The sequence below is a fragment of the Dioscorea cayenensis genome, chromosome 11, assembly GCF_009730915.1.
Source record: "Dioscorea cayenensis subsp. rotundata cultivar TDr96_F1 chromosome 11, TDr96_F1_v2_PseudoChromosome.rev07_lg8_w22 25.fasta, whole genome shotgun sequence".
In the NCBI taxonomy this organism is placed as follows: domain Eukaryota; kingdom Viridiplantae; phylum Streptophyta; class Magnoliopsida; order Dioscoreales; family Dioscoreaceae; genus Dioscorea; species Dioscorea cayenensis.
Window position 1 is genome coordinate 17,898,624 of NC_052481.1, and position 72,089 is coordinate 17,970,712.

Consider the following 72,089-nt stretch of genomic DNA (forward strand, 5'->3'; position numbering starts at 1 on the left):
TCCGCAATCGAACGGAGTGGTATCGAGAAGGAACCAAACCGGTGTCGTAATGGCAAGAAGCTTGTTAAACAACAGTCAAGTGCCGAGCATGTATTTGGGTGAAGCAATTACAATTGTTGTCTACATACTTAACCGAGCTCCCGGCGAAGTGTATCAGGTATGACACCCTATGAGGCTTGGTATCAAAGGAAGCCAAGTGTACGCCATCTGCGAACTTTTAGGTGTGTTGGCTATGTTAAGTTGACAACTCCACACTTTCAAAACTGGTGAACAAGAGCATTCCCATGGTGTTTTTCGGCTATGAGGCTAGAAGCAGGGACAACCAAAGGGGGGCTAGCAGGGGCTGAAGCCCCCCTCGGCGCTAGAGACACTACTTTTCAGTCAGTATAAAATTTGATAGTATCGATTTTTCTATACTTAAACTAATGTAAAATAGACTATTTTGATATATAAAAGTATGAAATGGAGTGGTGCTTGTGTGGTTAGTGGGTCTAGTTCTTAAAACATGTGACTTTTCAACCCACCCAAGTTCAAATCCTCTTTGGCGCATGTGTTTTTTTCACATTTTATTTTTTAATTTAAAAATTTCTAGGATTTTAAAATTTATAAAAAATTAAACAATCTTATATAAAATTTTAGTAATTTAAAAAAAACGTTGAAATTGATTATGAGGCATAGCAAATATATTATAACATATATATTTTTAAAAAGTACAAACTTGAGATGCATTTTTTTATTAGCTGAATTATTGAAAATCTTATATATTTGCTATAGATAATAACAAAAATTTAAATTATACTCTGTGTTTTTTAATGTGTATTCGAAAATTTGTTATATTAATACATTAGTCTTCATTTAAAATAATTATTTTGTTGTATTATTTTTTTATATATTATTTTTTTATGTTTTGATTTTAGGTTTTAGCCCCCCTACCATTGAGTCCTGGTTCCTTCACTGGCTGGAAGCAAGGCATATAGGATGTTTGATCCTGTGCAGAAAAAACTCCACATTTCACATGATGTTGTTTTTATGAAAAAAGGCATTGCCAATGGGACCGGATGGTTGATGAAAATGTACAAGGTATGGGTGACATTTTTTATGAAGACACGGGCGGTGAGGATTCTGAAAACTCTAACCAAGTTGAACCCAGCAGCCCGTCTGGCGAGAATGAAGAGAGTCAAGGACAGATGCAACGTTGGTACATGACCCATCTAAGATGCACACGGAAACACCCACAGTATCACCGGTTTCGTCCATGAAGAAGCCGACGCGGAAGCCACAACGATTTCGTTCACTGCAGGAAGTGTATGATGAATCATCGAAGGTTAAGTTGGAGTATTTTGAGATGTGTATGATTGCAGCTGAGGAGCCTAGATGTGTTAAGTAAGCACAGGAATCATGAGAGCTGGAGGCATGCTATGCGAGAAGAGTTGAGGGCCATTGAAGATAATAAGACATATGATCTTGTTGATCTGTCCCCAACCACAAACCCATTGGGCTCAAGTGGGTATTTAAAGTGAAAAAGGATCCTTATGGTAAAATAATTAAGTATAAAACTCACCTTGTTGCAAAAGGGTATATGCAGAAACAAGCTATATACTTTGATGAAGTTTTCACGCCCAATGTCAAATTGAAATTGTCAAGTTGCTCATTGCTTTGGCAGCTCAAGAATCATGGGAGGTGCACCATATGGATGTAAAATCGACATTTCTCAATGGTGAACTTGAAGAAGAAGTATATGTGGCACAACCTCCTGATTCATCGTTGAAGGCAGCAAAAGAAAGGTGTTGAAGCTGCGGAAGGCATTATACGGGTTCCGACAGGCACCAAGAGCTTTGAATGTAAAGCTTGATAACAGCTTTGTCTCAGATTTTATATAACTCCAAAATTAGAGATTTTTACGGACAATCATATAACTTAATAATAAACAACTTTTCTATGTTTCATCTTACCTAATTCAATCTTTATGACCATGAAAAATACCCATCAATATTGATGTTTTGCACAGACATCCCATCCGAGATAATTTACTAACAAAATCATATCTCATAAATGCAAGTGTATAAAATCTGAAATTTTTTAAATCTTAGGTAACATCAATATATACAACTTTCATATTAAGCATGAGTCCAGATTCAACTTCTAAGATCCTCAAATTCTCTGATCAATCTTCAAGCTTCATGTAGAAATACCATTGAGCACATCTACAGAAATCTGATCATATCTCACAAATTGCATGGGTAAAAATTCTAAATTTTGGTAGAGACAAAGATAAAGTCATCTTGTAAAACTTTTTTATATAAATCTAAATCTAATCAGACTCAAAAACCATAACATAAATAAAAAACGCTTAAAGGCCTGCACAGAAATCCTGCCCAGGGCACCTACATTCAAAGGCTATATCTTACAGGATACAACTTCAAAGATTCTGAAATTTTGCAGTAAACTAGTTAAGATTAGTATTTAGTAATTTCATATTTTGATCTCCTCCAAAATCAGCCTTTAGGTCTCCCAAAATTAAAGAGGGATCTCTGTTATGCTGATAGGAAATTTTTTAATCTTATCGTCAAATTAAATCAAATCAACATTCTCGTCAAACCCTAACCGTAACTAGTATCATTGTCACAACAATCATAAGAAAGAGTATAAACAAAATAAATCAGAACTTTACCTCAACAAAAACAGTGAAACAAATCTTTGATGATGAGACCCTTCTCCCGTCCTCGCCGCCGACACCACCCGCAAACAAGGAGAGAATTATGCTAGGCCTCTTTCTCCCCCCTAAAAGCGGAGATCTAAAACTGAAAGAGGTGAAGAGGTAGCTAGGGTGTTGAAACAAAAACAAAATCAACGGCTAGAATTAAAAGTAACAACAGCGGCTAGGATTTAATCAACGGGTGGGGCTCACATGGTCATAATGAAATGAGTGGATGTAATGAACTACATGGACAGGACGGCAATGAAATTTCACTTGAGATGCTTGAGGATGATGAGAGTTTTGAAACCGAGGCCTTCTTAGTGGAATGGAGAAGATGTGGTTCGTATTGAAGAAAAGAGATTACCAATGGCTACCAAAAGGGTTTGGTCTTAATATATTCATTTGATGGGAACTGAAGCATAACCTAGAGGTACCTATCTAGTATTCGGTCAAAATTAATATATATTCAATGTTTACAGGAATATTTTTGTTACGGAGATACAACAAAATATATTTTTTTATGGTAAACCTCGCTTTACAGAGATGCAGCAGACTCCTAACATTTACTTGTGTCCTTTGTTATGCAGACCTTGAATCAGTTGATCACTTCTTCATTCATTTTGACTCAGCTATCTTGTCCCACTTTAATCAGGTCCTTAGGACCCTATATTTTCTCTGCTTCTTTCAGTCCGAGAATTTTAGGATCTTTTAGTTAGAGCCCTTACTTGGAATGTTTGGATAGCTAAAACATGACTTCATTTTCATTCATAAAACTCCTAACTTGCATTCAATTATTTTGAACATAAGGCAGACTTTTGTCTTTTGGGTTTCAACTTCACTGGCTAACAAGAGACAGAAGTTGGAGTTCTCTCTTAGCCTAGGAGTTGTTTGTATTTTGGTGTGTTTTTTGTTTTTCCCTTTTCTATTTGCACCTCTAATAAATCTATGTATGTGTTTTTTGTGTTGTTTGCATGCTTGTGATGTTTTATGTTTTTTTAATAAAATTGTGGTTTTTCCACTCCATAAAAATAATATATATATATATATATATAAAGCACATCAAGCATAGGTTGAAAATCAAAATAAGAGCCTATTTGGATGCATAATAAATTTTCCATAGGATTCGAAGATGATTTCTATGGAATTTACTATAGAAAAAATTCCTACGGAATGGTGTTTGGATAAACAAAAAAAAATTCATAGGAATTTAATTTTAAAAATAAATTTGTTTTTATCCTCTTCATTGTTTTATTTATTTATTTTTTTAATTTTGGTTGTGATACTCAAATTACATTAACGGATGATGTTTGTTGAGTACATCAGATTCTATTTTATCATCAATCCAATAGCCAATTTTCTAAATTAATTAAAAGTTTTCTCATGCTAATTAATGAATAAACATCAAAATAAGTTGTGCAGCTCTCCTTATTCCCAATATGAGTTCCCCATCATTTCCCCTAAATAAATAAAATCCAAACAATCATAAGAAAGTCGTTTAAGCCTAAGCCACTTTAATGGATCAAATCCACAGAGGCGCACTAAAGAAAGAGCACCGCATCCCCTGAAGCCGGTTTCTTCTTATTAGCAAATGCACTCCACCCAGTTGTCAAAAGATGCCTGCGTGGTTGTCCAGCAAAACACACAAAACTAATAATTCATTCAAAATGGTTTCTATAGACATGCAATTCCAAAATCAACAAAAATACTCCTCAAAATCACTGAAAAGATGAAATTTCCAGTAATTAAGAACAAATCACATCACGTAAGAATGTTGCATATGGTCAATTTCATCATACATTGGAATAAATATATTATATTTGGGGAAACACAACCTCATGATCATATTCATCAGATAATGCAAAGCCAATAAACAGCTCATAAAACACACACCTCTATAAATATGGCTGAATCTCCACTCCATGTCATGCAAATCCTTAGCAACAAGCTCCTGGGAAGGCCTGAGTTGCTCTGGAGATAGGCTTGGATTAGGAAGTCAAAAGGAGAGATGAAGGAGAAGTGGCAAAGGTTGGTGGATTTGAGAAGGGAGTCGAAGGCGACGGTGAGGGAGGTTCGGCGAGATACATGGGAGTGAAGGAGCAATGAGGTTGGCTAGTGGAGGATGTAGGAGGGTGGAATGGCGGAAATGGCGATGGAGCCCGAGAAAGTTGAAAAAGCGGAGGAGGAGGCAAGGATCGGAGTCAACAGTGCGTAGGAGGAGGAGGAGGAGCTTGATGTGTGAGGTTTGAGGCGGCCAAGATGAAGGGTGTGCAAGAGACGAAGCCACGAACGAAAAGTAGAGGAAAAAAATATTTTGGTTACAACCTTTTTTTAAAATTACTATGGAATCTTATGATTCCATAGTAATTTTATCCTATCAAAATGGTATCCAAATACCCTTTATTATAATTTCCTACATAATATCAAATTCTATAGGAATTATCACCATTCCTATGGAATTTAGTGGTACCCAAACATGGCCTAAGTTTTTCATTTTTGTCACTGTGCTTATGAATAGTAGCACAATAAAAAATGAGATGTACAGTGTTTTAATTTGAACCATTCAATCAAATCAAACCAAATGTAGAACATACCATGCATGGAATACATAGTGTTTTGAACCTACAACAGCCTTATAAAAACCAAAATAAAACTAATCAATCCAAACTAAACCCTAATCAACTCTCACTATGCTCCATAATCATTATTGTGCTCAACTGCTGGATGTTCTACAAAGGTCTGCAGTTGATGTGTTCTAATATATATATATGTTTTTGAACCAGAATCAAAACTCATATTACTAATTAGTAGAAAGTTTTAATTACAAATATAGTACCTATCCTAAACAAGAGTTTAAATAAGTTATTATACCAATAGTTTTGTGAAGTTGTACATTCCTTAATTTTCGGCAACTCTTTGGTATTAGTTTTGCTTATATTAGTTAAATGGTTATATTTAGTCTTTTTTTAAATATTGTAAAAAAAAATATTTACGAAATTACGCATTCTGTGGAACCTTTTTCTTTAAAAAAAATAGAAAATGGAAGAACCCTTTTTCTATTTTTTTAATTAAAAAAAAGATGAAAACAGGAGAGTTTCTCTTGTTTTCATTTTTTTTAATTAAAAAAAATTAAAAACGGGAAATTCTTTTGTTTTGTTTTCTTTTTTTTTTAAAAAAAATTCTTAGCGGAAGTCAAGCATGGCGGTTGTTAAGAATTTTTAAATTTTTTTAAAAATTTATATTAGAAAATAATGGTCAAGCTATATATCTTTTTACGCTTTTTTTAAAATATAAATCTCAAAAATATTAGAAAATAAGACGGTCAAACATGCACCAATTAGAAATTATTGCGAAGTTGGTTAGTTCAACCTGCACCGGTCAGTAATTATTACGAAATAGAGGCGATCAAATCGACTGATTGTCGGATGGTCTAACCTGCACCGGTCAGTAATTAGTACAAAATAGGACTGTCAAACATGCACCAGTCAATAATTAGTACAAACTAGGATTGTCAAACATGCACCTTTCAGTAATTTGGACAAAAGTAGAACAGTCAAACCTGAACCGGTTAGTACTTAGTATAAAGTAAGATGGTCAAACCTATACCGATCAGTAATTAGTATAAAGTATGATTGTCAAACTTATACTGGTCAGTAATTATGACGGTCTAACCTATAATGATCATAAATTAAATTAGTCAAAACTTGACTTCCTTATACAAGCCAACCTTTAGTAGTCTATTTTCACTCTTATATATTATTTACGCTTTTTCACCTCACTCACCTTTTTACTTTTAGTTTCTTAAAGTGGGAAAGTGGGGATTATATAAGAAAACAAAATAAAAAAAATACAATGGTAAAAAAAGAGTAACTTTTTTATGGCCATTAATAGGCCAATATATATAATATTTAAAAAATCTCCCGTTTTCACTAAGGAAAAACGGGTGAGACGCTCCCATTTTCACCTTTTCTTTTATTTTTAAAAATAAAAAATAATAACGTGCTCTTCTGATTTCAGTATTTAAAAAAAGAGAAAATTGGAAAACTTTTCCCTTGTTTTCAAAAAATATGTATTTTTAGTAAATAATACACAAAATACGTAATTTCGTAAACTTTTGTTGTTGTAATATTAGAAAAAAACCTTTATCAGAGCTATTAAATGTATAAGTTACCCAATAATAATATATCAAATTCAAATGATTCGCACAAAATTAAAGTAAACAAATCCTCCCATTTAACAATTTTTTAATATACTGTACAAATGTAATTAACATGATTAATAGTTTTTAATTAATCATGTGCCATAAAAAAATAAATTTTGACTGCCTTTAAAATGTAGCATTTGACATTTTTTGCTCAATCATATTTATATTATGAAGGTATTGGAAAATATTAATGCATTGTTTCTATTGTGTACAGAGATTTATAAATTTTACCACCACAATAGTTTGGTGGTATGACATTAAGTTTTTTGGAGAAGATAAAAGGATTTGACATGATTCCACTAAGAAATTACTTCCTCTTAGTCACATATATACTATACCTTGTACGGTTTGCACCAACATTGTCAATTTTAGTTTGAGTATGCATAACAGTTTATGTTTTTTCTTATATATATATTCAAATTGTGATTGTTTTAATTAAAAATTATATTATTATATTTTCTTTAATTTGAGACAATTGTTTTGTTGATTATTTTTTTTCCTTTTATGCTTTGCTTTTGCCTAGTGGTTCCGCTATTATTACATTGTAATTTTATTTACAAAGTGTTAATTTTTTTAGTTTTCAATTTATTGCTCACTTGAGTGAAGTTTCACAGTTTGTCTCTTAAACAATAAAATTCATTTCTACATGGAATCGTAAACCGTTTACTGAGATATATATATATATATATATAGAGTATTAATTATTCTTTCTTGCAAAACAATTTATTAAATTTTTGTATGCAAATCATATATTTTTTATATTCTTCTTAATTGCTTAAGTTAGTTCAATCTACGGTCAACGCTGTTGAACCCTTGACCGGTTTCACCGGGTCAATGCCAGGTTCAAAGTTTAACGACATCACTAAATACCTGGCCCATCTTAATATACAATCAAAATTAATCATGTTCTAAGAGCAAACTGGAAAAGAGCACTAGCTTCATGACAACATGGCACTGACCAGCCCTTAACATCACCCAAAATTCTTCCAATGTAAAATATACAAAAGTTGCAGCTCCTTTATATTATTAACATCACCCAAAATTCTTCCAATGTAAAATATACAAAAGTTGCAGCTCCTTTATATTATTTGACTTTAGATACTGTGGGTCAAACTTGTAACAAAAGAAGATATATATAGTTAGTTAAAGGAAATATATATATATATATATATATATATATATATATTTGGACAATAAGCGACAAGAATCTCTCATAAAAGATTTATTTAAGAGATAAAAAAATAAGGAGGTTCACCAACAATGATTTACAGACTTTCTGTCATTTAACTTTAGAAGAAAAGTATAGATTATACAAATTTTCTGATAAATCATGTGTTTTTATCCCCTCAAGGAAAAATCTCAACAGAAAGTCAACAGTTACAATTTTTTTTTTAATAAAAACATATAAATTATGGAAAATATTTTTAAAATTAAAATTATATATAAAAAAATACTATATTAATAAAACAAGACTAAAATTTTGCTCAATTGATGTAGCATTTCTAGAAAGCAGAGATAGAGGGTGCATGGAAGCAAAGATTTTGTTAAAATATAACTAAAATAAATAAATAAATGAAAATGATACATATCTTAACAGACAGATATTTTTAAAATCAAAGCATGTAAAGTCAGCCAAAAAGCGCATGAAAGGATTGACTGTCCTTTATTCAAGAACAGTGATCTCCAACACCTCCCCGGCGATGGGTTGCTGCGTCTCCTCCTCCCCCCAACCGGAGAACCCCAACTCCAACAACGATGACCACCACCACACCCCCGACACCAATGCCAACCGCCCTCATCACCCTCCGTCGCAGCCCCCAGCCGGAAGAACAGCGCCCATCCCCCATTACACTCTTGCGGAGATTATGGAGGCGACGAATGGATTCTCCTTCGAGAACATCATCTCAGAAGGCGGCGCCAGTAGAGAAGCCGGCGCTAAAGTCCTGAACTCTGTCTACAGGGGCTGTCTTCATAGCGGCCAACAGATAGTCGTCAAGAGGTTCTCCTGGGACGCCTGGCCTGATGAAGAGCAGTTCAGGGTTAGTTCTTGTTTAAGTTCTTGTTTCTTGGTGATCTTGTTGTGATTCTTGGTGAGAGATTTGGAGTGGGGTTTTGCAGGAGCAGGCGATTGCAGTGGGACGGTTGAGACACCGGCGGCTTGTGAACTTGATTGGGTACTGCTGCGATGAGGATGAGCGGCTTCTTGTGGCGGAGTTCATGCCCAATGATACGCTTGCCAAGCATCTTTTCAACCGTATGTTTTGTTCTTCCTCGTACATCTTGTTATTTATTTGGTTCTGTGTTGATTTTTTTGCTATTTCTTAATGTGATTTGATTGAATGGAGTTTAGGATTCTTTTTGAGTAGATTCTTTGTTATTTCTTGATGTGATATTATTGAGTGGAGTTTAGGATTCTTTTTAAGTCACTGTTTGATGCTCTTGGCTTGAATCTGCATGCAAAGCAGTTGTATGGAGCTGCATTGGTAGTTTTTTATGCTAGCCAAATTCAGCCTTCTTGGAGCAACTAATCTTATTCACTAGTTATTAATTTTTAAGACTAGTAAGCCAGAGTTTATAAGGACTGATTACAGATTAAAATACATTTCTGTTTGGATGGTGTTTATAAAACTAACTAGAGCTATAAATCCAGATTTTTCTCCATCTTGTAAGAACGTGTCACCTCCACAGAATTTTTTTTTGAATTAAATATAAATAAACCACAAATTTATTGAAATAAAAAGCGGAACCTCCACCGAATTCACAACAGCTTCAATTCAGCAAACATATGGCTTAGTTTTGTTTCCAAATTTGCACCACCATGATAAAATTAGGTTCAAACAATATCTTTTCAAGTGCATCTCTTTAGAGTGTCCAAAATGGCATCAGAAAACAGGACGGGAGAGCTGACCAAGCTTCGGGCTATTTCTGGACACATGGGTCAGATAGCTCCTGTAATTTCCTCCATTGGAAAGAACTTTCAAGTGAAGATAAGTCGATCTGGTTTACATAGGGAATGGCACTGCAGTTCCCCTCAACTTTGTTTGTTGCTTGAAAAGGTTTGGTGTAATAGTATGCTGGGCAAATCTCTTACCCTGTTTTCATTATGTAACATTGTAAAATAAGATTTGTCTGTAACTACCATTTGCAATTTTTTGAAGGAGGTGGTACTTGTGTCTCCTGAAGCCGATGAAATCTAGAACTTTGGTACACATAATTTCTGTCAGAACTAAAAATATAGTCCCATATTGATTAAGGAAAGAGAAAACAAAGAGCATAAATATAAGTATAGGATTAAGCCTATAAGCCTTGGGGCTTTTTGGTTTAAGACCCTATTATCATGTTTAACTAAAACCCACACGGCACATAAAAGATCCTCAACAAAAAATAGGAATAAGTGAAAAATAATAAATAAGAAAGAGAGAAAAGACCTCTGAGACAGACAAGCACAGAATAGGCTTGGCCTATAAGCCTAGGCAACTAGACCTGTGACTTCTGAGACAGACAAACCGTGTACAAATCTAAGCAAGAAAAGGCAAGTTCAACTAAAGATAAAACAACCTGATTGAACTTAAGGGGGGTGTTGGAATTAAAAATATAGTCCAACATCGATTAGGGACAAAGAAAACAAAGGGCATAAATATAAGCATAGGGTTAAGTCAATAAGCCTCGGGGCTCTTTGGTCTAAGACCCTATTATTAAGTTTAACTATAAACCACACCTCCCAACATGGGGCCCATTCATGCACTTATAAAATTCTAATAATTTTTTTTTTTTGAAATAAGTGTGGATAAACCACAGATTTATTGAAAAGTAACAACATTACAGAATAGAAAACTCCTCTCACCAGTGGTGAGGAGAAACAAAATACAACAAAGGAAATAAAGCAAGGATAAAAATCTAAGAAGACGGAAGACACCACGGGCATCTCAGGTCTGCCTAGATAGTCAGAAGAAGGAGTGTCTACTCGTGTGCAGCATCAAGATCGGAGTCGCCGGTTGGAGTTGAGGATCTAGCGCTAAGGAAGTTGAGAGAGCGCTTAATTTTCTGAGAAGTCTCATTGAGTGTTTGCTGATGACTATTAGCAGCTGTTGAAAACCAAGAAAAAATCATATTAGCAGTTTTAAACATAATGTTATATGGCGGTAACGCAATCAATTGAAAGATACGAGTATTTCGTTCAATCCAAATGTTCAATAAGATTGCACGGGAGATAAGGTCCCAGAGAATACGGTGCTCAGAAAGGAGGATCGGTAACCAGGTAGTCCACAGTAGAGGGATTGACTGTGGTGAAGAATTTAAATCCAAGACTTGGGAGAAATATGCCCTGATACGTTTAGAGAATTCGCATTCGAGAAAAAAGATGATTTAGATTTTCAGAGGCGTTGTGACAGAGGACACAGGTATCTGAGGAGTTTAGATTGTTGCACCCTTCCTGTAACCCAAACTGTGGTTGGGCTAAAATCATTCAATCTAACTATTCTATCAATGTTGCAAATGGATTCTTGTACCACAATCCACCTAGAAATAAATCCTTTTTTTAGGCAGGAGTGATCTCCACTTTACTACCTTTCTGCTCTTGCCTAAACAAAACTATCAAATGTGGTTCTAGCACATTCTTTTGGTACGATCGTTGGCATGCTGGGCTTCTTCTCAAAGACCTTTGGCCAACCATTTTTTTCTCAATGTACCTCCCCTTGGATAACGGTCAGACAATTTACTCAACACCTAAATAATCTAGAGATTTTATTTCCTTCTGTCTCTCCGGATACGTTATCTCCTTTTCTCGAAATTATTCCTGATTGCTCTCTCAACCAGGAGATACTCCTACCTGGGCTCTAGAAAAAAAATGGAAATTTCACTGTCAAATCTTTTTACAAATTTCTTATTGATGGTGGTCTGCGCAGCTCGCTTCACTCACATTTCTGGAAAGTCCAATTCCCTAGTAAAATTACCCTTTTCTGCTGGCTTGCTGGAGAAGACAAAATCCTTCTAATAATTTCTTCATGATGCCCAGCTCATCCATATATTTGTCATGTTCTTAGTTTTAGCCAAAGTCTACAACATAGATTTTTGAATAATACCCTTTTTAACGAAATGCAACAAGCACATGTCAAGATTTTATTTTTAACAAAATGCAACAAGCACATGTCAAGAATGTGCATAGGCATCGAGTAAGCTCAACAAGCATTTGTGTCATCATTTTTCGTGGGCTTTGAGATTCGATCTCAAATCCTCCCCAAAACAAACATCTTACGTAAGGGATCCAGTAGTATTTTGAATAATACTCAAATTAGTTATGATTTATAAAGATAATTTGGAAGCAAGAATTCCCCTTTTCTCTCATCATAAATCATCTCCTTGTGGTATACTTCTTCTTCCATACATCTTCCTAGAAAATCCTCCCCTATTGTAGATTTAGCTTTTTATTAAGCTCCTCCAAGCTCTTCATTTGTTTTTAGCCCTTAGCACGACCAATGGTTTTTATAGAATAATTTTCAATGGTCTTCCAACTTGCTTGGGAAATTAAACCCAAGGAGCAACTAGTGGGAAAAGATACCATGTATTTCTGAAAAATGAGTGTCAATGATTTTAATTATTTCCGTTAAAGCTTTAAAACCCTATAAGGATATGTAGGTCATCAGTTAATATCCTGGTGACAATTAGGCATTCTTGTGCCTTCAATTTCATTTGCGTTTTCATGGATCTACATGTGCTTCTTTATGTTGATCAATTTATTTCTTGAGAATAATAATGACAAGTTCCATAAGCATATCATACAAATTTTCCATTTATCTTCATTTCATCATGTTTTAAGATATTAAATGTTTTTTTATTGTTTCCGCAGTTAAAACAGAGACCATGGAGTGGTCTAGGCGCTTGAGAGTCGCATGCTATGTAGCACAAGCTTTGGAATACTGTAGTGATGAAGGGCGAACTGTGTATCATGATCTGACTTCATATAAAGTTCTCTTTGATGAGGTCATATTAGTAATTATCTTTTTATAAATAGATCTTTAGATAATGCTAATGAAATCAATTAATTAAACAAGCAACCTTTATTGTTTTCTCTTCAAATATTACATTGTATAATTTCCCTGAGAAACAGAAGTGAAATATCAATGATGGTTACTTTTTCTAAAATCTATTTCTTAAGGTTATATATCATATAAAAACCAAACATGTTATGTTGGTTCAATTCAAGCCAAAAGTTTAATTGATCGGTTTAGAGACGCAGGCAAATTCATCTATATTATAATAATCAATTACTCTAATGTGCTTGTTGTTATGTGTTAGTTTATTTTAGGTGGCCTCCTTGCAAAAACCGACTAATAAAATGCTAATTTTATGTTAGATGTAAATCAAATATATTATGTAGGTTTTATTTAACTTAAAAACTTAAGCTAATAGGATATTTTATAAGAGACTGAAGGCTTCTCTTAATATCCATATTTATTAGCTTAATTGATGAGGGAATTTTAGGTCCTCTAATAATATTATCAACACAACGGTGACTATTTCCCTAGCCTTGATAATAAAGTTTTTTACTTGGTTGTGTGATTTTGCTTACCATAATAATACTCCACTATTTTAAGCAACCGGCCGCATGACTACCTGTCTGTTATTATGCTACGAGAGACTTTTAGGTCCTCTAATATTATCAACACAATGGTGCCTATTTCCCTAGACTTGACAATAAAGTTTTACTTGTTTGCATAATTTTGCTTACCATAACAATGCTCCACTATTTTAAGCGGCTAAGGAACTTTTAGGTCCTCTGATATTATCGACACAATGGTGACTATTTCCCTTGCCTTGATGATAAAATTTTTCAAGTTTTTTTTTTAATTTTTCTTACCATAGTGATGCTCCACTATTTTAAGCAGCCACATGACCATCTGTTTGTTTGTTTGTTTGTTTTGTTTTTTTTTTTTTTAAATAATAGAGCGACAAAGCGCTTTTTTTTATGAATATAAACAGATCTTGGAACCCGGATGTCATGATATATGTACATGTATGAGAATAGTATAGGAATCCCGGGGTGAGCGATTGTATGAGACGATACGAGGGAGCGATCTTGTTGGGGAAGATTTGAACCCATGACCTCCCCCTTACACATGACCATCTGTTTGTTGTTATCCTATGCTAATTATGAGTTTGCTTATTGGTGGTAATAGATATTTTGTTAGGGCTTTTTTTTCATATTTTAAATAGGAAAATTAGAACTTATAAGTGGGTGTTGCTTATACGGAAATTAATTTGGTTATTTTCTTCTAAATCCCTTAACTTTGCGTGGAGCACTTCCAAGGAATAAAGTGAAAGATATGGGGAGGAAGTTACAGGAGATGTTTTCTTAAAGTATCCAGCTTCTGCAAGCTTTTATTTATTTATTTATTTATTTTGTGATAGTGGAGTGCTTGCGCTTTTCTAACAAATGAATTAAGAAATTCAAGTAAACATGATGCATGCCTCCTTAGATGTCATTTTTCTGCAGCAATTTTGATGGTTTATTGATGTTTCTGTTTTTTGCAGACCGGTAATCCTTGCCTTTCTTGTTTCGGTCTTGTGAAAAATATTAGGGATGGAATAAGTGACAACACTAACATTGCTTACATTCCTCCAGAATACGTAGAAGGTACTGACCTACCATTGCCTAAAATTTATTTGCTCTAGTTGGTAGGCATCTTTGACCATGTTATAGTTAACTGCATGCTCTCTGATTCTTTTTTAGTAAAGAAAATGCTATTAAGTCTTAGCCAAATAATTGTGTGAAGTTACTGTAATTTCTTTTCTTTTTGTAGGATTGATCACTTTTGAAAGCGTGATATTCAGCTTTGGCAATGTGCTACTATTTCTACTAACCGGAAAACAAATTCCACCAGACCTCGTAAGGCTTTTTTCCGTTCTAGATATCACATAGATTAGTTTGTTTCTGCCTCTTTTCTTCTATTGATTCTATTTTAGACATGTTTATTCAATTTTAATCATAGGAGTCAATTAGCAGTCAACGCAATTGACTTTTATACAAAACAAAAGCATCATCATAACTATGCACACCCAAATTTTCTTTTGCATTTCTTAATTTCTATTCAAAATAATTTGTGATATATTTGTTATAATCATGTTTCATGTTTCCTATTTCCAGGCCCTGGACAAGATAAGGAGAAATAATATGCATACCTTTATGGATTCTCGTGTGAAGGGTCAATATTCCATTAAAGAGGTAGTTGCTTTGGTGAAACTTGCCTCTCAATGTTTGCAATATTTGCCTAAGGACCGACCCACTATAAAACAAGTTATTGCAAGCCTTGAACAAGTTCAAAGCAATGCCAGGGATGCTGGGGTAAGCAACTCGTGATTTCAATTATTTTCTCTTTTTTTTTTTTATTTTGTTGTCATGTTTATGTAACAAAAGTGATAAGTGCCCTCAAAAAGATAGACAGATGCGAAGGTGCACATATTACTGTGGTTAAATGATCCCTAGGGTTAAATTTTCCCTGTAAGGAGTGGAAATAATGTTATTTCCACGGAGGACCCACACCATGATCAGCAATAGTGCTGATGAACAATACTAAAAAATGACCCCCAAGGAATAAATTCTTCTACCATGCAACCCTGAAATGGAGAAAATACAGTTTCTCCTACAGGGGACCTACACTATGACTAGGAAACAAAACAATACCCTAGCATATAGTCCGTGAATAGTACTGATAAATAGTACTACGGGAGTATGGTATCAAACCTTCGGCCTCTTATGCATTTCGTGGTGAGTTACTAGTGGTTTCTCACTTGTGATTTCATTTTTTATGCCTATATATATTTATGTTACCTGTGTTGCTTTATTTTTTTTAATTTCTTTTTAATGCATTTCTTGTCAAGCATGGTAAAAGCTTGCTCTTTCTAAATAACATCAGCAAGGCATTATCTGCTGTGATATGTATTCTATCATCTCTTGGAAAGCCAATCCTATAGAAATTAGTGATATTTGATGCTTACTTTGTCACATTCAATGCAGGCACCAACTAATGCAATGCAAGGGACTCAGGGGCAAGATAAAACCTCATCAAAGACTCAGACGAAAGATAAAACCCTACTAATGTCGAGGAGTTCCAAGCAAGATAAAACCTCACCAATTCCTCAACCAACTTCCTTGCAAATGGCTGAAGCTGTTGCCATAATGGACCTCCCAGCCATTCATCAGATTCTAGTTTTCGAAGGCTACAAAGGTGATGCAACAAGTCGGGAGGTATATAACATTTTTGGTTATTTACGTTAAATTCTGAACTTGAGTTTCATGGCCTCCTACCATAAAACCCCCTATCAAGTTTTGGAGAAGGGCTTCATAGCTGTTACTAAAAATAGAAAGATCTTGGTTTCATTCTATTGTGGAATCATTAAGGATTAATAGAAAAAAGACATACGGGGTGAAGGAAAGTAAAATTCAACGTAGGAGTTCAGGTTTAGAATAGATTTATAAACTTTTAATATGGGAAAAATCATGTTGATATAGATTAACTAACTTGTATACGTTATTCATATATTTTAGCAATAATAATCCTTAGTTTTAATAATAGAATACCAACTAATATTGTGAATTGATGACACGTGTGATCTCACTTACTAAAATATACTTCATCAGATGTCATCAGTCATTTTGGATTTCTTCTTCTCTCTTTTAGTTGACTTTTAGAGACTCAACACAACACATGGAAGAAATGTTGCAGACTAGGTGGAAAGGTGACTTGGCCTTCAATAGTAAAGATCTTAAGACAGCTTTTGAGTGCTATTCTCAGGTAAATTTGTACTAATTTTCCTTTTTTTTTTTCCTTTGTAGTAATGCATATCCTTGTAAATATGTGATAAAAAGGGTCAAATAGAAAATCATGTTGTTCATCTGACCTTGCAATTGTCTAACCATAAGGACTTGTTTTAATATGTAGTTTCTAGATGGGGCAAAAGTAATTTCACCTACTGTGTATGTGAGGAGAAGCCTATGCTACCTTATGTTTGATCAACCTCACGACGCCCTTCGTGATGCCATGCAAGCACAGTGCATTCAACAGCGCATTAATGCAGATTGGCCTATTGCATGCTACATGCAGGCAGTTGCCCTAAGCCTGCTGAATCGGGACATTGATTCCGCAAACAAGTTGAAGGAAGCAACTGCAATAGACGAGGCACTTGACACTCTTCTCAAGAGGTATGCAACCACATGTTTCCACATTTGCCAAAAGTCAAAATTTGGAGTAAAGTTTTTGCATTAGAAACACGGTTTACTGCTTTGATATTTTTTTTTTGACACGATATTACTACATTGATTTGATGCATCAATTTTGTGCTTTTTACTTGTTTGTGTACATTGATAAATGTGAATATAATATCAAATTTCTGACCTACAACATATCTTGGGTTATCCTTTTACGTATCCTTAACAAACCTGTGCCATGCCATCTCTGTCTCTTGTCTACTATAACTTGGAATTCTAAGACAGAGATTGACATTGCCGGTTTCTATGGTTTTGGATTGAATCTTACTATATGTTTTGCAGGATGTTGTCAGATACCAGTTAAGGTGGAATTGGATGCTGAGGTGAAAGTTCTGCTCATTGCCTTATACCACGCCAGCTTGGAATGTGCGAGGATTAGAAGATTCTTTATTAGCAATTCGGATACTGTAAAATTGATTACTGGAGGGAGTTGTGTAAATGTATGGCATGCTCATCAGTTGACTATAGAGCTTCAAAATCTCCTCATCTTGGCAGGCTCCCCGAAGATTGATACTATACCTTAGGCTTGGATATTTGCCACAATTTTGGCATGGCTTTTTTGTTACAGCATGGTGTTGTATACTCCGTGAAAAAATAAATTCATATGAAATTAATTTATTAAAATGTATCTTGTATTTCATATTGATTTATGGGCAAAATGAACAAAAATGCTATTAAGACCATAAATTTACTAGCAATGGACAGACATTGGGGACAAGCTAGTAGATGCCATTCGCTAGTTTTTTTGATAATTCTGTTATGCCTTCCTCATGGGTAGGACCTACATTGTTTTCATCCCGAAGAAGGATAATCCCAGGTATGTGACTGATTATCGGCCCACCTCGTTATGCAATGTTTGCTTCAAAACAGTTTCCAAAATCCTTGCCAATCGTCTCAAGAGTGTTCTTCCTAAACGTATTAGTCGAGAGCAAGTTGATTTTGTTTCTGGTCGCTGCTCTTTTGACAATATTATTGCCTTGAATGAGATTGTTCACTCTTAAGCAAGATTTTAGCGGCCCCCTAGGATGATTACAAAAATTGATATTGAGAAAGCCTATGACACGTTGTGTTGGAGTGCAATTCTTGCCACCTTAGCTAAGATGAACTTCCCCAACATTTGGATCTCTTGGATCAATACTTGTCTCAATTCTAGTTCTTTCTCGCTTCTTATTAATGGTTTTCCTTTAGATTGGATTCCCTCCTCCCGTGGGGTTCGGTAGGGAGATCCTATTTCTTCTTATTTATTTATCTTAGTTTCTCAAAATCTTTCTTCCATCCTTAATCGAACGCTTAGTTCTGGCATGATTCCTGGGTTTGACATTAACCTTCGATACAATTTCAATCACCTTTGGTATGCGGACGATTTGATTATCATTTCCAGGGCTTCTAGATTGGATGCGAAAAACATCAAATTATGTTTAAACATTTATACTCATCTTACTGGTCAAAGAGATAATCCCTCTAAATTTGCTATTTATTTACCTTCCTAGTTAACTCTAGGGTGGCCAGAAGCATCAAATGTATTATGAACTTCTCTTTTGCTTCTTTTCCTATTTCTTATCTAGGTGTGTTGATCTCTCCCAAGAAATTGAATGCTAATGGTTTTAAACCTTTGGTTGAGAAGATTCAGCGAACATGTTCTAGATGGAAGCACGCTAAGTTGTCCTTGGCTGCTAAAACCACCCTCATCAATTCTTCCCTCCTTGCCATTCCTACTTATTACCTGTCTATTTACCCCATTTCTGACGGTATTCTTCAAGATATATCCAAATCTGTTAGGAATTTTTTCTGGCATAAAGGTGGCAATGGAAAGGGCATCCACGCTATTTCTTGGAGTTGTATTACAGATTTAAAACTTGAGGGGGGTCTTGCTATTCGGAACCTTTCCGTGGTCAAGCATTCTCTTAAGGCTAAATATGTTTTCAACTATTTGAATAAAGAGGATTTAATTTGGGTGAATATTGTGCAGCGTAAGTACGGTCACATTAACTTTTGGAAGGATTCTCATCCTCGGAATTGTTCTTGGTTTTTTAAGGGTCTTTGTTCTAATGTTGATGTCATTAAACTTTTCTGTCGGATTAATTCTGTTAACCCTTCTATCACTTCGTTTCTTTTTTATTCTTGGTGTTTTGAGATTCTTTTGGCTTATAAAACTTCCTTTATCAATATGCATTTCAATCTTGAGGATCTCAATTGTTCTGATTTTTGCATTGATAACAACTGGAATGTTAACAGATTTTCCACTATTTTTGGGTCTTACGCTGGTGAAGTTGTCGCTGGTTTAGGTCATATTGCATCTGATATTAATAATGTTTGGATTTGGGCTCCGAAATCTTTATCCCATAGAATTGCTACATCTGTTTATCAGTTTCTTAATCACACTATTTCTGCATCCTCTCCTTGGGTGGGTTGGAAGATTTTCTGGACTTTGAAAGTGATGCCTTGTGTCACTTCTTGTGGCTTATTTTTCATGGCAGACTATCTACAACTAATTTTCTTTACTCCATTAATTTGGGCTCTAGAAGAATGTGTATCTTTTGCAACCTTGAATTTGAATGGACTGAGCATCTCTTGTTGTAAAGCTCAATATACTTGGAATCTTGTTTCAAGTTAACCTCTACTCATATTGCTTTCCCTGATGGTTTCTCTCGGGGCAGCTGGCTCTCTTATTCCGTTTATTCTCTCAAGATAAAATCTTTAATTGCTTTAACTGCCTGGTATCTGTGGAAAGCTCGGTGTGATGCTATATTTTGGGACTCTAAGCCTAACTTCTCTTTCATTGCTCACAGAGCCATTAATCAAGTTAAGGATTTGTATTATGCTCACAACTCTTCTTGCAGGAAATTGATCTTTAACAACTTCTGCTCGTCTGACGGTCCATTTCTCTTCTCTGCATCTGTTTGGAACGTTCTCAATCAGGTTTGCAAGGGAGGCTTCTTTATTGCCCAAGCTAACTATCATATTGTTTTGGCTGGCAGGCAAGTTGCTGCTGCTGATGGACATATTGCTGCGGAGTTTCAAACTTTGATTGTTGCCCTCCAGTGTGCTCTTGATTGCTCTACTATGGTGCAGAACATTTCATTGCCGATTCCAGTGTCTTGGATGTGCTTCATTCTTCAAACTCAGTGTCTTCCTGGCATTTATCCCCTTGGATCAGTGACATTAACTGGTTGTTTGCCTTGGCTGGATCTCCGCGTATCTGTGTGATTCCCCAACGTTGGTTGCACCTTGTATCCAAGCTTGTTCGCTGTGGACAGAATCTCCATCAAATCTCTTTATTTTACACTACCTGCGATCTTCCTCATTGGGTCATGAAGGCTTTCTTTGAAGCTGGTTTTTATTTTTAGATTTTGTCCTTTTTTGCTCTTCCTCTGTGTGGCTCTTTTTTTTAGGCTTTGTGTTTTAGCTATCCCTTCGTTTGTTTAGTTCTTCTTTCTTTGTTTGTTTCATTTGTTTGTTTCATATCTCAATTGTTCTGTCTTTTTATTTCAATAAAAGCCTTTGGTCTCCTTTCAAAAAAAAAAAACAAAAAAACAAAAAACAAAACAAAACAAAACAAAGCTCTAACATATATCTTCATCATTTGGTTATTTAAGAGAGTTATTGATGGCAAGTGCAATGCAAGGTCTCTTTCGTGTCGGAGAATGCTCGTCAACATGTAATTGCGCCTTTGCCGTTGGGGACCTATATATTATCAACACATTAGTGATTACAAATAAATGATCAGCATATTTATTGATTATAGATCACATAACCTTCATCTTACTGGCAAACATGAAGGTTTTAAATTGGAGTAAATTTTTGCATGAGAAACATGTATTACTATATTGATTTGATGCATCAATTTTGTTCTTTAACTTTGTTTTTGTGCATAGATAAGTGTGAATATAATATCAAAATTCTAAGCTACTACATATCTTCGGTTAAGCTTTGCCATCAATGAATAGGCTCATGAATTCTTCCCCCATCGACGGTCTCCTTTTCAATGAGAAGTTGGGATAGTTTATGTGGATGTCAATGTGGGTGGTAATGATAGTCTTGGCCCTTGAATAAGCCTTCTGTACAAGTTTTCTCACCTCAGTACCCGCTACATCCATAGTTTCTATTGAATAGTCCAGGAAAGATATTTGCATCTTTTTAAAGATGAATAAATCACTTGCAGATATCTGCATGGTTTGAATTAAACGTAGTTTAGATAAATATACCTGCATAATAAGTGCTCTTCCCATTGCCTACAATGGTCCAATCAAGTCCATTTGCTGGTGTAGTGCAACATACCCACCGGCCCAGAAAAGGGTTTCCACCAGAGCCTCCTATCACAACCTGCTCAATCTTCTTACTAAAACCAAATCTTTCCACCATTTGCCTCCTCACACGTAAACCTGGATGAAATCATTTGATGCTGCCATAGTAGCATTCTCGTCATTAAAATTCACTTTTTTCTGCAACAGTACATGATGTGCACACAAATTGATATAAGTTGGGGAATACACGAGGAACAATACTTGAGAATTTTGGTATGAGTTACTATTTACATATTCAGTCATGTATACGGGCGCATTCTAGAATGCATGTTTCTCCAGCCATGGTGTGTGACCTCTTGAGCGAGCACACGTTTGTCCACACAACTCACTGGATATTGTATATGACCTCTTATGGTGGCATAAGACCATGTGCTTGCCCATATAGCTTCCTAAACATTAAAAGAAAGTTCCAATTAAACACTTCCAAACCCATTCTCGAGTCTTAGAATTGATAATCAATACATAGATAGACCAGATCTATCTGAACAAGTTTCTTATAGAAAGAACCTTGAAAATCTCAAACGCTTGATCAGGAAAATTCATGCAAGCTCAAGAAAACCAGAATAAAAGTAAAACAGAAGCCATGTCAGAAAAAAGATGATACCAGATTGTATATAGCTCAGATGCCTCTCAAATCACATACATAGAAAGATAAGATCAAGTACATCAACTTCCTTATATAAACTTTAAATCAAAACACACTCAAAGAAGCAGGAAAATTCTAACATCAATCATAACTCACCTAAAAAACCATACATTCTTACATAAGAGCCCATATATTCTATCACTGTGAAAGTTCAGTGACTGAATTGAACTGAACCTGCTCAGTCACACCACACGCGTCAATTGTTCCTCAGCTGCACCGCTTGAGTCAATTCCTTGCCTCGAACTTGATACAAAACCCTTGATCATCAAATCTCAGCCCTTCAGAACAAACACAATCCACATCTCTTTGAATGCCTCGAACTTAAGCACCTTGCCATGATAGATGAGATCTTGGCCACACGATCTCTCGCTAATCTTGTTGCTGAGATTAATTCTCCCTGCCTCAAACTATGAACTTACTTGATCTTCAAATCCTGACCATCCATTACATTCCCACCGATTCTTCAACTGATTTAACTGACTTTCAAACATTGGAAAAGACTAACTTACCCTCGGCTTCTTAACAAAAGACACCAGGACACACTTTGTGTTGCGACTTCATGCTTTCTCTACGCAATTGTAATTAATCTTCAATCAATTTCAACAAAAATCACCCCTTGATTGAAGATGACAAACACCCATTTCACCTACAGCTGTTTGTGCTTCGGACACTTAGACATTTGGTAAAAAAATATCGCAACCTCATATATCAGTGGAGCAATAGTTCAATTGAATTTTCTTCCTTGCTATAAGTTCTCGAACATGATGATATTTAACATCCATGTGCTTTGTTCTTCCATGAAGAGCTGGATTCTTTGCAATAGCAATACAAAACTTGTTGTCACATCAAATCTGAGTTGCAACTTCACAAATTAGCCCACAATCATACAAAATTTTCTCCATCCATAAACTCGACAACAAGTTTGAACTTAATGATATGTATTCGACTTGATGAGAAGAATAAGGCCACAATCTCCTTCTTCTTTGAAGCCCAACACACGACACGGAACCTAGATTAAAAAACATAACTCCGATGTGCTTTTTCCCCTGTCCTCCTTATCACCACACCAATCACTATCACAGGTAACCTTCAAGCACACATTCAATTCCACAATTATCTCGAATTCCAAAATTCAAAGAACCGACAACATACCTCGATGACTTGCTTAGCAGCCCCGGATGAATTCTTGTTGGATTTTTGCATGTATCTAGATAATTGATTTACGAGCAAACACCAAATCGGGTCTAGTATGAGTCAAGTATAGCAATTTTCCAACTAAACTTCGTAGTTAGTTGCATCCGTGCTCTCGCTTCTTGAGAGGTTGCAATTTTTGTACATCGACTCATTGGCACATTCACCGCCCTTACATCCCTCGCATATTGAGCGCTTCAACATCTCTTTTTGCATACCTCTTACGTGAAACATGTATTCCTTGACTGCTTTGATATATTTCTAGCCCCAGAAAATATTTAATTAGACCCAAATCTGACATCTCAAACTCCTGTTTCATTGTTGCTTTGAATTCTTCCACCATCTCCATTGATGATCCTAAGCAAATTAGATCATCAACATACACACATATCAACAGCATCTCTCCTTCATTTTTAATCTTCCTATACAAGGTATGTTCTGTCTCACTTCTGCTGAAATTCTTTGACTCAAACCATCCATCTAACCTTGCATACCAGGCTCTTGGGGCTTGTTTTAGACCATACAAAGCTTTAAATAATTTATACACTTGATCTTCTTTTCCCTGAACTTCAAATCCCTTGGGTTGTGTCACATATACTTCTTCTTCAAGTGTTCCATTCAAAAAAGCTGATTTAACATCTAACTGAAAAATTGGCCAGCCTCTTTGTGCTCCAAGTGCTAAAATCATTCTCACTGTCTCCATTCTTGCCACAGGAGCAAAGACCTCTTCATAGTCAATCCCAAATTCTTGAGCATAGCCTTTAGCAACTAGCCTGGCTTTATACTTGTCAATCTCACCATTAGGCTTCAATTTGGTCTTGTAAATCCATTTGACTCCAATTGCCTTCTTTCTAGCTGGTAGTTCACACAACTTCCAAGTATTATTTCTCCGAATTGCATCAATTTCTCACTTCATTGCTTGTCTCCGGTTGTTCTAATTTTTCGACCTCTTCATAACTGACTTGGATCGATTACATTTAATGCAAATGAACAACTTTCATACAAATCTTTCAATGCTCTAACTTTACGAGTTGGTGACTCATCAATCATCGGAATCTGATTACGAATCCTCTCGACTGCGAATTTCCATTCCCATCTGTTTCTATCAACTCCGATTACTTGATTCAGATTGATTCCTAGCTTCTTGAGTTTTACGCAAATGCTTCGATTTTTCTTTCCCTGTAAAACAAGCTGTCTTTTGATATTTGATCATCAATCATCCCCTTTGCGCAGTCGACTCCACAAACCTCACATCTCTGCTAATCGGTACCTTCCACGAGATCGGTAGATAAATTACATGAGGCTTTCTCATTTAAGCAATAGCCAATAAAAATCCCTTTTTCGCCTCTATCATCCAGACCACCTAATTTTTGTATAGGCACATGTACCATAGCTACTGACCAAATACTCTTAAATGTGAAACTTTGGGCTTTGATTCAAACCAAGCTTCATAAGGTGTTCTTCCCCAAACTGCAAAAGTTGGTGATACATTGGACAGATACACTGCTGTTAAAATTGCCTCAGCCCAGAAACTTTTGGGTAAGTTACTAGTCTTGAGCATACTTCTTCCCTTCTCCACCAAAGTCCTATTCTTCCTCTTAGCTACACCATTCTGCTGAGGAGAATAAGGAGCAGTTAATTCATGCTTTATACCCCTCTGATCATAGAAATCTTGAAACTCTTTTAACATAAATTCTCCACCTCTATCTGTTCTGAGAATCCTTAACTAATTCCCTGACTGTCTTTCCACCATTGTGACAAATTTTTTAAAACAACTGAGTACTTCATACTTGAATTTCAGAATATACACCCAGCTCATCCTTGAAAAATCATCAATGAAAAGCAGAAAATATTTACCTCCACCATTAGATTCTGTCTGCATAGGACCACACACATCAGCATGTACAAGATGAAGTCTTCTTCTAGCTCTCCAAGACTTGCCAGACTGAAATGGACACCTAGTTAGCTTTCCAAATATACATTCTTCACAATGATTTTTCTTTTCAACTTCAGGTAAACCCAGAACCATCTCCTGCTGTGCAAGCAGCTTCATTCCCTGAAAATTCAGATGCCCATACCTTTTATGCCACAACATTGCCAATTCTTCATTTTTGGCTAAATTGATCTGCTCTTGACTTGAAAACTCCACAGGAAACAAATTGTTAGTATTCTTCTGAATTTTGAACAAGATTCTGCCAGTCCTTCCATCTCTGATGACACAGCCATCTTCTTTGCTGAAATTAACATCATAACCTCCTTCAATTAACTGTCCTACACTCAGTAGATTATGTGCCAACAAAGGTACATACTGCACACCATCAATCAATTTCAAATGCCCATCAAACATTTTTATTGCAACTGATCCTCTGCCACACACATTCAATTCTTTATTATCACCTAGTCTGACCTTGTGTTGTAGTGTTTCATCAAGACTATGAAATAATTCTTTTCTTCCAGTCATATGACTAGATGTTCCACTATCCAACAACCAAATGGATGAATTCTCAACACCTTGCCCATCATGTACCATGAACAAATGCCCATAATCTCCTTCATTTACTACATTTGATGAGCTTCCTGCCTCACTTGTATTTCTATTCTGTGCAGACCAGCAATGAGACTGATAATGCCCATATTTCTTACATTTAAAGCATTGAATATTTTGCAGTCCTCCTCTACTAAATCCCCTTCCAAACTGCCTTTGACCTCTTCCAAATCTGCCAAAAGCTCTTGTACCACCTCTACTGAATTCTCCTGAATTATGTTGTGCTTGCATACTTGCTCTTTGATCACCAAATCTGGAACTCTCCCCAGATCTTCCTCTACCTCTAAACCTTCCAACTCTACCTCTTCCTCTCCAATTAGTTCCACCACTCCTGGAACTTCCCTGCATCATAAAAGCTTCATGTCTTTCTGGCCTTTCAGTAAATTGATTAAATCTGGCTTCATGAGCTTGAAGAGAGCCACTCAATTCATCAAGAGTCACCTTTGACATGTCCCTTGCCTCTTCAATTGAAGTCACCACATGTACAAATCTTGATGATAGGCTCCTCATCACCTTCAAAACCACTTCAGAATCCTTCAACTCACTTCCCATGCCTCTGATCTGATTTACCACAGCCAATACTCTTGTAAAATAATGTTGAATTGCTTCATCTTCTTTCATCTGTAAAAGATCAAATCTTTGCCTCAAAGTTTGCTGCCTAACTGACACCATCCTTGATGTCCCTTGATTCTCATTCTTGATATGATCCCAGGCCTCCTTTGCAGAGTCAAACCTCACAATTCTATGCAAAATTGTTTCATCTACAGCTTGCTGTAACAGAAATAGAGCCTTAGCATCATCTTCACTTTCTTTCTCAGTTGGCTTGTCTGCACTAATACCTTCCTCAATCACCTTCCAAAGCCTTTGGGATCTAAAAAAGGTCTTCATTCTATAGCTCCAATGCTCATACCCATCTCCTCTGAAAATAGGTAGAAGTGTGTGAGATATATCAGGTGTTGATGCAGATGATGAGCTTGAAGCCATTGACTGAGTGATTTTTACTTCCTCCTTACTCATCAAACCTTCTCAAATCACTTCACACAACCACACAAATCAACAAACCAATAGGAATCACCAGCAGCAAGCAAGAACAGCAGCAAACAACAACCACAACTCCTCCAACACCAGACACACAGCAAAAATACCAATCACCAACTGAAACCCAGAACTCAAACCATACAGCTCTGATACCACTGATAATCACTATATAGATAGACCAGATCTATCTGAACAAGTTTCTTATAGAAAGAACCTTGAAAATCTCAAACGCTTGATCAGGAAAATTCATGCAAGCTCAAGAAAACCAGAATAAAAGTAAAACAGAAGCCATGTCAGAAAAAAGATGATACCAGATTGTATATAGCTCAGATGCCTCTCAAATCACATACATAGAAAGATAAGATCAAGTACATCAACTTCCTTATATAAACTTTTAAATCAAAAACACACTCAAAGAAGCGGGAAAAATTCTAACATCAATCATAACTCACCTAAAAACCATACATTCTTACATAAGAGCCCATATATTCTATCATCGTGAAAGTTCGGTGGCTGAATTGAACTGAACACCTCTCGAGTCACACCACACGCGTCAATTGTTCCTCGACTGCACCGCTTGAGTCAATTCCTTGCCTCGAACTTGATACAAAACCCTTGATCATCAAATCTCAGCCCTTCAGAACAAACACAATCCACATCTCTTTGAATGCCTCGAACTTAAGCACCTTGCCATGATAGATGAGATCTTGGCCACACGATCTCTCGCTAATCTTGTTGCTTTGAGATTAATTCTCCACGCCTCAAACTATGAACTTACTTGATCTTCAAATCCTGACCATCCATTACATTCCCACCGATTCTTCAAGCGATTTAACCGACTTTCAAACATTGGAAAAGACTAACTTACCCTCGGCTGCTTAACAAAAGACACCAGGACACACTGTGTTGCAGCTTCACTGCTTCCTCTCTGCAATTGTAATTAATCTTCAATCAATTTCAACAAGAATAGGATGTAAAACAACAATATCTTAGCATGAAAATCCAATGAAATCGAGGAAAAAAAAAATACAAGACTCCTTATAGCCACTCAAAAGATGTTTCACCATATCAACAATGGACTAACAAGAGTTCTCTCTCAATATACAACAAGAGGTCTAGAAACTTGAAGGCATCAACATATCAAGAAGATACTTTTAACAATGCATATATTAGCAACTCAAAGATAGATAACAAATGGCATCAAGAAGAGATCAAACAAAGATCAAACTCGGTAAATTAGAAGAGCCAACCATAAGGTTTCACTACCTACAATCTGCGTGAAATCTAAATCAGTTTGGCAGTTCGAATTCTCTTGCTAAGGCTCAAACCCTAACCCTTTTCTTCACTTCATCTTATCTTCTTGGTTTCACACTACTCCTTTTTTCTCTCTCTCTCTCACTCTCACTCTCACTCACTCTCACCCCTTAAGTGTCTTCCATTGTTGATATAGTTTTTTTTTTATCTTGTACCCGGAGCCCACTTATTCTAGCTGGCCCACCAAATGGGCTAAACCCAACAATATAATATAATGCACCAAAGCAAATGATAAATCAGGATTTTCACTTTCTTTTATTTTTTTTAATTCTTCGTTCTAGACATCGCCCACTAAAAACAACACCCATTTGGTTCTTTAGGAAGATCTTGTTGTATAGACCAAACTCCAACCTCTCCTCGCTAGGAGTAAACAATGTCAGGCCACCAGCCTGACCTCGTGGAATAATGGAGATTTTGGCAACAAGATCGTATTCAAGATCAAAGCACCCGAAAGGGTATGTCCTGCATGTGCATATCAAAACCATAGGCTTTTTAGTTGTTACAACTCTGAAATTTCTTGGCAGGGTCTATGTTAGGACCATATTGAAACATCATTTTACCATGTCATGCCCCGAACCCAAACCATTGACAAATGGCTGCATGCCTACAAGATCCCGTAAACAAGTAAGCATGCAAGGCCTCAAAATCTGTCTCACAATAGTGAACAATATCTAACAAGAGTACTAATTTCAAAAACAAAGGAAACTATAATGTTTGAAATACAATGAAACACATAACAAAGTCTAACATAACACTTAAACAAAGACAAGAAGATCTAAGTACACAGGAAAGGGAGTTTATTAACTTGTTAACAACTAGATGGTGACTTGCTCAATGGCTCCGCTAAGCTATCCACCACTCAACCCTACTCTTGATATGAAAGAAAAAGAGAACAACTTAATGAGCTTCGGAGCCCAATAAGTAACCACTAAAAATATCGGGATCATAATAAGCTCAAAAATTTCAAAAACATACTCAGATGTGACATTGTACAATAAATATTAGAATAAAACCTAGAAATCAAAATATTTCAAAACAGATATAATTTATCAAAAGAACAGGCATATAAGTCCCCCAAATAACTTATGCCAAAACAAAACATCATAATTCATTTTTTTTAAACTCAGTGACAAGAGTCAGATTTCAAAGCTCATATGTTTACCCTCAGTGACCCGAGCTAGAATGTCAGAAGCCGTTATTCTTCACAGATGGAATGGTGTGAAACTATAGTTTCTATGTCAAAAATACGTGTCGACACAGTCAGTGTTTAACCTCCAGTGACAGGGTTAGTGCATAGTTAAATGGGGACTAATTTCTATGTCAAAATATTTCATATTCGCAAAATAATAAACTATCACAGCCAATAGAGAGCAAATACAGAGCAATCCGCCAAGCGAAAATATCCATATTCATATGATGCCCTTTTTTTATAATACCAAAATAATCCAGTATTTGTAATATAACTTGAAAAGTAATTCTTAAACATCTTCAACTATTTAAAACTTTTTAAATAATGGATGGAAATATGATATCAGGAAGTTTGCTAAAAATTTAACTAAAAAGAAACCTTTATAAAGATCACATACTACTGAAAGTATACATAATCAAACTTTAATAACTATTGAATAAACCATATATATAATCAAAACTTAAATAACTATTAAATAAACCCAAAATTAAAACTAAATAATTAAATAACTAATAAAAATACAAACAATGAGAAATTTAATAAACATTAAATAAAAACTAACTCAATGAATAACAAAACATGTCATTACCAAAATAAATAAGTGAACAAAATAAAAAAAAATGACAATTTATCAAAAGTCAAAATGTATATACATATACGGGTATTTATTTATGTTTTACTTACCTGAAAAAATCCCCCAAGCTATATAATCCACTCAGACGCTAAAATCAAAACTTGAGCAAAGACCCTAAACATAAACATTACACTTTGGCTTAGATTCCAAAGCTCAATTAAATACAATAACCATTGATCAAAGCAAGCTGGCTACTTAGATACTAAATCAGACACACACCATGCACTTAGTCTGGGACAACTAAAGACAATAATTCCAGTAGTAGAAGACACAAATGCAGACACAACAATATGATTAGAACACAAGATTAACATCAAGAAGATAAAGGCCATCAGATTACTGACCCCTGCCAATCATCATCCATGACTAAAAATTAAATATTCACAAGAAAATGTTTTGGACATTGATGGGATAAATGTCTCATAAATATACTAATATTGTGAAGATTAAAATTGGAAAAGTCAGGTGGTGTATGGTTGTGGAATTAGGATTGAGGGAAGACGGTCGAAGACGGTGGTACTAGGCCGAGCTTCACTTACGCACAGGCGGCTAGTTCTTCGTCTTCGGTGGAGAGATCTCCAACTGGACAGCGGAGGAACGACAGACGAATGGAAAGGAATGCGGTGGTAGGAGCGAAGAGACCCCGATCGCCGCGTGAGGGAGCTTGTGGCAGGTGCTTCCGGACGTCGCATTCCACGGCGGATTGTAGACACCAAGTCGTGTGTCTGCGATGTTCGGGAGTGGGCCACGTTGCAGCCCGGTGCCCCGTGGCCGACAGACGGAGTCCCAGGCGGAGGAAAGTCCACGTGAGGTCGAAGCTGATGGGCGCCAAGGGTGGCGCGTTGGGACCAGAATGGGTGGAGGAGAGGAACAAGGTGAAGGAGAGGTTGGCCCAGGGCACGCTAGTAGGGGGGGTGCAGGAGTTGGTGGTTGACAGACCGAAAGCCACCCGGGCTTCTCTCTCTCTCTCGCTCTCACCGGAGAGTTATGAACTGCGGAAGGAGTTGGCCAAGGTGGCGGTTCTCACGGTGGTGGGCGGGCATGTGAATGAAGGGAGCGTGCTGGAGATCTTTCCTTTGATTCTCAACAACAGATTAGCGGGCCCGGCAGTTCCTTTAAACGAAAACTCTTTTCTCTTACCGTTTGAGAACAGGAACGTCGTCCGGGAGGTGGTGAAGATGGGGACCTTCGAAGCTACGACTAAGGAAGGCAAATGTAGGTTGTCACTGGCCCATTGGACGGCGGAGTTGGAGGCCTCCGGCCGAGCGGAAGGGGAGGGGCATTGGGTCTCGATTTGGAACCTCCCGCTCCACGGCTGGTGCTGGAGCATTATCGAACAAGTTCTGAGGCCGGTGGGGCATCTCATCATGTTGTCGAAGTTGACTGAACCACATAAGAGGATGGTAAAGGCGCTGGTGAGACGTCACCGGGGGGTGGTGATGCCACTGGAGCTCGATTTCTCCTTCGGGATGCGTAGATATCTTGTTTTACTCACGGAGGAGAGAGGGGCGTTGCCGGAATTCTGCCGCACTTTGGGAAGATATGTGCTGTCGGGGATGATACGGGAGGGGGTGACAGGTCCGTTGCGGCCCCAAGCTCCACTCTAGGGCGTGACGGTCGATATAGGCAAGCCGCTGGCGATCTCTGCTTCACCTGAGCGGCCTGGTAATGACGAAGGAAGGAGGGCTACCTTGGTGGAGGACTCGAGGGATGGTCGAAGCAGGTCGGAGGGGCCACGTCACGGTGACGGTGTCGTGATTCTGCAACGTCGTGCTGAAGACAAGTTGGGGAAGGAGAGGGCAATTCCTCCGTCGGTTGAGCGTGGCTCCCGTGGAGAGGGTTCTGGTGGTACCTCGCTGGTTGAGTAATGCTCCCGTGGTGAGGAACCTCGCCATAACCCCAGTAGTGGGTTGCCGGGCGAGGATCTCCGCCGACCGGCTGACGAGGGATGGACCGTTGGTCACTGCCAGAGGGTGGGTGGGGCTCGGGTTTCCGAGTATGAGGGGCGGAAGGGACGTGACTTGGTGAAGAGTGAGTGGCTCGAGAGAGGCACGTGTCGAATGGAGAGTGAGGCATCCACCGGCTGTTGTCTCCGATCGGGCAGCGACACGTGGCAAGCGGAGGACGGTCGAGGTTGTCGCGGACGAGGATGCTGTGGACGAGGTTATCACGGTAGTGGATGACGTGGGTGACGATCTGACCGAGGATGATGTGGTTCAGAAAGGGCTGCTGGATCACGTTAAGGGAATCGGGACTACGGTGATTCATTTCATTGAGGCTGGTTGTGGATCCAGACCTGAGTTGCCCTTGATGGGCTCGGATCCTATTGCGGATGAGGTGGGCCAGGTGATGGGCCTGGATCATGGTGGTGGTTTGGTTGGAATGGCTAGTGGGCTGGGTGATCCACTCCTTTTGTGTGAAGTGGATAGGGGTCTGTTGGGCCCTCTGTGTAAGGCCAATTTGTTGGTGGGCCGTGGTGTGGGCTCAAAGTCAAGGGCGGATTGTAATAAGCCTGTTTTGGATGCAAAGGTGGGGGATCGTTTTGCTGATCTCGATATCCCGCAACAGGTTAATCTTGATGACTTCTCGATGCAACCAGAGATGGCCCGACCTCCAGGTTTTTCTTGGAAATTTTCGGAGGGGGTATGGGCCCTATTTCCGGTCTGCCTGCGGGGAGACAAGGGTAGTGGACCAAGTGAACTAGAGCTGGGAGGCTATCAGTCGGAGGGAATTGGGGATTCGAAACTGGCGGAAAAATTGACACCTGATGGGGGAGAAGACTCGGATGAGTCAGTCTCAGAATTTGAACGGAATCTCCGGGAACTGTTACCGGGATTGCAGGAGTGCAGATCGGTTGATGGCAAGGACCCCCCTATGGTATCAAGAAGAAGCGAGAGACAAAAGAAACCGTCTTCCAGATTTAATGCTGAAGCAGGATTCATTCCTGAACCACCGAGATCCACGAAGAAGAAGTCCTTGCAAGGAGGGGTGTCGGAAGGTACGTCGTTCACTCCTCTTCTTATTTCTGATTGGACTAATACACAACTGGTTAAATATTGCAATGCTTGTGGTATTGATTTCACCGATTCTGCTAGTGTTAGCTTGAATAGTCTGAGGTTGCTTGAGTTAGCTCGTGCTAACTCAGAGTCAGGACAGGCGGAGACCTCTTCGGAGGTCCGTGAAGCAAAACAGTGCTTATGAATATTATCACCTGGAATGTGAGGGGCCTGGGGAGGCCGGCGAAGAGATTCCTTGTTAAAGACTTTCTTTGCCTCCACCACGCTGAGGTTTGTTGCTTGCAAGAGTCCAAGCTGGAATCAGTTTCTCAAGCGCTTTGGAGGGAGATTGGGGGTACTAGGCTGGACCAATTTGCGGTCGCCCCAGCTAATGGGACTTCAGGAGGAATGATTGTTGGGTGGAATGGCGTGAACCTTGTTGGGAAAATTGATAAGGTTGGGGACTTTAGTATCACACTGGAGTTTCACGACAAAAGAGATAATTTCCATTGGAGATGCACTTCGGTGTACGGGCCTATTGCGCGCAACCGAAAACAGGGGTTCTGGGATGAGTTAAGAGGTTGCGGAGGCGACCCTCTAATTCCATGGGTCATTTGTGGGGATTTCAATGCCATCTTTTCGGTTGAGGATAAACCTTCAGGGGCCTCGAATCTCTTGGATATTCGGACCGCTAATTTTTTTCTCCAAGACCTCCATCTTTGTGAACCGCCGGAGGTGGGAAGGAGATTTTCCTGGACTAACGGGCAGGTAGATCCAATTTGGGTGAAATTGGACAGATTTTTCGTGAATCTTGCCTGGGCTGAGTGTTTCCCTCGTATGGTCCAAAACAGCCTTCCTAGGCTAGGGTCGGACCACGTCCCCATACAGCTGGAGGTGGGGAAACACTGGTCTATTCCACGGCACTTCAGGTTTGAGTTAGTATGGTTTACAGAGGAGGGGTTTCTGGATATTGTGCAACAACGGTGGAAAGAGATGCGGCCGGTGGGATGTGGGGCTTTCGTGGTAGCCAAGAAGCTGGCCAGACTTAGGGAGTTTCTGCGTCGATGGGCCAAAGTCAGTTTTGGCTCGATCAAGCTTAAAAATTTAAACTTGCTGCAAGAGGTGGAAAGGTTAGATATAGTCAAAGAAAGCAGGAGACTGCTTCCTACTGAGCTAGACCAAGAGAGCCAACTCCTTAAATCCTTAGAGGATATTCGGAAGCAAGAGGAAATTTATTGGCGTCAAAGGTCTAGGCTTCAGTGGTTGTGGAAAGGTGACGGTAATACTAAATTCTTCCACACTGTGGCTAATGGCAGGAAGTGTCGAAATTTGATTTCTGGGTTTCATCATGAGGGGAGTCTCATCTCGGACCCTAAAGAGGTGGGACGGGTGTTTGTCTCTCGTTTTAAGCAACAATTCGGAAGTAAGCGTACGTCGAGATTCAAGGTCGATTTCTCTAAGCTGCTGGCTAACAGGCGCCAGGTGGACCTAACGGGTTTGGATAGACCTTTTACCATGATAGAGGTTAAAGAGGCGGTCTTCAGCTTAGGGGGAGACAAAGCCCCTGGGCCGGATGGTTTTCCGATCCTTTTCTTTAAGAAATTCTGGGACACGATCAAGGAGGATATTTTCAAGCTATGTGAGGATTTCCATTCGGGTAGAGCGAATCTGGAGAGGATCAACTGGGCAAACATCGTTCTCATTCCCAAGGTGGCGTCACCTGAATCACCAGGCGACTACAGGCCTATCAGCCTAATTAATTCATCTCTCAAAATTGTATCCAAGATTCTGGCGTCTAGGCTGAGTAAGGTTATGAATGATCTGGTGGATAATTCCCAATCTGCGTTCCTGAAAGGAAGGTGTATCCTTGATAATGTGGCGATTGCGGAAGAACTGATTTTTAGCATGAATAATAGAAGGCTACCGGGGTACATTGTGAAAGTGGACTTTGCAAAGGCTTTCGACCTGGTGGACTGGGAATTTCTATTGGAATTGCTCCAAGCGAGGAGTTTCGGTCCCAAGTGGTTAGAGTGGATGGAGCGCATTTTTCACTCTACTAAAGCTAATGTGTTGGTTAATGGGTCCCCTAATGGTTACATTCGCTACCTTCGGGGCCTGCGACAGGGAGATCCGCTTTCACCTTTACTCTTCATCTTGGTAACCGACGCCCTTTGCGCGATGTTTGAGCATGCCCTAGATTCCAGGGTATTGGTGGGGGTGCCGCTTGGGCCCTTTAAAAATAGGTGTAATCTTCACTATGCTGATGACCTACTGATTTTTACGTCGGGCGATCTGGAGGACCTCAGAATTATCAAGCTGATCCTATACCTATTCGAAGGTATGTCTGGGCTTCAGGTTAACTTCTCCAAGACGCGCCTGTACTCTGTGAGAAAGGGAGTGACCCCTGAGGAGGCGGCGACGGTGACCATGAATTGTGAGGTGGGTTTGTTACCGATTCCATATTTGGGTATTCCGATTTCAGGGGGGAGGCCTCGTAAGCAGGATTGGGAGGATCTTATTGCTAAAGTGCGGCAGCGTTTGACTTCGTGGAAGAGTAGACATTTATCCATTGGTGGGCGCATCACGTTGTTAAACTCTGTATTATCTGCGGTCCCTACTTACTGGATGTCCATCTACCGCCTCCCTGCTTGGGTAGTCAAAGATATTGATCGTATTAGAAGGGATTTTTTATGGTCAGGGCCGGACATCGACAAACCCGGTTGTCGACTTGTTAGCTGGAAAGTGCTGTGTCGTGCCAGGGAGCAAGACGGATGGGGGATTCTTGACCTTCATAACTTCAACCAGGCGCTCTTGGGCAAGTGGTGGTGGAAGTTGGTCAATAATCGTGAGTGGGGAGGGACCGAGGTGATCCAGTTTAATTATGGTAGTAGGAGTTGGGATTTATTTCCTAAAAGGAGGAGAAGGATGTCTTTCTTCTGGCGTGGGGTCATAAGTGTATTTCCGGTATTAAGGTGTTGTGTATCAAGTGATATCAACTCTGGGGCTGATACCTTTTTCTAGAAAGACAGGTGGCTCAACGGCAGAGCTCCTATGTATGTGTGGCATGATCTCTACCGATGCAGTGGTCAACAGGATTCTACCTTCAAGGATGTGGCTCATCTGCTGGAGGAGTATCCGTTCCGTGATGATGCAGAAGTAATTCTAATCAGGGATAGATGGCGGACTATAGGAAATAATGTGAGGGATAAGAAGAGGTGGTCGCTTAATGGTAACGGAGTGTTCTCGGTTAAGTCACTCTACAACTTTCTTAATGATGGGGGTGCGAGGTGTGAGATTGCAAAATTCTTTTGGAAGGGTATATGCCCAAAGAAGATTAACATCTTCAACTGGTTGGCTTGGAAAAACAAGATCCTAACGATGGAAAACTTGGAGATTAGGCGATGCAACAAACTGCCGACTGCCACTTGTATTATGTGCCACGCGAATACAGAATCAGTGGATCATCTATTCCTTAATTGCTCGTTTGTGCAGGAGGTGTGGGGCTTTTACTGCAGGATGTTGTGCTTTCCGGATCCCCCGAGGTCGATGCGTGGTCTGTGGTTGGAGTGGAGGGACTCTGTGAGACCCAATTTTAGGGTAGCGGTGGATTTAGTGATCAAGGCGATTGTCTAGAATATTTGGATTGCACGCAACGATAGAATCTTTAATGCTAAATTTTTGCCTGCTTACTGCATTCTTCTTAGTATTAATCATATGCTTCTATCGTGGTTCGATGCAATTGCAGATGGAGCTAAGGAGGGTTTAGAAGACACCATGGCCACTGTTAGGCGCAGCCTGGAGGTTCTTGAGTCTAGGAGCCAGAGGGACAGTGGGGTCAGTACTGCCGAGGAGGCACCAGATCGAAGCACGGAGTAGGGGTTACATCTGTATGGGTTGGAGGATGTTCCGGTATCCTCGGGTAGTTAGTTTTGTTGCTCTTGTTTCACTTCTTGTGACTTGAGTGTTTTTGTTTCTGGCTCTTTGCCTGGTTGGGGTTACTCCTGTTTGTTTATCGTATTAATAGAAGTGGTTTATCTACCTTTTCAAAAAGTCTAAATTGAAATCATCTTGTCAGACTACAATAATGGAACTAACCAAATTTTGACAAAACTAATACAAATCACAATAAAAACTTCAATATTATAAAATTGCTTTTGAATTAATACATTTTTCATTAATATTAATATCATTATCATTAAAATTAATTATTAAATTATTTATTAAATAATTAATTCTTGTAGGATTTTAGAGTAATCTCCCACAGCTAAAACATAGATTATAAAAGGGGACTGTTGATGCGATTACATGATGATGACTATCCTATCAGAAGATGGAGAAGCACCCGTACACTTTAGAGCCCAGAGACACTACTGCCTTTAAAAAATCTATTGGAAAGTATGCTGACCCTTTCTATCATAAAACAACAACATAACATTATAACTGATTATTAAAAAAAATAAAAAAAACTATGTACCAACATAGACAACTAAAAAAAACTCAATTTCTAAACAAACAACTCATTAATCTAAACAACAAACAATATCAAATTAAGATTTAAAAGAGAATCGAGACGATTCTACACTCGACAAAAGATCCGATGAAGGGTATGCTTACCTCAACAACAATAGCACACCAACGAAACCCTCCCGTACTCGCAACCATCACCATGGGCAAAAAGGGAGAAGAGAAATGAGGCTAGAGCTCTCCCCCTTTCTTCTTCTAAATGGGGATCTAAAACGGAAGAAACGAAGAGACCGCTATGGTTCTGAAAACCTAAAATAAAATATAAAGATAAATTAAATAAAAAAGGGTTTTTTTTTTTCTCCATAACTGCCAAGACTTCAAAATTAAAGAGAAATATTCGTTGTGTGGGGGCCCATATACCATGATACGCAATTGTTTTTTTTCCTCATAAGACACAATTACATTTTTCTTCTCAAGTCTGGCAGTTATCCTCTCTAGGATACTAAGATTTCATCTTTGCATATATATCTCCTTAAGGTTGCGTCTAGTTGCAAGAATAATTACTTCATTTCATCAAGTTTTGTAGTTCAGCTCAGGTGCAACTGGGTGTTCTTCTACCAATTTTCTCTAAGTCAATATCATTGACAAAGTGTTTTCCCTATGGAGTGAACCTGCCTGCATGGAGAAAGAAAAGTTCATGAGAACATGTACTCTCATTAATGTCCCAAAATAGATTATAAAGGCATTATTGTCCTCAACTTTTAACGAAATATAGTCTACCAAGTTCCACAACTTATAAGCACCAGTAATTAATATTTTGTCACATGAAACTTAAACAATGGTCCAAGTGTCAGCTTCTCCATCAATAGCGTCAAGATAATGAGAAACTTCAAAATAAGACAGATTGGATACTAGTTGCTTTTTCCAAATATTTTGGAATTCATAATTTGGAAACTAGCAATTATAGAATGATTTTTAAAAAGAAAGATTGCATGTTCAGCCTTTTCGAGCTTACTCGAGCGAGGTTGAGTAGCTCGATTTGTATACTGAGTCGAGCTCGAGCTATAAAATGAATACTCGTTCGAGCTCGAGCCGAGTATCGAATACTGAATTTTCAGTCGAGCTCGAGCTCGAGCTCAAGCCCACTACTGCTCAGTGACCCGAGTCAAGATATTAGAGATCATTTATTTATCATTGGTGACCCAAGACTGAATATTAGATAGCCATTTTTATTTCACCGACGAACCAGTGTAAAACTGTAGTCTCAATTTTACAAAAAATTCTTGTCGACAAAGTCAATGATTAACCCCCACTAACAGGGTTGAGTACAATTCATTTGGAGACTAAAATATTCAGATATAAAAATATTTACAAAGTACAAGTTCAGAAATTCTCAAAATTTCTAAAGTTCACCTATACCCAGAAATGCTGATAAAGTTCAAGATCCCACTTTAGGGAAAATAAAAAGATAAATGCAAATTAACTATAAAATTAAATAAACAAAATTTCAAAACCTTAATAACCATCCACCATTATCCAAACCAAAAAAGAATAAATTAAATTTCTAAATAATTATATAACTAATGCACCAATTAAAACAAAATATTCTAATACATAAGGTGTGCATTAACATTTCATAATAAATAGTAGACATTTAAATAAAACAATACACCAAAGAATAATTATTAATTCAATAACCAATAAAAACAACTAATCAAAAATACCTGAAAAATATGTATTCAATAATAAATAAATTTCACAATTAATAAAAATAAACAGATATCTAAATAAAATGCCATAACAAAATAATAGGCGATTATTTTGCCAAATAGATAATTCCTAAAAAACTGAAAATACAAGGTCCCTGGTGGATTACTTACCTACTACTAGCCACAACTCTGAATCCCATCCGAACACCAATTTTGATGAGGGGCGTATTGAGGAGCAAGCCTGTGTCTTTTTGGATAAAAGGGATATGGCTTAATAAGGGTATTCTGGTAATTTTTCAAGTGGTGGAGTTTTGGTTTTTAAGGGTCTCACTTGAAGGAAAACGGGTCAACGAACACAAATCACTAGCTTTGCTTGTGTGTCATATCAAAATTTGGCCAAATTCCATCTTTTAGGCCTCAAAAACTCTAATTTTGCCATTTTTAGTAATAATTGATTTCGTTATATCTTAGGATAGAAATCTCTGATTAGTGAGCCGTTTGTGGCAATAGTCTTTATTTTGATAGATCTTTTATTTCTTGCTGATATTTGAGAATTTACTATTTTTGGTAAATTTTCTAATTATCTCCTTTCTTAGTGCTATTTTCGTCTATTTAATGTAAGTCTATGGGCAAGAGAAAATTAGTTTTGTAATAGTTATTCTCTTGAGTAATAAAATTTACTCTCTTTTTCAATTCCTGGCTATCTTTAATCAATAGGTTTGGAAGACTTGTACTGGGTATTCGTGCGCGAATCAATAGTTCGAGTATACCGCTGCATCAGTTTGGTACCAGAGCCGAATCGATCATGCCATGATGACACAGGAGGGCACTCATGCATCCCATGATGGCATAGCAGGTATTATTTCTGTGCATTCCTATTATGCTTGTGCTTTATTTGATCCTAGTGATATGCATTCCTTTGTATCGTCATCTTTTGTCCATAACAATTCTCTGTATGTCGCTCAATTACCGCATGATTTGTGTGTTATAACTTCTATGGGAGCTGTGAAGACTATTAACCGGTTAGCACCAAAGGTGGAGTTCACCCTCGGCCTAGCTCCAAGCACATCTCTTTTATCCAAGGCACTATATCGAATGGCACTTGTTGAACTGAAGGAACTAAAAAATCAATTAGAGGAGCTCCTGTGCTGTTCGTCAAGAAGAAAGACGGATATCTGAGATTGTGCATCGACTAACATGAGTTGGATAAGGTGAGAGTCAAGAACAAGTACCCTTTAACGAGGATAGAGCTCAAGTGTTCTCTAAGATTGATCTATGGTCTGGGTATCATCAGGTTCGAATCAAGGGCGAGGATATCCCGAAAAGTGTTTTCTGTACATGGTATGGCCACTATGAGTTTCTAGTGATGCCTTTTGGACTCACAAATACTACAGCGGTATTCATGGATCTGATGAACCGGGTGTTTTGATGCTACTTGGATCAATTTGTAGTCATCTTTATTGACTGTATACTGATTTACTCGTGCATCAAGCAACTATACATGAAGCATTTAAGGATCGTACTGGAGACACTAAGATAGCATGAGTTGTATGCCAAATTTTTCAAGTGTGATTTCTAGCTTGACAGCGTGGCTTTCTTGGGTCATGTCATTAGTAGAGATGGTGTGTCTATAGATCCCAAGAAAATGGAAGTAGTTGTATATTGGAAGAGACTAAGCACGGTCAGAGAGATCCGAAATTTTCTTGGCTTAGCCAGCTGCTATCGGAGGTTTATACAGGAATTCTGCTAGTTAAAAGCACCATTAATGAGACTAACTCGGAAGGGTGCCTGTTTCACTTGGACTGAAGCTTGCGAGCAGAGTTTTCTGGAGCTGAAGCATAGACACATACCTGCACCCATTCTTACCCTGCCAAAAATTGGATATGGATACATGATTTACAGTTATGCTTCCAAGACAGGCTTGGGGTGTGTTCTAATGCAAAATGGGTGAGTCATTGCTTATGCTTCAAGGTAATTGAAGCCACATGAAGAGAATTACCCCACCCACAACTTGGAGTTGGCAACAATCATATTTGCATTGAAGATCTGGAGGCATTTTCTATATGGGAAACCTTATGAAGTGTACACAAGCCACAAAAGTCTAAAGTACATCTTCACATAGAAAAAACTGAACATGAGGTAGAGGTAGTGGTTGGAGCTGATTAAGGACTATGATCTCAGTGCCCATTACCATCCGAGAAAAGCTAACGTGGTGGCTGACACGCTGAGCACAAGGTATAACTAAAGAACCACCGCAGATGTTACTGAGCAAAGACCGTTTCTTGAGGAGGTTTAGGTTGGAGGTTGTTTTGCCAAGCTCCGAGGTGAGCTTGGCCAACCTGCACATCTAACTTAACTTGCTAGAAATGATCAAGTCAACTTAGATGCAGGATCCAAAATTGCAAGAGATTTGTGTTAAACTTCAACAGGGAATGTTATCTCAGTTCCAACTGTATGATGATAGTACCCTCAATTTTGGAGACCGGTTATGCATACCCGATGACCCTGATTTAAAGAGAGATATTTTGGAGGAGGCCCATTACTCGAGTTACATAATTCAACACGGAGGTACAAAGATGTACAGATGACTCAAGGTACATTACTGGTGAAATAACATGAAGCGGGAGATAGCTACCTCGTTACTCATTATCTTACTTATCAGTAGGTAAAAGCAAAGCATCAGAGACCAGCATTATACCTTCAGTCATTACTGATACTAGAGTGAAAATGGGAGTACATCATGATGGAATTCGTAACTGGCTTACCCCAAACTCGGTGAAAGCATGAGTCAGTGTTGGTGATTATTAACTGATAACCAAGTCAACACACTTTCTGCCTTTGAGACCTGAGATGGGTTTAGAGAAGCTAGCTAAGTTGTACCTAGGAGAGATTATCTGACTGCACAGCATCCCGGTGTCGATCACATCTGATCAGGAGTCGAGATTTATCTCGAGATTCTGGAGGAGTTTATAGTCAGCATTGGGCACTAAACTAAATTTTAGTACATCCTTTCATCTCCAGACAGACGACCAGTCTAAAAGGATGATACGAACTCTGGAGGACATGCTTGGAGCATATGCCCTCGACTTTTCTAATTCTTTAGGCCACTATTTTCCTTTAGTGGAGTTTGCTTATAACAACAGTTTCAGGAGTGTATTCAGATGGCACTATACGAGTCCCTCTATGGGCAGAAGTGTTGATCTCCTGTGTGTTAGGATAATATAGGAGAGCTAAAATTGTTAGGTCCAGAGATGTTGCAAGTTACAGAAGAGAAAGTAAAACTAATCAGGAGACTACTGAAAACTACTCAAAGCCGTCAGAAGAGCTATGCAGGCAAGCGCCACTCAAACCTAGTGTTTCAGGTGGGTAATTCAGTCTTATTGAGGGTATTTCCTATGGAAGTTGTTGTGAGATTTGGAAAACATGGGAACCTCAACCCACACTACGTTGGACCTTTTGAGATTGTGTGGCATGTGGGAGCTATGGCTTATCGTTTGGCCCTACCTTAAAACCTAGCTCAGGTCCACAATGTCTTCCATGTCTCCATGATGAGGAAGTATCTGTCTGACCCATCGCATATCATTCAACATGAACCAGTGGAGTTTCAAAAGAATTTGTCCTATGAAGAGCAACCGGTGGAAATTCTTGGCTACAAAGAGCAACAGTGAGGGAAACGGGTGATTTCTTTAATCAAGGTTAGATGGAGCAACCACTCCATTGATGAAGCTACTTGGGAACAAGAGGCCAACTTGAGGGGGCACTATCCAGAGTTGTTCCCTGACTCTTGATGCGAGTTTAGAGAATTAAAACTCCCTTTAAGGAGGGAAGATTGTAATATTTGCCATCATGTTGACCAAGTTGGATGAAGCCTTGGATACCCAATAAGCCCTCCCCCACATGTTTGGCATCATTACCAAATTTGTGGATCTAATTAAAATTTAATCATGGATTAGTGGAGCCATGATTGAAGATGAAATAATTGAAGGCCAGTTTCCTCTCCAAAGCTTTCTTTGTCTCCTTCAAAATAATCCAACCTTTCCATGGAGCTTCGGTGAATGAAGAGGCATCTGTGAAAAAAGATCACCAGTTTGCAACATCTATGACTGAAGAGGAAGGATAGAGTTTTACTGATTAGTTCTTTGTCAAGATTCAAGGTTAGCATCTTGGCTAATTGTAGGAACTAAAGCTTAGTATTGGATCTTCTTCCTAAGCTTGGTATTTGGCTGCAGATTTTGTAGTTGTTAATGCATGCTTAAATCCCAAGTTATTTCCTGATCCTTGGTTATTCTTGTGGCTTGTTCTGTTGGAGTGTTTTGAGTTGTTAGTGTGTTGAATTTATTATTTGAATGTTTATTTTACTTTGCATGCTTCATTCAAGAACATATTCTTGTTTAAAATGTGTATTTTGGTTTGAAAATTTTTATAAGCATCCAGTCTTGGTATAGTTCTTGAATATATATATATATATATATATATATATATATATATATGTATATATGTATATTTGTAAGCCTGAACCTGTAAACATGCATTCATGTTTTTAAATTATCCATATATATGTATACATTTTTGTAAACTTGAGGTTATGAGCTTACAGCCATGGTGTAATCCATTTATAATTATAAACATGCATTTTAATGGTGTTCTGAAACTTTGGTTGGCCTTGACATCTTGCATTTTGATGATCAATTGGTGATTAGGTAGATTGTTTGATTGAGTCCACATTGATTAGGCTTGGTTTAAATGTTTGTTTCTTTTACTTTTTTTTGTATTGTTAAATTAATGTTGTTGTTTAAGTGAGTGAATGTTTAAAAGTTAATCATATTTTCTTGTTTATTCTCTTGGGTTTTTTATTATTTTGATACATTCGCAAGTTCTGATTTTTTTTAGTCTTGTATATTAGAGTTGTTAATTTCTTAGTTTGACCTTCTTTAGGCCATGGGTTTTAGTTGTAAGTTTAGGCTCAGTCAAAGGTTTGCAATCTAAGTATAGTTTTTTTTTTGTTGTTGTTGGGTAGATCCTGTAGCAAGCCTTAATTTGCGCCATTTGGCGAACCCAACTTCGTAGCCCAAAACCAGGTAGGCTCTCTCACCCACATAACTCTGCATTCCTGGTGTGTAGTTAATTTTATAATGATTTAGAAATTTATTTTTTTTCTGAATTATGGTATTATTTCTATTAGTTTTTCTATTATTATTCTATTATCTATTTATTTATTTATTTATTTTGTAAAGTGATTTATTTGGTATTTTTTCTATCTGTACAATGTGATTCTGCAAATTTTCTTCACAGGAGAAGATTAAGCTTAGGACCTGGGGTTGTTCTGAGGTCCTGTCCCCATAATTTGTGTTATGTATGAGAGTTTTGTATTCCATTTGTGTTCTTAATTTCTGTCTGTTAAGTGTGGCACTATATCTCTGTAGGGCTGCTAAAGCCTATAATTGAATTATCTCTTTGTATTTGTCTTTGGTTTTTATTTCTGTATTTTATTGCTTTATTCTTGTATGTTGGTGATATATCTAACTAGATCCGAGATATGAGGCCTTGCACCCAGTGGGGCCCATCCCTGTTGAATGCGGTCGGTCTGACAGATGGCCCAGCTTTGGGGCTCGGGTGTGACAGTATCTGAAACTATTGTGGGGCCATACAATGTTGCACTTCCTGTTCATCAAATTGTTGAGAATGCTAAAGAGTGTATGGTCCTTGATAATGAAGCTTTGCATGATATTTTCTTCAGGCCTCTAAAGCTCACTGCACCAACATTTGGTGATCTGAACCATCTAATCTCTGTGAAGCTTGCTGTGAAGCTGATTCTATTCCTACATATACTCTTGTTTCGGAGATCTCATTACCACTCACCAGATCTTTGATTTGGATCTTTACACGGATTTGGTTACCTAGAATTTAATGATCAACGACGTGCTGGAGATGTTCGATTAAATGCTAGAAAGGCATGTTAAGAGTGGGAAGCACCTTTGATTCGAGGATTTCTTCGGATCCTCACCAACAGCTAAGAAGTCTTGTTACTTCTACGGATTCCAAATCTCTTCTTCTGATTTGGGATTCACCTCCGACGACAAGGTCTCCAGCCTTCTCAGGATGTTTCCCTCCATCAATTGCAAAGTTGTTGAAACAATTTTGAAATCACGTGAAGACAAAGTTGATGATGCAATTAAAAGTCTCCATGCTCTTTGTCTTGTTGATGGCTCCATAATGAATAAATCAGGGGTCCTTGAACCGACATCCCATTCAAATGATGATAATATCAAAGGTGTTCTTGGTGCTCAGACATTAGAGGTTAAGATTGAAGCTACTTCAAATAATAGTTTACTGCATCATAGGTCTTCAATAAATTGAGAAAAATTTCCTCAACCAGAATACTTGTCAAGGCTATGGAAGTTAGTGGCATTGAAGGAAATTTCAAATGCACAAGTGAGAATGTAATACAAGTTCTTCAACACATAAAGATAGTGTCATGGTGATGACAGAAGTCTTTGCGCATAACCCACTCATAAATGGGAGGCTTTTCAACTTCAATGAGTCCCCCTCAAATGACAAATTTTTGGATCAACCTTGCTTATCCAGTTGTAAATAGTGATGAATCTGTACAAAATAGAGAATTTTCTCGTCCACTTTATGGAGCCAGGAAAAAGGAACTGTTGTAGGCTATCAATCAACTTGGTGATGCTAATGAAGTATTAAATGAGCGTGTCATGCTTTGTATGGAAAGAATAAGAAATAATGTCACCGGTCGAGATTTTTCTTCTAGATCATTAGCATCTGGGGCCAGCTCCATGCAACATACAGCAGTTCATAGTTCCTTAGTTTCTGGTGATACACGTTAAGCGGACCATGTGTTATCTATGAGACTTTAGGTTCAAAAGCTAATTAATCAAGCAATGTCACATGAAAACTTGTGCCTGAACTATGTCGTGTGGTGCCCATTTTGGTAAGCCCAAGAAGATCTATAAATATTATACATAATGTGATGTGTATACAAGTCTCATGTTTCCTAACTTGAAGTGGTGTTTGCCAGAGGATGAGAAATTGGATTTCAGGACGAGCAGCACAATAGTCTTCATGTTTTCTCTTGAGGATAGCCCAAAAATGAAACCCTAAACATCTTTGTCTCTTGCCGGAGAGAAGGAGAAAAAGAGCGAGAGAGAATCAAAAGCATGCAATGGTATGCATGCATACTCTTGTGTATAACTCATTAAAAAGAAGAATCCAAAAGGCAGATCAACTAATTGTCAAGCTTACCTTTGATGGGCTTCCAAGAAGAGAAGGTTCAACTGTTTATGCCATGAAGATTAGGGGTCTGTTTGATTTACAAATTGGTATGCGTGCATGAATCATGCATACGTGCATGATTCATGAAAAAAAAAAAGAAGAATCCAAAGAACAGGTCTTACCATGAAAAAGATGTATGAATGATGAGCATGGATTGGGAGGTTATTTTTATAAAAATTAAGTCTGGGCATTCTTCATAATATGCAACCATGCTTATGTACTTACATATATGTATATATATATATATATATTTGTATGAAATTTCAAAGCAACGACAAAACTACTCATTCAAAAGAAATGACAAGAATATTCATCTCGAAGTAGTGGTGGTAACAAGACATGAAAGACAGCAACGAGGCATGCAATGCGATGACGAGGCACATGCAATGACATATGATGTATATATATAAGTTATATGTTCAAATATATATGTGATAAGAATATATATATACATATATATATATATATATATATATAACAAAGCAAAAATCAAAACCAAAGTAGCCAAGTCAAGATTCAAGATATGAATAGAATCAAGATTTGAAAATTCATACAAATCAACAATCTAACTCAGCAGTCTCAAGACATTAGAAGGCCCAAAAAGTTTCACAAGTCAAGACTTGAAGAATGCTTCACAAGCATAAAAGCCGAATCTTATAAAAAGTCAAAATCAAGTTTATGATTCATCAACATAGAGAATTCATAACTTGAAATTCAAATCAAATTCAAGATGCAAATCAAATCCAAGATGCAAAATGTCCAAGACACAAGTTCACAAGTTTCTAAATCATGCCCGAGATTCAAATTCTCAAAATTTAATGAAGCCCAAATGTCAACAAAAGTCAAAGCACGTTTTTCGGTAAAATAGGCAGAAGAAGATAAAATACTACAATCATTGTTTACTTAGGCCTATAAGCCTAAGTGGTGTCAAGATGATTTTAAATTCCTTGTACTTTCACAACTTGTTTCTTTGTTCACACTTATTTCTTAATCGGAGGGTTCTGCAACAATGTCCAGGGTAATTAATATTAGGGGCTTGCCCTTAATGGAAGTCATGAACCCATAATCTCTTGAAATCATAAAAAATTAAAATTTGATTTGTGATCTGTCATTTTTAACCGGTCTAACCCTAATTAAAGGCCAGGTAAAAAAAAATAGGAGCCCACATTGCTTAATAAGGTTAGGCATTTTTCTCTCATGTGGCCTTACCTCATATGCCACAATTTAGTGACATCAAACTCCAACATTGATGTGGACGTTGCAGCAACACATGTAGTTGTCATACATTCTAAGACATAAAGGCTTCCAAATTTTTGAGCCTTCATCACAATAAGAGCACCTTTACTAACCTTCATTACTCCACCTTCAATTGTGTACTTGCACACACTAGCATCAAGGACCATGATGAACATCGGTTAATATTTTGATGATCCCATCATGCATTTTGATGTGGATTAATCTAATGCCTACAACTTTGTAGGAAGTATTATTGCCCATCAAAATGACTCCACCTGCAATAGCTTCATATGTGGAAAATCAACCCCTATTGGGAATTAAATGAAAAGAGCAACCTAAATCCATTATCCACTCATTGCTAAATCTGCATTTATCAATGTTAGTGATTGAAAGAACTTCATACGTCGACTCATTTTTAGCAACACTTGCTTCAGCAGACTTTGCTTTTCTTTCTTCTTTATTTTTTAATTTGTAACAATCAGCTTTAACATGCCCCTTTCTACGATAGTAATTGCAAATCAAATTTCTATATCAAGATTTTGATCTAGATTAATTACTACTTGAACCCCTTTCTTCATGTCTTCCTCTAGCAATAAGGCCTTAAGCCAAATTATCATTTTTGTCTCAAAGTATTTCTTTATCAATTATAATTTTAGAAAGCAAAGCTGTCTTGACCTTGGATAAGGATATGACATCTTTTTCATATAATAATGCATCTCAAAAATATCTATATGACGATGGTAATGAATAAAATAATTTCATAGCAGCATGTTCATCTTCAATTTTAGAACCCACATTTTCTAAATTAACTAGAATGGATGTATATTTATCAAGTTGGGGATTCATATATAGAAGTACCTTCTTCCATATGAATTGAGTAATACCAAGTCAAGTGATATAGCTTGTTAGTTAGAGTCTTGGTCAAGTAGAGGGACTCCAACTTTGACTATAAGCCATCAGCAGTATCTTCTTTGATGACAACTTGAAGAATTTCATTTCATAAACATAACTAGATCATTGACAAGGCCTTTGAAATCACCTCAACCTTCTTGTCTTCACTCATTGAGTTTGACATATTATTCTTCCCTAACAAATCTTTTTCTAGTCCATTTTGAATCAAAATGGCTCCCATCTTGATCTTCCATGAAGTGAAGTTTGTGTTGCGATCAAACTTCTCAATATCAAATCTTGTAGTTGCCGTTGCTTCCAACACAAAATTTTTAGATGAATAAAATCTAACTTATGTTCTGATATAGAGGATCTATGTTTAGTAGCAACCATAGAGAATACAACAAGTAGATATATTCATCCAAAAATGGAACCCTCTATGATACCAATTTTTTAGGATTGATAGATGGTAGCAACACAAGATATTAAAATAAAGTGAGAAAAATAAAAGAAGACACCAAAATTACCTGGTTCAGTTTTTTGATGCCTACGTCCATGAGAGAAGGAGGAGAAATATTCCACTATAGAAATTGTAGATTTACAAGTAGAGATTTCACTCAATGCCTCTCAACTAAAACCCTAAAACACCCATTATCTAAGAAGCACACTTGGTGTTTTTGTGGTTTTGTGTTCATCTTAACATGGCCAAAGGCCATGTATTTATAGGCAAAATGGAGCAACCAAAAGGCCATGCATTCATACATGCATGTCAAAAATGGAGGCTTCATACAAATTAAAGCATACTTGTCAAAAATAAAGGGCTAATGTAGGGTTTAGGCATCGCAATTTGTTAATAATATGTGTAAAATTCAAGGCATATTTTACACACTTAACAAATGAAATTAGCTGAAGAACATAAATCAAGTGCATCTTGATATAAAAATGAAATCACCTACCTACAATGATGACAATTACTTCTATAAAAGATAACCAGAATAATCATCATGGCTACTACAACCCTTTAGTACTCTTCACTTCCATTCAATCCCTCGAGACATGACCGAGGGGGTGATGATCACTGGTTTTCATGTCCATATAAGACCAAATATAACTTCAAAATCATAACGTGATCATAAGCTTCAAATCCAAAATGTTGGTGCAGTGATGACTTTATCATTCTGCTGTTATATATTAATGATATGTTGATTATAGGACATGATGCAAGAAAAATTAAATAGCTAAAGAGAGAATTGAGCAAGTCTTTTGCCATGAAAGACTTGAGAACAACAAAATAAATACTTATTATGAAAATCTTCCGTGATACAAAAAATGGGAAGCTATGGCAAAAGATTCCTAAAAAGCTCCCCATCTTGAAAAGGTTCACAACAAAAAAAAAAAATGGGAGCTATATTGAGAAGGTTCTTGAAAGATTCAACATAAGTTAAACCAAGGCTGTTGTTTCTTCACTGACATGCCATTTCAAGCTCAGTTCAAAGCAATGTCCTGCAAGTAATAAAGAAAAGAAAGAAATGAGTAGAGCTCCCTATGCATCTAAAGTTTCCAATTTATTATATTTCATGTTGTGTACAAGGCCAAAATATCTCATGTGGTTGGGGTTGTGAGTAAATTTTTCTCTAATCCTAGAAAAGAACATTGGGCAACAGTGAAGTGGATATTAAGATATCTATGAGTTACTTCTTGTGTATGTCTATGTTTTGGTAGTGCTGAGCCTATTTTGGATGGGTATACAAATTCAAATATGGTAGATGATGTTAATTCAAGGAAGTCTATGTCCATTTTTCTGATGACTTTTGCAAAAGGAGTAGTCTCTTGGCAGTCAAAGCTGCAAAAGTGTGTTGCCTTATCCACCACAAAAGCTAAATATATTGGATTTACAAGGGTCTTAAGGAGGCTTTGTGGATGAAGAAATTTCTTGAATAATTAGGCATACAACAAGAGAAGTGTATTGTCTATATATAGTGACTATCAAATAAAGTGTCATCCATCTCTCTAAGAATTTAACATCATTTAAAATCTAAGCACATTGAAATCAAGTATCATTGGATTCATGATGTTCATAAATCTAAGAAGATATACTTGAAGAATTTACACACTAGTAAGAATGGTTTAAATATGTTAACAAAGACTTTATTGAATGAGAAGCTTAAGGTATGCTGGCAAAGAACATGTTTAGTTGAGCCCCATAAATGGTGCAAAAGGAGAGCATTGTTGGGTTCAGTCCCAATAAGGTACCCATGAATAAGTGAGTCCTATACCCACACAACTTACAAGAAGAAGGAGAAGAAGAAGAAGAAGAAGAGGAGGAGGAGGAGGAGGAGGAAGAAACTATGTCAACATTGGAGATTGGAGAGGAACGATATATACAAAGAGAGAGAAACCAACAAGAAAGAGAGTTAGGGCTTAAGTAATAACAAGATGATTGGGTGGCAAAATGATGCTGGATTTCTCTTAATATTTGGGTGGTGAAACCTTGCAAAAAGCTCTCCCAATCTAGAGAGTTTGATCTTCATTTTGATCTCTTCTTGATGCCATTTGTTATCCATCTTTATGTTGTTGATGTATGCATTGTTGAGAGCCTCTTATTGATGTATTGATGCCTTTATGGTTGTGAACCTCTAATGGTATCTAGAGAGTTCTTGCTAACTCATTGTTGACATAACGGAAAGATTTCAAGTGGCCTTAGGGTCCCGTTATTTGTCACCTCTCAATAAGAGAGGCTTCCCACGCTAAATTTTGTCTAACAATTGTGTGTTTGGTTGAGTTTTGATAGCGTTTGCTTGAAATCTCATTTTAATATACAAAGAGTGGAAGTTTGCACTTTTGATTAGAATTGTTTTAAAGTTCCTAGGAGGTACATGAGCATGCAAACACCCATGTAGAGGCCATGTAAAGACATGTTGAAGTTCTTGGAGCCACAAGGACAAAGCAAAGTCATATAGAGGTGATTCTGAATTTTCTAGGAGTCACATGGGCAGCTATATACCCGTGTAGAGGTTGTGTCGCTCACAGGTTGAAATTCCTAAGTTTCACACCGCTACTAGAATACTCATGTATAGTGACGAGTGTGGTATAGTATCATAAATAATAATGATGAATAGTACACACTTATATTATTCATAGAGTGTGTTTATTCGGTTTGCCGTCCGGTTTCTCTTCTTCCCCAAGTTTTGTATTTGTCGAGAAGGAGGTTTTCTGAAGATATGAAGAGAGCTTTACTTATTGGTTCTATTTTGGTTCCTCATCAATATGCTTCTTTTTGTTTTCTTGCTGTTAAACATGCTAGTACTACACAAATGACAGTTTGTAGCTTTTGAGTTCTGAAACTTGAACTTTGATGTCATAATATTGTTGTTATTTTTTTATTATTGAATTTTCTTTTAAAGGATTTATCTTTATTGGTGTATATTGATTTTCTCCCTATTTGTCTTCTTCATATTATTCTAATTTTTTTTGTATTTTGTGAACATATTGGACCTGGTAATATGATATGTGTTATAAGATTACATGTGATTAGTGTTAGCATTTAATAGTTTATTTTAGGAAGTGGACTTATTTGTACAAGTGTATTTATAGATGGAAAAAAAGTTGAAAACATGAAGATATTGATGATTATAAACTAAGAAAGAACATTAAAATCACTTGAAAGAGATTAATTAGTGTGAAAAGGGTTATCTCCTTATAAGAATATAGAGATTCTAAAGTAAGAGAAGTAAAATGAATAAAATGTTCAGCACTCAAACGTTTAAGTCTGTTGGGAGAAACGGGACCATTAGAGTCACCAAATGAGTTTTTTTCTGAAAAACACTGTGGTAGTGAACATGGGCTTCAACACGACCTCCTGCTCATTCGTGTAACTCTCAGCCTTTCTTCTAGTTTCAAGGGATACTGTAGCACTAGCATCATCGCAAGGTATTGTAGTCCCACTACTGTAACAAATGTACTATAGCACACCCAAAGAAATCCCTAACCTGAAATTTCCACAACTTAAAACATGGCCAGTAACTCTCGGGTTCACCAACTGAACATTGTTACTGTAGCACTTGAAAAAAATTCAGAAGCTGTAATCTACATGGCTAGAACACGGTGACTATAGTAGTTGTGCTCTTTTCTAAATTTTTAAAATCTTCAATCTTCCCCTCTTTGAGTACAAATTTGGGATCTATCAACACAATAAATGCATCAAAACAACAAGCAAGAAAGACTCGCAATTTTACCATGGAAAAGCCCTTCAATCTAGGGGTAAAAAACCACGGGACCCTAAGGCCACTTAAATCCTTTCCACTGTGTCAACAAAGGAATGCAATGTCTTCTCTAGATCGAACTAGAGGTACACATGCCCAATGGCAACAACAATTACCAAGATAGGTTTACTAAAATAATAATAATAATAATAATAATCATCATCATCATCATCATCATCATAGACGGATAACATACCAAGAAGGATCAAAAGAAAGATCAAACCTAATCAATATGAAGAGCTTCTTGCAAGGATTCTCCACCTAGAATTTGCGTGAGATCTGAAGCCGGATCACTGTCTGATCTTCTTGCCCTAGCTCAGCCTCTTTCTTCTCTTCTATTAATTTGGTATCCTCTCTCATGGATTCTTACACCATATCTACTCTCTTTTCTTCCCTGTTGACATAGTTTTTTTTATTATTATCATCTTGGGACTTGGAGCCCATCATCCAACCCACCAAATGGGCTTGACTCAACAAAGTCAAATGTCAACAAGAAATGATACTCTTTATTTTCCTAAACCAGATTCAAAGGACCTTTGATTAAGCTCCAACATGGAAATTGAAAGAGGAAAATGGGGAAGAAAAATCATAGTCTACCTAGGATGAATAACATCAAGCGAAGGAAAGAAAACAAATGCTTTTTTTTTTAATAAAGTGGATAAACCACAAATTTATTAAAAAAAAAGAGAGAAGGAAATAGAGAGCACCAAGTACACACAAAAATACAAAGTACCGGACATAAGAAAACATAAAAGACTATCTTCCTCACTAGGGATGAGGAAAACATAATCAGTACTGAAAGTAAAGACAGAAAAGAAAAGGAGAGTAAAGATAACAAGCCGGGCCGGCGAAGTCAACCATCTAGAGACACAGGCCTGTCCAACAACAATAAGAGCAGATTACTCCTGACCAGAGGTGTGCATCGAATCACCAGCGGGATCGGTTGATCTAGAGCTCAAGAAGTTAAGAGAATGTTTGATCCTTTGAGCAGCATCTGAGGGTTCTCGCTGATGGGACTCCACATCTGCAGAAATCCAAGAAAGAAGCAAATTAGCTGTTTTGTAGAGAGTAGAAAAAATGGGAGACCGATTTTGATTAAAAATATGGTTGTTGAGTTTCAGCCAGATATTCCAGAAAATGGCTCTAGTGCAAAGATCCCAAAGAATCCTGAAAGTAGGATTCAAAGAGGGGATCCAATTGGCCCAGATATTAGAAACAGAGGATGGAAGAGTATCAATATCTAATAAACATTTGAAGTAAGACCAAATTCTTTCTGAGAAAATACAGTCAATGAAAAGGTGGTCCAATGTTTTTGATTTGTTATGACATAGAATATATGTATCAGTGGCATTTGGATTACAACATTTTTTAAATAGATTCTCCAGAGTCAGAATTTTATTTTCCCAAGCAAGCCAACAGAATAAAGTTATTTTACTAAGGGATTTTGTCTTCCAGAATTTGGAGTAAAGTTGACTGCGAGTTCCTCCATCAATAAGGAAGTTGTAGTATAATTTGACAAAGAAGGTTCCATTTCTATCTAATGACCAAATAAAGGAATCCTCTTGGTTATTAGAACAATTCGGAATATAATTTTGAATTATGGCAAGATCATCCGTGGAGGCTGTTCTGAATGGATTACCACGGGAGTTAAGAATATGAATAAATTACCTTAAAGTAATCCAAGGAAAAGAACAGTCCAAAAAAAGTGATGCCCAACAATCTTTTGGAGATTGACCCTCCAACCATCTATCAAACCAGAAAAGTGTATTATTACCATTTCCAATTGATTTGGTTATACAGGAACGAAATGAGGCTAGAATGGCATTAATTCCTGACCAGAAGAAAGATTTATTTCTTGGTGGTTGATGAAATAAAATGCCAGGCGAATCTCTAATCGTGTAGTTGGCATTGATTATCTTTGGTCCAATAGGAGGCCGGCATTGTTGTGATTTCCTACCACCACTTACCTAGCAATGCGTTGTTGAAGACATGTAAATCCAGAATTCCCCAACCACCCATGATACGAGGTCGACAAATTTTTTTCCAAGCAATTAATCTTATCAATCTCATGTGTGACCCAAGCTGGAAGTTTAAATACTGACATCCAATACACTGGGAGTGATGAAAGTACAGAATTGATAAGGGTAATTCGACCCCAGAGAAAGGTAAATTGCTTTCCAGTGTGAGAGCCTAGAGCGGACGAAATCAATAAACCTTGTCCAATCTTGTCGTCTAGGGCGTCTACCAGAGAGGGGAACACCCAGGTATGTAATGGGTAGACAATCCCTATTGTAATTAAGAATTCTATCTGAAGATGAGTGAGGTTGGTAACCAAAATTGGTGGAGTATAGGCAGCTCCTCGAATAGTTAATTGAAAGGCCAGAACAACCTTCAAAGAGATAAAGTATTAATTCAATGATTTTAAGATCGTCATGTCCACCAGCAGAAAAGATAATTAAATCATCTGCATATTATAATTGACAGATGCTGTTTGAGTGATCAAGCTGAACTCCAACTAAAACTTTGGAATTAATAGCATGATAGAACATAGCACTGAGGGTATCAGCCGCTAGAGCGAATAAGAGGAGAGAAAGGGGATCACCTTGTCTTAATCCTCTTTTGCATCGAATATACCCCTGAGGTGTTCCATTAATGAGTATTTGTGTTTTGGCAGTATTGAGAATGGTGTGTATCCAAGAAATCCAGCGGTTGCCAAAACCTCTAGCTTTTAGAATTTCAAGAAGAAAGTTCCAGTCTAATGAATCAAAAGCTTAAGCAAAATCAACCTTTAAAGCAAAGCCAAGTAATTTCTTTTTTTGAAGATTAAAAATCAGTTCCTGGGCAGTAATAATGTTATCAGTAATGCATCTACCCTTAATGAATCGGGATTGTGATATGTCGACTAGTTCCCCAATCTTCTAACTCATTGTTGAAGCAGGAATTTTGGAAATGATTTTACAAGTGGAATTAATGAGACTGATGGATCTAAAAATCTGTGACCTCAATTGAGGCATTTATTTTAGCAATGAGAGCAATGTGTACCCAATTAAGTCGTTCAAAGTTAATGGAACCAACATAGAAGTCACTACGAAGTTTGATGAGGTCCTCCTTAATTAGGCTCCAGTGTTTTTGAAAAAAAAAAATTGGGAAACCATTTAGGCCTGGAGCCTTATTCGCATTTAACTCAAACACGGCCTTTTTAATCTCATCAATGGAGAATGGAACTTCAAGTGAAGAAAGATCAACACTATCTTTGTATTTGAATAGATAATGCCAATATTAATCGAACATGAAACGATGAGTAATTGGACTGCCAAGTAGGGTTTGAAAATGTTCAGTAAAAACTTCCCCAATTTCTTGGTTCCCTTCAATCCAATTCCCATTACTGCTGATGCGCGGAATAAGGTTTTTATTCCTTCTTCCATTAGCCAGTAGGTGGAAAAAATTTGTATTTGCATCACCTTCTTTGAGCCAAGTAATTCGGGAACATTGTTTTCAATAAATCTCTTCTTACTTTATTAAGATGTGTAGTTCATTACGTATAAGAGTTAAACGATTGGAATCTTCCTCAGAGAGAGGTCCTCTTTCATGTAAGGAATCACGTGTATTAAGTTCAGAGAGCAAACTTTTTTTATGAATATTGGAAGTTCCAAAGTTTTCTTTGGCCCACAGGCGTAGTTTCAATTTCAAGAATGCAAGTTTTTTAGATATTATGTAGGTGCCACAACCCTCAAAGTTATGATCAGACCACCAATCATGAATTAAATTTTCTAATTGATCATTGGTGTACCAAGATTTTTCTAATCTGAAGATTCTTGCTCTTGGTGGGTGATTACCAAATTCCATGTATATAGGAGAATGATCAGAGCCAAATCTAGGTAAAGTACTTTGGAAGTTATTAGGAAAAAACAGTGGCCAGTCATGTGAATAAAGAAATCTATCCAATCTGATCCATATTGGATCTGATTGTCCATTAGTCCAAGTGAATTTATGGCCAGATAAAGGAGGATCAATAAGATTGAGATCACCTAGGTGCTTTTGTGAATTAGCAATATCCCTAGGGTTAGGATCTCCTTTATTTTTATCGTCCAGTGAAAATAAAGTATTGAAATCTCCACATATTAACCCGGGTAAATCGTGTAAGTTTTTAACTGTGCGGATCTCGTTCCAGAATTCAACTCTGATGGGAGCTACATTAGGTCCATAAACACTAGTGCAAACCCATTTAATGTTAGAGAATAGATTTGTGAATTCCATAGTAATGGAAAATTGTCCTTTGTAAATAAGGGTATCATTTACCTAGGTGCCATCCCAGGCAATAATGATACCACCAGCAGTATCTGTGGGAAGGAGAAACTCAAAAGAGTTCAGTCTCAACCCACCAATAAATCTCCAAATTAAACAATGACAATCATGAATAAACTTCGAAATAGTTTAGTAGGAGAATAAGTATACAAATGCTGCGATTAACCACTAAAAGTGATTAAAAGGTTAAGTTCAAATATATATATATATAAGGGAGAAGGCTCTCCGGGGAGTCGGCAGAGATCAAAAGCAACCCAAACAAAACATGGGTGAAGCTTGATCAACTAAGTCCATAGTTGTGTTGTCAGGCTCATCAAAATTGAAAAGAGAACTGATGAAATCCAAACTGATTTTGATGGCTGACACAGCCAGTTTGTTTTTCCTTCAAATCCATGAGTATAGATATTGTTTCAAAAAAAAATTCAATATTAATCAAAATACTGTTTTTTTTTTTAAAATAAAATAGCCCAACAAGTTGGTCAGATGAAAATCTCTGCGCTATCCCGCGTATGAGAGTTTATATTAATCCCTCTGGGGACCAAATGGCATATTTTAAAATTTAATCAAAATAGTTCGTGTTCAGGGAGCAAACTGGAAAAGAGCGCCAGCTTCATGACAACGTGACACTGACTAACAGTCAACCAAAATTCTTCCCATATAAAAGATGCACAAGTTGCAGCTTCACAACACTATCTGACCTTGGACACTGTGGATCAAATATGACAAAAAAAAAAGATAAAGCTCAAGGAAAAACGTCAGCATAAAGTCAACAGTAACAATTATTTTTTATTAAAAACATATAAATTATGAAAAATATATTAAAAATTAGACTTATATAAAAAAAACAAAATAATACTCTCTTTTTATTAATGAAAGTAGTTTATCAATTTGATGAGATAAAGGCTTACCATTAAACAAATATTGTGTTATATAAATATAATTAATTAATAAATTAAAATAATAAATAATCTTAACAGATTGATATTTTTAAAGTAAAATTAAAAAAATCTAAAATAAACAAAAAAATAAATAAATCATTAAAAAAAAAGTGTACCATAAAAAGTCAACAGAAAAGCGTATAAAAGGATAGACTGACCACCGAACAAGAATAGTAATCATCTTCACAAGCACATCACATTTCCCCAACTCCCTCGCCGGCGATGGGTTGCTGCCCCTCCGCCCCCAACCAACTGGAGGATCCCAACTCCGGCGACGACGGCCAGCACAACGCCCCCAGCACCAATGTCAACCCCACGCATCATCAGCAGTCGCAACCACCCGCCGGGAAAACAGCACCCATCCCCCACTACACTCTCGCGGAGCTTATGGAGGCGACGAATGGATTCTCCTTTGGGAACATCATCCCAGAAGGTGGCTCCGGTAGAGAAGGCGGCGCAAAAGTCCCGAACACCATCTACAGGAGCCACCTTCGTGGCCTCCAGCAAATCGCTGTCAAGAGGTTCTCCAGGGACGCCTGGCCTGATGCTGAGCATTTCAGGGTTGGTTCTTGTTTAAGTTCTTGTTTCTTGGTGATCTTGTTGTGATTCTTGGTGAGGGATTTGGAGGTGTGGTTTTGTAGGAGGAGGCGATTGCAGTGGGACGGTTGAGACATCGGCGGCTTGTCAACTTGATTGGGTACTGCTGCGATGGGAATGAGAGGCTTCTTGTGGCGGAGTTCATGCCCAATGATACGCTTGCCAAGCATCTCTGTATGTTTTGTTCTCCCTCGTATTCTCCTTGTTTTTGTTTTGGTTCTGTGCTGATTCTTTGATATTTCTTGATGTGATTAGATTGAATGGAGTTTAGAATTCTTTTTTAGTAGATTCTTTAATTGGTATTTCTTGATGTCATGTGATTGAATGGAGTTTTAGGATTCTTTTTAAAGTCACTGTTTGATGCTCTGGGATTGAATCTGCATGCAAAGCAGTTGTATGGAGCTGCATTGGTAGTTTTTTATGCTAGCTAAATCCAGCTTTCTTGGAGTCTCATTCACTGGTTACAAATTTAAGACTAGTAAACCAGAGTTTATAAAGACTGATTAGAGATTAAAATAAATTACTGTTTGGATTTGTTAATAAAACTAGCTTGAGCTATAAACCCAGATTTTTCTCCATTGCATCTTGTAAGAAAGTGCCACTTCTATAGAATTCAAGACAGCATCAAGTCAGCAAACATATGGGTAAGGAGTCTCTCTGTTAGCACCCTCCTTTTTCTGGAGAACATTAGCAGGGCTTGATTGATTTTGTTACAAATTTTCACCACTATGATAAAGTTGGGTCAAAAAATATCTTTCCAAGTGCATCCCTTTAGAATGTCCAAAATGGCATGCAAAACAGGATGGAAGCTATCCCAGCTTCAAGCTTTTTCTTGATACATGGGTCAGATAGGTCCTCTAATTTCCTCCATTGGAAAGGACTTTCAAGTGAAGATAAGTCCATCTGGTTTATGTAGAGAATGGCATTGCAGCTACCCTTCACTTTTCTGCGGCTCGGAAAGGTTTGGTGTAATAGTATGCTGGTCAAATCTCATATACTCAAATTATACCTTGCTTTCATAATGTAACATTGTAAATTTTCCTGCAACTACCATTTGCATTTTTTTGAAAGGAGATCATACAAATTTTTCATGTATCTTCGTTCCATCATGTTTTAAGATATTAATGATTTTTCAATTGTTTCTGCAGTTAAAAATCACAACATGAAGTGGGCTAGGCGCTTGAGAGTTGCAAGCTATGTAGCAGAAGCCTTGGAATACTGCAGCAATGAAGGACGAGCCGTGTATCATGATCTGAATTCATATAGAATTCTCTTTGATAAGGTCATGCCAGTAAATATTTTTAAAAGAAATAAACTTTAGATAATACTAATGGACCAATTAATAAGGCAAGTAACCTTTATTGCTTTCTCTTCAAATATTACACTGTATAATTGCTCTAAGAAACAAAAGTAAAATATCAGCTATCGTCATCTTTGTTAAGTATCGATTTCAATAGGTTGTCTCGGTCATATAAAAACTAAACATGTTTTGTTGACTCAATTCAACCCAAAAGCTTAAGTTGATAGGTTATGGGACTATCAATTACTCTAATATCAGCCATGGCCGCCTTGTTGATGTAGGACTATTTGGTACCCTCATAATATCATCAACACAATTGTGACTATTTCCCTAGTTTTGATAACATAATTTTTTTAATTGTTTGCATAATTTTGATTGTTATAATAATCCTCCACTATATTAAGAAGTTACATGACTATCTGTTTGTTGTTATGCTATGACAATTATGAGTTTGCTTATTGGGTGGTAATAGATAATTTATTAAAACTATTTTTCCATTTTCTAAATGGGAAAGTTGGAACTTAAAAGTGGGTATTGCTAATAGAGAATTTAGGCTGGGTATTTTCTTTGAAATCCTTAAATTTCGAGGAGCACTTCTAAGGAATAGAATGAAAGATATGGGGAGGGAGTGATGGGAGGGTTTTTTTTTTATTATTATTAAGTGTGGGAGTAAACTTTTTTTTTAGTAATTTAGTAGTTTGTTCACATTTTGTTCCTTTGCAGGATGGTATTCCTTGTCTTTCCTGTTTCGGTCTTGTGAAAAATAGCAGGGATAGTAAATGTTACAGCACTAACCTTGCTTACAATCCTCCAGAGTTCTTAAACAATGGTATTGACCTACCATTTCTTGAAATTCATTTGCTGTAGTTGACAGGCATCTTTAATTATATTATGGTTGTCAATCTACATGTACTTCGATTCTCTTTTAAGCAAAAATCATTAAGTATTTGTGTTTGTATTTTAATTAAAGCTACCATTTAATAAGTTTTAGCCGAAAAATTGTATGAAATTACTGTAATTTAGATCACTCCTGAAAGTGTGGAAAATTACTGTAATTTATTTTCCTTTTGTAGGAAGAATCACTCCTGAAAGCGTGATTTTCAGCTTTGGTACTGTGCTACTGGATCTACTTACTGGAAAGCAAGTTCCACCAGGTCAGGTCAGGCTTTTATACATGCCAAATATCTCATAGATTAATTACTTTCTGATTTTTTTTCTTCAACTGATTCCCTTGGACAGATTTTTGCAATTCACTTTTCAATGAACCAAAAGCATCATAAGTGCACACACCCAAATTTTCTCTTGCATTTCTGAAATTCTATTCAAAATAATTTATGAACTATTTGTTATAATCATGTTTCATGCTTCCAGGCTCTAGACATGATGAGGGATAATGATATCCACACCTTTCTGGATCCTCATTTGAAGGGTAAATATCCCATTGAAGAGGCAACTGCTTTGGTGCAACTTGCTTCTCAATGTTTGCGTTATGAGCCTAAGGCCCGGCCTACTATAGCAGGTGTTTTTGCAACCCTTGTAGAAGTTCAAAGCAAAGCTTTGGTGAGCAACTAGTGATTTTTTTTTTTTTATATGCTTATGTATATCTATTGTATGTGGCATTTATGCATTTCTTGGTAAGCATGTTGTAACCTTGCATGCAATTTGTAAATAACTTCAGCGAGGCCCTATATATGTGATGTGAGATTTTGATGTTTACTTTGTCACATTCAATGCAGGCAATGTGGAGGTCTGAGAAGCAAGATAAAAACCCACCAATGCTGAGGAGCAGTCCAAAGCCAAATGAAACCCCACAAATGCAGGGGACTCAGAAGCAAGATAAAGCCCGGTTAATTCGTCAACCGACTTCGTTTCCTATGGCTGAAGCTGTTGTCAGAATGGACCTCACAGCCATTCATCAGATTCTGGTTTCGGCACAATACAATGATGATGAAGCAAATGGGGAGGTTGATATCATTCTTAGCAGTCTATATGTTAAATTCTGTACTTGAGTTTTTCGGCTAGTGTATAATAATTACCTATCAAGTTTTGGAGAAGGGGACGTACCTGCTACTGATAATGGAAATTTTTTGGTTTGGTTCTATTGTGGTGCCAACTGCCAAGTATTAATAGAAAGAAAGAAGGGAAGAAAGAAAGTAAACCTCAACTTATGAGTTCATATATGAAGTGGATTTTTCACACTTTTGAGCCTGGGTTAAATCATGTTGATATAGATTAAATAACTTGTATACGTTATTCAATTATATTTGAGCAATAATAAACTTAAGTTTTAATAATAGAGTGCCTACTAATTACATGAACTGATACAACACATGAATCTCACTTGCTGCAATGTATTTCATCAGATGTCATCAGTCAATCTGATTTTCTTCTTCTTCTTCTGTTTTAGGCATCTTTTAGGGAGTGGACACAACAGGTGAGAGATATGCTGGAGATCAGGAAGAGAGGAGACTCGGCCTTCAATGATAGAGTTATTAAGACTGCCATTGAGTGCTACTCTCAGGTAATTTTTTTTTTTTTTCTTTTAACAAATAGAACACAAGTATTCTAATCAAAAGAAATAAAAAAAACATGCACAAATGTGAAGTTAATACATCAACACACATATACTTTCAACTTATATGAATTTTAGAGTTTGAACTCATGCCTTCATCAAAACAAATACGCTACACAAGAGATCCGGCGTCCATAAGCCAAGGGGCCATTGACTCTTTTATTAGTTCTTCTTCTTCTGTTTTATTTTCTTTGTAGTAATATATATCATTGTAAATATGTAAAAAATACAAAGGTTCAAATAAAAAGTCTGATCTTGCAACTGTGTAAACATAAGGACTTGTTCTGTTATGTAGTTTGTAGATTTGGAAGAAACGACGTCACCTACTGTGTATGTGAGGAGAAGCCTATGCTATCTAATGTCTGATCAACCTGACAACGCCCTTCAAGATGCCATGCTAGCACAGTGCATTCAACCAGATTGGCCTATGGTATTCTACATGCAGGCAGTTGCCCTGCGCCAGCTGAATATGAACAGCGATTCCGCAGACATGTTAAAGGAAGCAACTACACTAGAAGAGCAAAGGCTGACGAATACCAGACAAGGCACTTGACCGTTATCCACACACAAGGTATATACAACATCATGTTTCCACATTTGCCAGAAGCCAAATTGGAATACATTTTTGCATCAGAAACACTCATTACTACATTGATTTTTAATGATGCATTAGTTTTGTGCTTTTTCTTTGTTTGTGTATATATATATATTACGTATCTTCGGTTATCCTACATAGAGTTCAGCTTTGCCATCAATGAACAGACTCATGAATTCCTCACCATCAACGGTTTCCTTTTCAATGAGAAGTTGAGCTAGTTTGTGAAGGATGTCGATGTGAGTGGTAATGATAGTCTTGGCCCTTGAATAAGCCTTTTCTACAAGTTCCCTCACCTCGGCATCTACTACATCTGCAGTTGCCATTGAATAATCCTTCTGGGTAGACATCTGCATGGTTTGAATTAAATGTGGTTTAGATAAATATACATTTGTAGTTGCCTCTTCTGATTGGTTAAGATGATAAATCAAGTCCATTTACTGGTGTAGAGTAGCATACCTGCTGGCCCAGAAAAGGGTTTCCACCAGGGCCACCTATTGCAATCTGCCCAATCTTCTTACTAAAACCAAATCTTTCCACCATTTGCCTCGCCACACGTGAAACCTGCATGAAATCATTTGAAGCTCCTGTAGTAACATTCTCATCACCAAAAATCACTTCTTCGGCAACCCTGCACAATGGGCAAACACATTGATATAATATAATACATGAGATAATAACAAATCAGGATTTTTTTTTTCTTCCTCAGAGACTTACCGTCCACCCAAAGCAACGGCCATCTGGTTCTCTAGGTAGCTCTTGCTGTATAGGCCAGACTCCAGCCTCTCCTCGCTGGGAGCAAAGAAAGTTAGGCCACCAGCTTGACCTCGTGGAATAATGGAGATTTTGGCAACAGGATCGTATTCAGGCATCAAAGCACCCACAAGGGCATGTCCTGCCTCTACATATTGGAACAACAGGCTTGTTACCATTCTGAAATTTATTGACAGGATCTGCATAAGGAGGACTATATTGAAACAGCATTTTACCATGATACGCAACTAGTCTTTTCTTCTCATCAGACACAACAGCATTCTTCTTCTCAGGTCCGGCAATTATCCTCTCCAGGGCATCTGAGATTTCATCTTTGCTTATCTCCTTAAGGTTACGTCTTGCTGCAAGAATAGCTGCTTCATTCATCAAGTTTTGAAGATCAGCTCCAGTAAAGCCGGGTGTTCTTCTAGCAATTTTCTCAAAGTCAACATCCTTGCCAAGTGCTTTCCCTCTGGAGTGAACCTGCCCCGATCACGGACGGAAAAAGAATAATTCACCAGAACATGTATTGGCATTAATGTCCTTAAATAGGTTATATTGCCATTATTGTGCTAAAATTTGTTATAGGAATGATCAGCTTAACAAAAGATAATCTACCAAGTCGGACAGCTTATGAGCACCTGTAAAAATGTTTTGTCTCATGAAACCTAAACAATGGTCAAAGTGCCAGCCTCTCTACCAATGGTGTCAGGACAATGAGAAGCTTCAAAAATAAGATTGAGCAGATACTAGTTGTGTTGCCCAAATATTTTGGAATTAGCAATTTGGAAAATAGCATTTATAGAATGTTTTCTAAAAAATGAATGAAAACGATTGCAATGAAAAATTATCATTCAGAATTGTAAATTTTCTGCAAATAATCATCATGCAGGTAAGTTTTAGTCGTACAAATACCCATTGGTCTTCAAAAAGAATAGCAATACTCTTAAGCATTTGCTGTCTCAAACACAAGTAAGGCAACTAACTAATCAAAGTAGTTATTATAAAATTAACTGGAGAACAGAAATCAAGTGCATCTAGATACAAAGTTGAAATTACATAAATAAGAAGACTCCCGAGCACAATAATCATAATTACTTCAATGAAAAGTAATCAGAATAATCGTCATGACTATTATAATCCTTAATACTCTTAACCACCATTCCCTCTCCCAAAACTTGGTCCAGGGGTGATGATTAATGGTTTTCATGTACATAGACTAAATATAACTTAAGAATTATAACTTAATCATAAGCTTCAAATTCAAATAAGTGTATAGGTAGAACAAACAAATTGAACAAAGAGAGCAAATTCCAATAACTTAGTGCTAAAGAACATACCATAGATACTAAAGTGTCCAACCTAACAAGTATCAAACAATCTTCACCCACAAATAAAAGCATGACAGCAAAACCAGCAATTCATCAAAAACAGAGCAATTTTGAACATGAAAAATAAGATATTATACAACTACCAATTTGAAGAAAGAAAGCAAATTCCTTGGAACTAGAGTACCGAACAAAACAACTATCAAACAATCTTCATCAACAAACATACAAACAATAAACAAATCATCACAGCAAAACCAGTAATCAATCATGAACATGAAAACCAGTGTTAAAGCACCAAATTAAGTCAGAGAAAAGGTACAAACCTGCAAAATCTTCACTCTTCCAGCAACATCAGGACGATCCACAGTGACCTGTCGATCAAACCTTCCCGGTCGCAGCAATGCAGCATCAAGTACATCCGGCCTATTCGTCGCCGCAAGAACAATCACCCCACTGTTCCCTGAGAACCCATCCATTTCCGTCAACAGTTGATTAATGGTTTGCTCCCTCTCATCATTCCCACCACCAAGCCCAGCTCCTCTCTGCCTCCCTACTGCGTCAATCTCATCAATGAACACAATGCACGGCGCCTTCGACTTCGCCTTCTCGAACAAATCACGCACTCTCGATGCCCCAACTCCGACAAACAATTCCACAAACTCCGAAGCTGCGCACGAGAAGAACGGGACACCGGCCTCTCCGGCCACTGCCCTGGCCAACAATGTCTTCCCCGTTCCCGGCGGGCCAACCAGAAGACACCCTTTGGGGATTTTCGCGCCCAGAGCTGTGTACTTGTCCGGATTCTTCAAGAAATCCACAACTTCCTGGAGCTCCAGCTTGGCCTGATCAGCTCCGGCGACGTCGGCGAAGGTCACTCCAGTCTCCGGCACCTCCTGGAACTTGGATTTCGATCGACCGAAATCCATCGGCCCTCCGAGTCCTCCCGGACCACCGCCAGGCCCGCCCTGTGCGCGCCGGAATAGAAGAAACAACCCGGCAAACGCGAGGAATGGGAACAAGAGATTACCGATGAATCCAAGAAGACCGTTCCCCCCCTCGCCCTCAGCAACAGAGATATCAACCCCGTTCATCGCGAGGATGTCGATGAGATCTGGGTCATTGGGGACGATAACGGAGGCGCGGCGGCCATCGACGGCGGTGAGCTGGAGGACGCCGCCGTCCTTGCTGAAACGAACGCGCTCGACCTTTCCCTTCTTGACAGCATTGAGAAACTCGCTGTAGCGCCATTGGGAGCCCTCAGGAAGGTCAGAGGAGGCTTGGGGTTTGGGGGCAGTGAGGAGAGCTTGGGAGAAGGGGTTGGTGGTCTTGGAAGCGATTTCCGATTGGGCAGAGGGGACGGGGGTGGGAACGGGAGGGGGTGAGATCTCGTCGGCGGCAAGGGCAGGGTGGGCAAGAGAGGAGATGAGGAGAGCGGTAGTGAGAGGTTTGGTGTGGTTGTGGAGATGGGAACGGATGGGGTTGGAGGATTGCCTGAGTGTTGTAGGGAGGAGGAAGAGAGAAGGTCTTGGACGGAAGGGAAGGGTGTGGAGAGTGGAGGTGAGGAATGGGTTGTTGTATTGAGCCGCCATTGATGGCCCTTTGTTGAGCTTCACCCGTTGAAGACTTATTAAGAATGTAAATAAATAAATAATTAAATAATATGAGAATTGTGAGGAGAAGATGGAGGTGTACGTGGACAAGGTTATGGCCATTGTTTATGGTGTGATATTATGTGGAATTTTTGAGGATGGGTGCAACGTGTGTGTATATATATATATTCCCTCTGTTTTTATTTACTTTCTTGGTTAATCGAATTTCATGTATTAAAATAATTATTTATTTTATAAAATTTTATATGAAATGTAGTTAATTTTTTAAAATTATTATTAATTTATATCTTCGTATTTTTTTCCTCATATTTAATTTCAGAAAAAAAATTTTTAATAAAGTGTTAAAGATAATTTTTTAAAAAAATATTAAATATTTTTTTATGTTAAAAAATAACAAATAAAAAAATATATAAATTTCTGACAAATAAAAAAAAATGGACAGAGTATAATTGAAAATTCATCAAAATATTTTGTCATGATTTTTGACTCCAGAAAAATTTATGCTTTTGTTTTTAGAAATTTGTTTTGTTGGAATTTGAAAGATGAGGTTTTGGAGAAAGGAAGACTTGGCATGATGTGAGCTTGCCAAGCGTTTTGCAGGGTTTTCTTGAGTGAGCGTGCAGCATAAGATTGGCCATTTGGCAACATGAGAGCCACACCGCAACATGTTTTTAGAAGTGGAGTTATATATATATATATATATATAGTTGAATAGGGTAAATTATCCAAATAGTAAGCCAACGATTTGAGTATTCTTGTTTGGACTAGAGGTGGGCACAGGTCAGTTAATCGGGCCCGCCGAATCCGGTTCAGTGAAAATCAGACCCGGAACCAGCCTGTGCTATAGAAAAGGCCCGCTGGGCCGGGTTGACCCGGCGGGTTTTCACCATTTTTATTATTAAATTACAATATTTTATTTACAAATTAAATGGATGACCCGGCGGGTTTTCACCATTTTTATTATTAAATTACAATATTTTATTTACAAATTAAATGGATAAACTTTTTCAAAAAAATATGCCATGGATGCGAATCAAGGACCACCACCAGGGAAATTATCACATTAACCAGTTGATCTACATATCTTCCTCATTTAAATATAAACCATAAATAAATATAAAGAAACTGCAAAAATTTTTTTTAAAAAAAATTTAATTCCAAAGAACAAAAAATTTAAAATAATTTATAATAACTTAAAAGTTTTTAAGAAATATCAAAATAATTTTAAAAAGGATAAAATAAGTTACATTTTAATTTGTTTATATATCAAATTAAATTATTAGCACACATTTTTAAGTTCAGCAAAAATTACATATCAAGTAGTATTCTTATTTTAAATTAAAGTTATCATTAACTTATTTATTTATTATAGTTTAGGTTGCCTCTAGATTTCAATTTTGAGTCTTTTAACTATAGAGTTATTATTGATGCACGTCATGTTGTCATTGAAATAAAAAGTTACTTAATCAAAAATAGTATGGTGTTAACCATTATTCAAAAGATATTCCTTTTTTTACTAATATTTTTTTATAAATTAATATACATAAGTTAAAAAAACAATTTTTTTGTAATTTTTATTTTTTTATTTTATAAATTGAAACAAAAATAATCTAATATATATGTGACAAATAAGAGTGCTCTATTTAAGAGAATTTAAGAGTGTGCGTATGTAGAGGGACTAAGTCATTTATGAGTCAAAAAGACGATTAACAAAAATAATTATTTTAAAAAAATATTTATGAAAAATTTATTGTTTGATACTTTTGATATTTTTCATGATTAATTTATATAGTTTTTTTAATTTATTATATAGTCTCTTAATTTTTTTATAAATTAAATATATATGTAAAATATTTTGATCTATATCCTACATCTATCTATATATAATTTTCTAATAAATGTCAAAAATAAATTGTAGCTCAAGTGGTTTGTTTTTGTTGTCCAAGTTTAAGGTCATGACCAACATGCATTTACTAAAAAATAATAACAATAAACCCATGTTGCACTTAGTTAAAAAAAATAATAATAATTAACAATAATATTAAAAAAAACTCAACCCAGTTAGGCCCGGCCCTCCGGGTCCAACCCGGTTCTGACCCGGCGGGATCAACCCGTAACCGCCCCGTCTACAGTACGGGCCGATGAACCGGCCCTCTGGTTATTTTGATTTCTAATTACACTATTAATGACAAATTGATGTGGTAAGCTACGCCACACAATATTTTCCACATCAACACCATCACGTGGCGGATCAACCTTTTTTTTCCCACTAAAACCAAACATTGAGCAAACAAATAAACCTCAATTAAAAATTTGATTAGCTACAAAACAGTGTTTACATGACAAATATTACGTGGTGTAGTTTGCCATATTAGTTTACCATTAATGGCGTAACTATCTGTGACAAAAATAACCAATAAAAAGTTGAGCTACTCAATTAGAATCTTTTATAATTTGGTAACTTAATAAAAACTATTCATATAATTGAGTACCTATTTAAATAAATTTATCCTACTAGAAGATATCATCATAATAACTTTGTGGGTTTATGAAAAGTTGTTTCTTTTACTTTGATGAAGGTGGGTTTTTTTTCCATACCCAGGGTGTATTAAACCTTTATATTTATTTATATAAAAAATATATATGTGTATATATATGCATATTGTGTATATATATATATGTATATTATTTATCTTTCATTATTAGAAACTAATGGGAGGGATGATTTTATAATGGTAATATATAAATATAAACCATTTTATTTAAGTTCTTCTTTTTTAAATTCTACTTTCTTCTACGTGATAATTCAAAATAACTTAAAAAAAGATGGATGATATATACTTAATTCGTTTACTTATCCAATTAAGTTACTTGTACATTCTTTTATTTAAAAATAAAATAAAATAATTAAAATATCACTCACTAAATATAAAATTAAAAAAAATAAACAATGTTAAAAAATTATAGGTGAAGTTAAAATAATAAACAAAATAAATAAACTAACACTAAATTAAAGGGCTACAATTAAAATAATTGACCATAATTACTAATAAATTATATAACAACTGATAAGCTTATAAATAATAATAAACATCACCAAGGAAATTCTCAGGATCTGAGTTCATTTCAACATTCAAGCTAAGATCTCAGATCGAGACATTCCAAATCAAATCACAAACAGAGTCTGTCTCATCACAGAGTTCAAAAATATCATCATCAATCATCCAAGCAGAATGTAAGAACAAGAACAATTAACAAACTAAATGAATAGCAAGAATTAAGATAACCAAATCCGACGAGAAATCTTCATCGAATTCCTTCTCTGCTCCTCTGAGTAGAGCCTCAGACTTCACTAATCCCCTCCCTTATTTTCCCTTATGTTTCTCTATTTATACCCCAGCAATAATCTGCCAAGCGTGTGTTTCCACGCCTTTCTCTCCTTTTCTTTTCCAGATTCATCTCCACCGTTGGTTGCATAACAACCTTCCCCATCTTGCAGTACACGTGGCGCTCAGAGCATTCTCAATCATTGATAACACCCTTTTTAATCATATCCACCTGGCTTCCTCCCATTGGTTTAGAAGACAATTTATTGGGAAACATTTCACTTGCCCCTCCATCAAAGCAGAACTTGTCCTCAAGGTCTGTGAAAATATGAGGATATTGAATCTTCATTACTGAAACTTCTTCCCAAGAATTCTCAGTAATTGGTAACCCCAACCATTGAATTAACACCTGGTTGATTGGTTTACCATGACGAAAAACCTGCCGAATTTGAAGAATAAATTCTTGATGAATAATTGGACCCCGATCCTCAGTTTGTGGAGATAGAAGCTGAATACCATCATCCAATTGATCCTTATATAATTTCAACACACAGACATGAAAGACTGGATGAATTTTAGCATCCTCTGGCAATGCTAAACGATAATCCACATTACCAATCTTTTGTAGAATTTGAAAAGACCCGAAATACTTCATACTCAATTTATGGTTTCTGCGCAAAAATACAGAATGTTGTCTATATGGCTGTAATTTGACAAGAACCCAATCTCCCACATTAAAATGCACTTCACGACGCTTCTTATCTGCAAAATGTTTCATGCGTGCTTGAGCCTTGGCCAAATTAGTCTTCAATTGCTTCAAGATTTTGTCCCTCTGTTGCAGCAATTCTGAAACTAGAATTGGATCATCTGAAGTGGGATAAGTAATAAGATCAGGAGGTTCGCGACCATACACGGCCTTGAAAGGGGTCGTTCCCAAACTAGTGTGAAAAGCTGTGTTATAAGATAATTCAGCCCATGGAAGCAAATCCACCCATGTTCTGGGATTCTCAGCAATAAAACAACGCAAGTAGTGCTTCACGCATTTGTTCAAACTCTCCGTTTGTCCATCAGACTCCAGATGGTAGGCCGAAGACATAGCTAATTTAGTGCCCATATGTTGAAACAAGGCTTGCCAAAACTTGCTAGTAAAGGCCTTGTCTCGATCACTCACAATAGTCTTAGGTAAGCCATGCAACTTCAGAACATTAGAAATGAATGATTGAGCCACTGAATGGCTGGTGAAATTTCCTTTCATAGGTATGAAATGTCCATATTTAGATAGTCGGTCGACCACAACAAAAATCACCGAAAATCCCTTGGACAATGGAAGACCACAAATAAAGTCCATAGAAATGTCCTCCCATATTTGAGTTGGAATTGGGAGAGGTTGTAGTAAACCAGCAAGATGAGCAGTTGAATGTTTGGCTCTTTGACAGGCATCACAACATTGCACAAAATCTTTCACTGCACACCTCATACTTGGCTAGTAAAACTGAGAAGCTAATCTGATAAAAGTTCTCAACTGTCCTGCATGTCCTCCAAAAAAGAGGAATGAAATTTCTACAACAAAGTGGTTTGTAATTGAGAATCATCTTGAATGGCAATTTTATCATGCCACCATAACAAACTATGCCTCCAATTGAAATCAGAATACTGATGCCGGCCTTGTTCGATGGCAGTAATAATATCCTGGAACTTTTTTACTTTGTGATTGAGCAGTTTGAATCAACTGTAATAAGGAAGTTTAGACAGCAGAGAAAGCTAGTAAAAAACACCTGGAAAGACCATCTACTACCAAATTATCAGCCCCAAGTTTTTATCCAATTGAAAAATCAAAGCCCAATAACTTTGGTAACTACTTTTGTTGTTCAGGAGTTTGTATAACTTGCGAAT

General features: G+C 37.1%; 3 protein-coding genes across 3 annotated transcripts; 2 read left to right on the forward strand and 1 right to left on the reverse strand.

The window, feature by feature from the left end:
• The first annotated feature begins 8,599 nt into the window (after positions 1–8,599).
• Positions 8,600–17,536, forward strand: LOC120271669 (serine/threonine-protein kinase BSK1-2-like). Its single transcript, XM_039278345.1, has 10 exons — positions 8,600–8,938; positions 9,018–9,153; positions 12,745–12,878; positions 14,430–14,532; positions 14,699–14,784; positions 15,043–15,240; positions 15,913–16,143; positions 16,577–16,690; positions 16,838–17,097; positions 17,446–17,536. The coding sequence occupies exons 1-10, from the start codon at positions 8,600–8,602 to the stop codon at positions 17,465–17,467; spliced, it is 1,623 nt and encodes a 540-aa protein (XP_039134279.1). The 3' UTR covers positions 17,468–17,536.
• Positions 17,537–58,334: 40,798 nt separating this feature from the next.
• Positions 58,335–63,169, forward strand: LOC120271670 (serine/threonine-protein kinase BSK1-2-like). Its single transcript, XM_039278346.1, has 9 exons — positions 58,335–58,673; positions 58,754–58,883; positions 59,858–59,991; positions 60,733–60,838; positions 61,083–61,168; positions 61,381–61,569; positions 61,746–61,973; positions 62,417–62,530; positions 62,877–63,169. Exons 1-9 carry the CDS (start codon positions 58,335–58,337, stop codon positions 63,132–63,134), a joined length of 1,584 nt encoding a protein of 527 aa, XP_039134280.1. The 3' UTR covers positions 63,135–63,169.
• On the reverse strand, positions 63,131–66,880 carry LOC120272005 (ATP-dependent zinc metalloprotease FTSH 1, chloroplastic-like). Its single transcript, XM_039278708.1, has 5 exons — positions 65,584–66,880; positions 64,166–64,412; positions 63,894–64,077; positions 63,636–63,807; positions 63,131–63,526 (listed from the first exon to the last, which is right to left on the reverse strand). The coding sequence occupies exons 1-5, from the start codon at positions 66,847–66,849 to the stop codon at positions 63,305–63,307; spliced, it is 2,091 nt and encodes a 696-aa protein (XP_039134642.1). The 5' UTR covers positions 66,850–66,880; the 3' UTR covers positions 63,131–63,304.
• Between the last annotated feature and the right edge of the window lie 5,209 nt (positions 66,881–72,089).

What these genes read in the sequence shown, in the direction of transcription:
- LOC120271670 (XM_039278346.1), top strand. Translation starts at nt 58,335, where the DNA reads ATGGGTTGCTGCCCCTCCGCCCCCAACCAACTGGAGGATCCCAACTCC. An exon ending in AGCAAGTTCCACCAGGTCAG is followed by an intron (nt 61,169 to 61,380) that starts GTCAGGCTTTTA and finishes TCATGCTTCCAG; the next exon opens with GCTCTAGACATGATGAGGGA. An exon ending in ATGATGAAGCAAATGGGGAG is followed by an intron (nt 61,974 to 62,416) that starts GTTGATATCATT and finishes CTTCTGTTTTAG; the next exon opens with GCATCTTTTAGGGAGTGGAC.
- LOC120272005 (XM_039278708.1), bottom strand. Translation starts at nt 66,849, where the DNA reads ATGGCGGCTCAATACAACAACCCATTCCTCACCTCCACTCTCCACACC. An exon ending in AAGACTAGTTGCGTATCATG is followed by an intron (nt 64,078 to 64,165) that starts GTAAAATGCTGT and finishes TCCAATATGTAG; the next exon opens with AGGCAGGACATGCCCTTGTG. An exon ending in GCCGTTGCTTTGGGTGGACG is followed by an intron (nt 63,808 to 63,893) that starts GTAAGTCTCTGA and finishes CCCATTGTGCAG; the next exon opens with GGTTGCCGAAGAAGTGATTT.
- LOC120271669 (XM_039278345.1), top strand. Translation starts at nt 8,600, where the DNA reads ATGGGTTGCTGCGTCTCCTCCTCCCCCCAACCGGAGAACCCCAACTCC. An exon ending in GTGATGCAACAAGTCGGGAG is followed by an intron (nt 16,144 to 16,576) that starts GTATATAACATT and finishes TCTCTCTTTTAG; the next exon opens with TTGACTTTTAGAGACTCAAC. An exon ending in CTTGACACTCTTCTCAAGAG is followed by an intron (nt 17,098 to 17,445) that starts GTATGCAACCAC and finishes TATGTTTTGCAG; the next exon opens with GATGTTGTCAGATACCAGTT.